The sequence below is a fragment of the Pistacia vera genome, unplaced genomic scaffold (genome assembly GCF_008641045.1).
Source record: "Pistacia vera cultivar Batoury unplaced genomic scaffold, PisVer_v2 Contig196, whole genome shotgun sequence".
NCBI lineage: Eukaryota > Viridiplantae > Streptophyta > Magnoliopsida > Sapindales > Anacardiaceae > Pistacia > Pistacia vera.
Genome location: NW_022195997.1, coordinates 3766 through 75854, shown reverse-complemented (window position 1 = coordinate 75854; position 72089 = coordinate 3766). Strand labels below are relative to the sequence as shown.

General features: G+C 32.1%; 3 protein-coding genes and 1 pseudogene across 4 annotated transcripts in view; 1 reads left to right on the top strand and 3 right to left on the bottom strand.

Moving 5' to 3' along the window:
* The window catches only part of LOC116128039 (lysine--tRNA ligase, chloroplastic/mitochondrial-like), a 5253-nt gene extending 178 nt beyond the window's left edge, over window positions 1–5075 (bottom strand). Inside the window, exons 1-9 of one of the 2 annotated variants that reach the window (XM_031413711.1) lie at window positions 4817–5075; window positions 3945–4052; window positions 2555–2647; window positions 2300–2404; window positions 1930–2136; window positions 1695–1789; window positions 1108–1198; window positions 480–656; window positions 1–256 (exon numbers count right to left, since the gene is read on the bottom strand). The exon at window positions 1–256 is cut by the window's left edge and continues 178 nt beyond it. In XM_031413711.1, the coding sequence (XP_031269571.1) occupies window positions 137–256; window positions 480–656; window positions 1108–1198; window positions 1695–1789; window positions 1930–2136; window positions 2300–2404; window positions 2555–2647; window positions 3945–3950 (894 nt within the window). In that variant the 5' untranslated portion in view covers window positions 3951–4052; window positions 4817–5075 and the 3' untranslated portion in view covers window positions 1–136. Of the gene's footprint in view, window positions 257–479; window positions 657–1107; window positions 1199–1694; window positions 1790–1929; window positions 2137–2299; window positions 2416–2554; window positions 2648–3944; window positions 4053–4816 lie in introns of those variants that run through there. The other variant, XM_031413712.1, reaches the window with a different exon arrangement.
* A 9837-nt stretch (window positions 5076–14912) lies between these two features.
* Window positions 14913–16760, bottom strand: LOC116127862 (lysine--tRNA ligase, chloroplastic/mitochondrial-like). The gene is made up of 5 exons (XM_031413526.1): window positions 16545–16760; window positions 15652–15870; window positions 15271–15382; window positions 14982–15090; window positions 14913–14925 (listed from the first exon to the last, which is right to left on the bottom strand). Exons 1-5 carry the CDS (start codon window positions 16758–16760, stop codon window positions 14913–14915), a joined length of 669 nt encoding a protein of 222 aa, XP_031269386.1.
* A 3095-nt stretch (window positions 16761–19855) lies between these two features.
* Window positions 19856–21679, bottom strand: LOC116128040 (lysine--tRNA ligase, chloroplastic/mitochondrial-like). Its single transcript, XM_031413713.1, has 4 exons — window positions 21423–21679; window positions 20530–20748; window positions 20149–20260; window positions 19856–19968 (listed from the first exon to the last, which is right to left on the bottom strand). Exons 1-4 carry the CDS (start codon window positions 21636–21638, stop codon window positions 19856–19858), a joined length of 660 nt encoding a protein of 219 aa, XP_031269573.1. The 5' UTR covers window positions 21639–21679.
* Window positions 21680–33422: 11743 nt separating this feature from the next.
* Window positions 33423–34517, top strand: LOC116127840 (annotated as a pseudogene).
* The last annotated feature ends 37572 nt before the right edge of the window (window positions 34518–72089 follow it).

Sequence of the window (72089 nt, the reverse complement as noted above, 5' to 3'; positions counted from 1 at the left end):
AAGAAGAATTTCGAAGTACTGCCAAAATTTTCCTAAAGGTGAGGTATTATACAAAAAAGAAGTGGCACCTGCCATTCTGTCTGAACATATCAAAATCCTCTTTGAATGTCAACATCTGTGCTGAAGCATAAGAACACTAATCTGTCTGACCAGCTGCTATAATACTATGCTGAAGTTTTAGGGCAGGAAAGGCAATAACATCTCGAATACTGGCAGAGTTCGTCAAAAGCATCACCAGCCTGTCGATTCCAAGTCCCTGAAAGATGAATTATTTTCAGCACGGTTAGACATATCAGTTTAACGATAATGCTCACTATGCTAAAATGTCAACTGAAAAACTCCAAGGCCATTTTATTCAAAAGATAATATCTAAACAGCGCAATTGTTACAGAGATAAAAGAATTTGACAGAAGATAGTCTTGCAACTTGTGGTATGGACAATTTATAACAATCAAATATAAATTCAAATATGACCATACCATCCCTGAAGCTGGTGGCATTCCGTATTCTAAAGCTGTCAGAAAGTCATCATCGAGAGTAACTTCATATGAGTTATCATCATTTTTCTTCGAATCTTCATTTGCAGTTGATGTTTCTGAAACAGCTGCTGCTCTCTTCTCATTATGCTGCCTCACTTGGTCTTCCAAGCGTGCCCTCTGCCGCCATTTAAAGTTAATGTCAATATCCTCTCCTTTCTAACTAAAAGCAAGAATAGTCGCAGTTTTTTGATGTAAACCAAAAGGGCAATAAATAGGTTTTAAGTGATAAATTCATCAACACGGACACCAGTAGCCAATAGGAACTTGAATTTATGCATCAATCATTGACACCATCACCAAGATCCTATTCCTAGATTTAAGTAGTAAAATGATTAAATCATTGAGATGAATCTACAATTTAATGTGTAGGATTTCCATCCTGTTAAGCATTTTTTTCATATACAGAAATTTTCAACATTTTTATTGACCCCACTAACAACCACAATATCATAGTTCATCCACAGCAATACTATGCTCATTAGTTGTATAAAGGTTAATCATAGTTTAATACTCCAACTCAAGGTAGTATTAGCCAAACTTAGCATATACAGAGACTGCAGCAACTTACTTGGTCCAACGGATCAGTCAACTCAGAGAATGCATTGGCCAATTCACGACCACAGATGAAGAGTTCAAATCTCTCGGTCAAGCTTGCATGGCTGTTTTGGATAACAAGCAAAATATTTCAAAATTGCATACATCATGGAAGAATCAAATGTTTACAGCAAAAAAAAGGCACAATCTTTCCACCTTAACATATAGTTTCATTGCATCCAAGGAAAATGAACATAATAGAAGAAATAGTGAAACAAAGATTTTAGACATCTTTGTAGGTTATAGAAGATAAAAGTTGGTCATAAAGACCAAATGTATCTACTTAAAAAGAGAGAGAATGACCAACAAAATCTATATTTCCATGCCATCAATTCTTTGTACAGAAATCTCAAAATGTGATCAATGCAGATCGACACAATGATACACCTCAAGGAAAATTTAGGAGACTGCAATTCCAGTAACCCCATGTAATAAACAAAATAGGTCAACAAAGTATCTTACTCCATGCACCTAAAAAATAACAAATCCAACAAATAACAATATATATTTTTTGTGTGTGCATGTGCGTATCTGTGTGTGTTTGAAAGTATATGTATATACCTTCGATGTGGTTTGGCTAAGGGAGATATCTCAATAGGATAGTCCAAAACAAATGTGGGTTGCAGGAGCTTTGGTTCTACCGCAATTTCAAAGACCTGGAAAAGAAGAAAACCTAAAGCTGATAAGAGCTACGTAAAGGAATAATATAATATAACCAGTAGAAAAGGGCTCAGTAAATACTCGTGGTAAAGGATGTAAATCTATGAATAGCAATAGCACTAGCAAGAAAAATCACCTCATTAAGAAGGTTACCCAGAGAAGGGCTTGCTTCAATGGCAGATTTGTCTTTGTTATCAAGCCCAGTCCCAAGTGCCTTCAAAGTAACCTCTTTAGCAACCTTAAGATCATTTCCCAAGTCATGGAAATTAATCCCAGTGGTTTCTTTAACAAGATTATGCATGGTTTCCCTCCTCCATGGCCGTTCCAAACTTATCTCCACCCCCTGAATGGAAGAATTTCATCAGTCTTCACAAAATTAGCATGTACTACTGATTGTTGAAACAGAGAGAATTTTTGTGACTACAGGGAGAAGTAACTAGTACATGAACAGACATAAGCAGTAACTATATTTTATCAAATGAACCAATCTGGCAAAGGACATTTACCTGGTAATCAATGGTAAGTTTCCCATGAACTGCAAGTGCACAGCGAGTAACAACTTCCTCAGCCATGTTCATCATGCTTTGGTAGTCTGAATATGCTTCATACATCTAAAATCAAGCTAAAACAAGAGCTGATCAGCCTTCATTCAATAGAAATGGAAATTTAAGATGCGTTATGAAATCAATAATCAATCCTTATCATATAAAACATACTAGCATACCACATAATGTATTAAACAAAAGCAATATAGTGAATACCTCTATGGTGGTAAATTCAGGATTATGGCGAGTTGAAATGCCTTCATTTCTGAATATTCGACCAATCTCATATACTTTTTCAAATCCTCCAACCTGTCATTACATGATTCAAATTTGTTCAGACATTAATCTAGTCGAAGCAAAACAATATAACCTAAAGTGGAAGGATAGAACATAAAGTAAAAAGAAAACAAACACAGTATGGAACACAGTAAATTTATGTCAACATGCGAGGGTAAGTGTGACTATTAGAAGAATGCAAAGATTCATTCCAATAAAAATGGGCAGAGGCATGGACAAAGTGACAGCAGGCAGTATGCAAATTTGTCGAAGCCCACAAAGAAGACCACAGAATAAGCTCAACCTAAAATTATACTTAAAATGGAAGGGTAGCAAACTTTTCAAAGATATCATTTACATAAACCCAATGGGAACTAAACATAGAACTGATAGAAGACAAGAAGAAGGTTTATTAGAGCAAATAGTTTTGTCTTTTTCAAGAATTTCAGAACTTCACCAGTAGGTTACATCATATTTTACAGTTAAGAATTTATTGTGACAATGATTTAGCCAAAAAGGACAGGACGAGGGGCTCAAAAGGACCTTTTAAGAAAAAATAAAACAGGGTTTAACAAACCCAAGAAAGAGACCAAAACAAAAAAGAATTTTAGAAAGACGACAGTGTTATTCTTCCAAGACTTAAAAGTATCTAAAGAGAAGGAGTTTTTGACCGTCCCTCCAGAAAAGTGAAAATTACCAGGGATTTTGGAAAGATGCCTGTAATACAAACTAAATAAATCAATATAAGGCCTCATGTAGTAGACAAGTGCTGCTGCAGTATTCATGTAGAGTCAAATAACCAGGACATGATTCCCCAAGTTTTTAGAGGAAAAAATTCCAACAAACCCAAAGATTGGGATGATCTTATTTTTTTCCTCCTTTTCTCAAGAAAAAGTATAAAGTTCACAACCAATTCATCTCATTCTTAAGAAGAAAAATAGTTTGGTAATGCATTTTCTTTAATTTCTGTTGCAAAATATTGCTACATGAGTAAAAAAGAGGAAAAAAATATTTGAGCTTTTACAATATTCACTTAATTAAATACAATTTTAATTATATAACAGGCCAGAGGCACATTTTTTTTTTTCCAGAATTGTGTGCATAAAGTAGACATCGAGTATGGGACAATTTAGAAATCAATAGCAGACAGGTTAAGTTAAAAAGAAGGTATACAGGCACTAAAATTCACAACAATCTAAACTACAGTAGTTTAAGAATGTAGAATTTATCATTTAAACAAAAAAAAATTCAATGAATTAATGAAGAAAAGAGGTGTCTACAAACTCAAGTTTTATCACGTATAATGGAATTCATATATATAGAAACTCACCAACATTCTCTTCAAATGGAGCTCAGTTGCAATTCTCAAATAGAGATCCCTTCCAAGTGAATTATGATATGTAACAAATGGCCTTGCTTCCGCTCCACCAGCTGCTCCCTAATTGAACAAATCAATTAAAAAACCAAGTTCAATAGACTAATGATCTTTACACCTTTGAATTTAACAACTAGATCAACTCTCACTAACATTAAATTAATCATATGGTGCAGGATGCACAGACTTTCTGCCAACACCTACCCAAGTAATGAATTCACTAACAGCTTTCCAACTGTCTAACATATTTTCAACTAAATGAATGATGTAAAGCAAATAGGAATTTTATTTAAATAGTTTCAGAATATTGAAACGAAGAGTGCAATCTATTCCACATAAAAGGGAAGGAAAACATGTCTATCAAGTCTGTACAAGCAAAGAATAACCATTGCCCAAACATTCCAAAAAGGAAAGTAAACGTCATCCCCAACCTGTTCAAGCTCTTAAATGGAGTGAAATTTGAAGTGAAATATAGCCTCTCAAATAGGTTTAGTGAACAAAAGTCTCACCCTGTTGCCATCCCTAAGGAGGATGAGCTAACACATTCCAATTACATCTTCACCCATTAGGATCTATGTCTCTTCCAAAAGTGCACAAGGATTTCAGGCACAATGGCACTTCAGGTTAAAATATCTTTCATGCATATCTAAGAAATTAAATGTGACCAACATATTTTAAATATCAAAATAGACAGTTTTTTATGATAGGAAGCAATAGCAAATTCTTTTTGCACTATAATTAGAAGGTGAAATAATTAATGATTTATTTAACCAAATATTAGGAAAAAGAAATCGGAAAAGTAAACAAGTCTGAAGATATAAACAGACCTGTAGAACTGGAGTTTCAACTTCAATGAAACCCAAAGACTCCACTGTCTTGCGTATCTCTGATACAATCTACTAAAAAAAATGTAAGGGAAGAATGAAAATTCAAAGCATTAGAGCACAAATAATTTCAGCATATGAAAGAAAAGCATAGTTATAGTTGGAGTCAATATATAAACTAAAAGCATACAAAAACAAGGTGTAACATTCAAAAAAGTGACCCTCTCTTTGGTTGATAAGCATATGATGGAAAATGTTTTAGTGATAACCATCTTCCGCTATATGTCCATAAGGAATTCTACGTTAGAAAGTGAACAAACAAACAGACAAGATTTGCAAGACACTAAAGAAAACAACCCACCTTGCTCTCTCCGGAAACATCAGCTACTCAGGATTTGCACATATTCTACATACCTAAACACAGAAAATATCAACCACTTAGAAAAAATAAAATTAAATGATGAAATTATACATAGAAAATGATACATGTGAAACTGGCATGAAGACATCAAACAATCTGCAAAGTCCAAAACATGAAGAAGCAGAAAATAAGGATAAAAGAGAATTATGCCACTGGATTGCCTTGGCATCATCCAAGTTGATTGCGAATAATCATAGAAGGCATAGCTGCTAAAAAGTTTTTATAAACTTATCTGAGCTTTTTTTTTTAACTTAATATCATCATATAAAGCCACATACATATCTACTCTTTCTAATCATATAAGATCTTAGATCTTATATATATATATATATTAAAAAAAAAAAAAAAGAGGAAGTTTACTGAAGACTAAATTCTTTGCCTAATATTACCTACACAAAGGAAATTGGTGAAACAATCATTCAACTCCTCCTCATTTACTTGTTGCTCAATTAGGACACCTAATTTCCAAAACCATAAAAAGAATAAGAGATATAAAATGAAACAATCACACTTTGGCGGTATCGTTTTCCACATCAGTAGACCATGATATTTGTCTGGTAGTGGAAGTAGAGACTTTGTGAAATCCAAAAGAATTCACAACAACAGAAAGCTCTCCTGAAGAATTGACCAAAATATATAAAGAACAATTTCAGTTAAAGCTTCGTAGCTTACAGCAAGTCATCATGAAAGCAAATAGCAAGATTAAATCCAAGTTTAGTACGTGGGGAACAACCTGAACAACTACTTCAGGGTAGTAAATTCCCCCAAACTCAAGTTGGAAGCTTTACCTTTCTCCGTCCTTTCATCGAGCCACTAGCACCAGAATATCACCAATATCAACAAGTGCTTTAACTGGTCAAACTGGTCATTTAAGCCTTTCCTTCTCGCAGTAAAGCTATAACATATAAACAATAACTTTCACTTTTTCTGCTTTATACTTTTGTGCTTTATCTTGACACAAGTGCCTATTTGAATTTCAAACATAATGTGCACAAGTTGTTATGTAATAAAAAATTTAACCAGTGCAGCATAAGGTATAATTGCCAAGATATAGAGATAACACACAATAAGAAAATAGATAATAAACAAGCAAAAGAACCATATTCAAATCATAAATCTTGACAATACAGCGGAGAATAAGAAAAAGCACAAACCTGAATCGTACCCGAGGATCTCTTAATGTCAAAAAAGCAAGCTTTCCAAATGCTCTGCGAGCAATAATTCTCCCTGCCACAGTACATTATCATTCACCACTTGACTCTTCACCGTTTGCCAAATGCCTGTATATCTCCTGTAGCTGATTAGCAGTAGAGTCCTATCCACTTAAAGCTACGGCTCTAACCTTGCTCCTCAATTCTTCCACTAAGAACAAAAAAACTAGCATGCTTACTTAAAAATTCAATAAAATTGAGTTCATTTACTCTCTAGTTTTGATTCCAGAACTACAAATATTAAATGCAATACAAATACAAATTACAAAATCTTTGAATTCTTTTCTTCTCATGCTATCTGAGCAACCCTGCTTAAGTTAGAAGCTCAGTAATAAACCATTGTTTTCCTAGCAGCAACTTCTGTTTCAAATATGCTAAACTTCTCTTATCCTACTAAACTTCACAAATCACAAGCAAAAGTTTTAACTTCTTTAATATTCTTGAATTTTCATAAAGCCAACCAGACCTCAATAAAAGAAATTAAAAAGTACCATTATTGAATAAAAAAAAATTAAAAAGCATTTTTTAATTTTGTTACCAAGCAACTCACTAAACTAGTCATCATTCGGTCATATCCTCCATAACTAACTTTACACACTTGAAACCAGAGCTTAAAAGTTTCAGAAATCTATATGATTAGAATCTTAAAAAAATTGCACAATATGACAATCAAAAACAAATAAAGTTTCGAACTTTTTTATTGTTATCCAACAAAAACACTATCAAAAGGCAAAATCAAGCCTTAAATAACTGGATATATAAATGCAAAACTTAGGATGAAGTAAAACGAGTTGTACAGACCTTTTTGATACGAATGGTGCGAAGGCGTCACGGTCGGAAGTGGAAGTGGACGAAGAGGAAGATCGGCGGTTTCTGATCGGGTAGTGCTAGTGGTTGTGGCGGCGGAGGAGGAGCAGCAGCGGACGAGTGTGGAAGAGGCTCGGCGGTGGATGAGGTGGCGGAAGTGATTGGTAAGGAAGAAGATAGACTGCTACACAGCTTCAATGACTCCATGTTGGTTTGCTCGTCTCCGGTTCTTACTCTACTGTAATGATATAATTTCCACTTGCTTTAAAAAATTACTTTTAAGGTGGCATTGCTCCACTGATATAAGATTAATCATATATTTTTGTTTAATTTTTAAAATTCACTCGTCATTGTTAAGTAATAAATATTACATAATCTTTATTACAAATAATATTATGATAATATTAGAGGTAATCAAATACCTTTCCAAAGGGTTAATATAAGATATCAAGGTAATCTTAATTTTGACTCTATTTGTCCTTAATCTTTTACATTTCGAACACATTTACCCTCATATGTCTACCAAATAATAATTACTTAGATTCCTACATTCGAGAATTTAACTAAAACACCTCGCCATAAAAAGTTTAAAAGTTACAAAAATACCCCAACCACCAAGACTACCATCGACGCTAGCTGCCGTAAAAAGTGTCATATCGGTACAAGACCGATGGGATCTTGCCGATGTGTGCTGGTAAGGACGTTTCTGGCCACGATTTGTGATCCATGGCCAGAACGACCAGATCTGGTCGTTTCACGACCAAAGGTGTGGTCGTGAAACGCCATAGACTGGTTGTGAAATGGCCGCCGTTTCACGGCAAAAGATCTAGCTTTTCACAGCACGATCTATGGCATTTCACAGCCACATCTTGGCCATGAAACGGCCATAATCACGGCCAGATCTGGCTGATTAGCCTTATCGGCACAGGACCAGCCAGATCCGGCTAGTCGTGAGCCTCGGCGGCTGCCATCAGTGGTGGCTGGCTGCCGGCAGTGGCTTGGGGTGGTAGGGGTGATTTTGCTATAAATTAAAGTTTTATATGTTTGAGTGTTTTAACAAAATTCAAATGGGGTTAAAGAAATAATTGAATAAAATAATATAAAAAAATATATATTATTATTAAAAATGAGGGCAATTTAGTAATCTATATAACATACCCATCCTTTATCCCCAACCAAACTATTATTATAACATATCCACCAATTTTTTCAACCACCAACACATTTCTCTAAGATTCTCTAGTAATCTATTTTCAGTAATACAACATTCCTCAGTAATATAACATTTTGTGAGCCAAATGAAAGAGTTTGTATATTATGGGGATTATATTATATAAAGTAAGAAATATTACCTTGAATAAATTAGTATTTGGTTGGTTCAAATAAATTGGTAAATAATATGTTTGATTGGGAGGATGAATATGTGGGTATCTATATAATTAATAGTATTTTTTATGATTATTTTTGAATAGTTCTTTAACCCTTACTTTTCAGATTTAGCAAAAACTCCCTAAAAGCCAAAAACGTTTTAAACTTAACTAAAACACCCCTACCCCCAAGCCACTGCGGCAACCAAAACCACGCCCAACGGCCGCGGCAATGCTATAGATCTGGTTGTGACGTCGATAGTTCCACAGATCTGGTCGTTTTCGACCATTATTTCATGATCTATGACCCGCCCGAAAAGGCCTCATCAGCGCACGGCCAACCATATCGGCGGTCGTACTCCATTATGAAACTTTCGGCAGCCTCGCTGGTGGTCGACAACGACTGGCGGTGGTGGCCAGTTCTGGGTACAATGACATTATCAAGAGTCCATGATTCTGTAAGAAATAAGGAAAGCATGCCCTGATTGTCAAGGTGTGAAATTCTAAATTTTGTTCGATAATCGATATTACATAAGTTTTGAATTTCACATGGTTCGATTCAGACATTCCATAACAAGTGTGTCAGACCAAAGTCAACCCTTTTGATGACTTTAGGCTAGTCACTCCTTAATTGAAGCAAATGACACAACCACTTCCTTAATAAAGTATCCAACTTTAAATCACTACTGAGTGGTCTGATGGTAAAAGAACAAAAAAAGATTTATAAGTTCTTAAGTTCTAAGTCCCTCAAGCACTAATAGATGTGGCCAACTAGGATGTTACTCGACCGATAATTCCAAAGCCTAAGAGATTAGTTGAGATGCGTGCAAAGGTTTGGACATCGTTGGGCATTGGTGATTAAGAAAAAAAAAATTATCAACTTTAATTATAGGTTGTGAATCATTTTCGAACTTTAATTGAGAAATATGTCTCACATATGTTATCCATCATATAAATAGTTCTTATCATTATTACTAGTCTTGGAACCTTATGATACGACTTTATCAATTCATAAAGGAATATAAGTTAATTCATTAATTCATAAGATATGAATAGTTGTAGGGCATAAATCCCAACACTTATGGACCTACATAGATTACTAGCAATCAACACTATGTAACCTTCAAGCACAAAGGCATTGTAGCTGAAATGCAAACAATAGAACAATGGCCTTTGAGATATCTAACCAATCTTTTACAAGTTTGCCAAGGGAGAAGTGTAAGAGACTGAAGGTACTAGCTTAATATGTTCATAGCAATGGCAAATTTGGCCTTTTGATTGTGAGAAATTATAGAGAGTCAACTGTTCTTCTATAAAGATGAGGATTAGGAAATTGTTACTATTCTACAAGGACAATTGCAACTAGATGCCCTAGAATAGGACATGTGTTAGCTTATCAAATGAGTTTTCTTAAGTGATCCTTGATATATTTACCCTGAGATATAAACCAAAAGCACAAGGAGGGCACAGGTTGGGGTGGGGAAAGGACCCCTATTCCAGGCCCGGCTCACGGGATGTGGTTGCTCCTATCCCGACTCGCCTAGCCTGAATTTTGAAATTTTTTGAATTTTTTTTTAGAATTGTTCATAAATTTTATAAACTTTTAAAGAATTGAAAATTTTAATTAATAAAAATATAGAATTTATTAATATTAATTGGGGCAATTTTGTTGAGAAAAACAAATTATATTCCATTTCTTCAAGATTTTATTAAGCAAACAATGTAACCCCCTTCCTCCTTGCTAATATTCTATTCCTAAATTTTCATGAACCAACATGGCTAGTGGTACAATTATTTCAGACCAATCTAACTTGATCATAACATGTCGGGAGCAATTCCAATACCAACTGCATCCAAAATTGGGTTATTTAGAATAATCGAATTGTTAATTAAAGCCTCTATTTAATTATTTCAAATAATTAATTTATAATTTCAAATAAGATAATTTAATTGCAATCTGCTAGAATAATTGCAGACAAAAAGAAAACAAAAAGTGAGATTAATTAAGAAGCAAATCACAGTCTATTACATTCCAAAAGTGATAAATAAAAAGGCTTAATGAGATGTAACAGTAAACTACTATTGGGTTTGGGTGTATGAATTAACTAGACATGGGGTCTACGCGTTGCGTGGATATGTTTATTTAAGTTTTTGAAATAGGTTGTAAAAAAATTTATTTTAACAGAATAAAGTAATTAGATTAAGAGATGATAATTGTAAATTATACAAGTTTTAAGTAAATATAAATTCTATATAGTCGATGTGTTAAGATGAAATTAATAATTGTACCTTTATATTATTAATATCAATTAATATATCAAGATCAATTATTTAAACTAAATTTATGAGCTTTCGTAATTTCTATAAGTTATATTCATTTTCAAGTTTGACATTGACTGGAATTTTTTTTTCTCACAATATGGATTCATATTTCTTTAAACAGTAATCCCTAGCCAAGGTTTGAAATCAAACGTTTGTTCACACATTTTATTCAAAGGCTTTGTTGTTTTTACAGTTAAGACATGATAACTCAATTAATTTATGGGTAAAAACAAAAACGATATGAAGAGACTAACTTCCCTCTTATACGTTTTATTTAAATGGTTAGATTTTTTGAATGCCTATGTAATGTACTTATTATATATATTAATACTCATCCAATGTGTGAAGATGGAAGAATTAAATCAAAACCAATTGTCAAGATGGAGAATTTTTAGTAGATTCATTAAACAGTAAATGCATTGCATAATTAAAGGAAAATTTTCAATCAATTAATGAGTAACATAAAAATCAAGATGAAGTGAACATAGAGAATAATACTTTATTATAAAAGAAATAAGTACATCGGTTTTTCATACTGTGAAGTGTGTTTGGATAATGTAGATGGTGTTTATTTCTATTCTCTATAGTTGTTCAGTTCCTCTAGTGCTATGCATATCTCTTTGTTTATGTTATAGATAATCCATGGCAGATGCATGATTTCTAACATCTGGTCAATGACTTCTTTGAATTTGTCTCTAGCAGTATGTAGATCATCCAGATGGGTCAACTTTTTTGAAAATTTCCCTCAATTCGGCATTCCTCGAAAAAGTCTAAACAATGTAGAAACAATATACAATCAAATTTTAATATATGGAAACGGGAACATGAATATGTAAAATAATTATAGAGAATTCTCAACATATCCAAAAAAGTTTTTTTTTTTTTTTTTTTTAGGTTTTTATATTCCTGCATATGTATTATCGTTTTCTTAGACATTTTGTAATTTAAGATACAAAAGATGTGGAACATTCCTACCTTTTGGTTTCCTTGGTGGAGAATTATTGTTGTTGAGGTTGTTGCTAATATCGTTGTAGATTCTTTTGGTTGTGATGTTTGTCAACCATTTTGAATTAAGTTGTAGAGAAGAAATGAACATTAAAGCGTATAGTATCTGAAAAAAGTTAAATGGGTGATTGGTGTCAGAGTAATATTTATAGGAGAATAGGATACGAAGAGGTGGTCTAAATAGACAACTAGTAATAAATAAAAGTGTCGATCGAAAAAGTGTTATAATTGTTTGGATAAGGTAATACGAAACGTTAGTAGACTATTGTGTAATATTAAAGAAAACCGTATAAATATTTTGTTAAGTGTGTAACATATTAGTTAGGTGTTAATGAGGGTCGGCAAAATGTTGATAATATAATAAATAAACACTGTGATTTTACTAATAAATCTTATTGTACATTTTTAAAGGAAGCAATAAATATGTTTAAGTATCCAGTCAGAGATGATATGTGACTTCATAATATATTATTTAATTTTTTAATGTGGTTCGACAATATAGTTATGAAACATGCATATAGTTCGGCTTCGGTCTTGTTAATCAATAATGCTAAAAAATTTTTTTTTTAATCTGTAATAGAAGGTATTTATAGTTTTTTTTTTTTTTAATTAAGATTATAATATATTTAGATTGATGTTTATGAATATGTTTAATTTTTTTAACATTTTATAAACAATTTTGTCTAATTTTGTTATTAAATATTATTTATGTTTTATCCAATATTTTATTCTTGTAATTAAAATTTTGTTACTTCACATTAGAATATATCTTGATTTGTTTTATCTAAATAGAAATAGGAAACAAACGACGAATAAATTTGAACTAATCTTTTATGCGAGAATTTTGTCATAGTATAAAATTCTAATGGTTCCTTCACATCCATAATCCTCATATTGATTTTGAAAATGCATGTCTATCTATACAGTTTTTCAAAGTTTTTGGGATTATTTTCTAATCGTTGCCTTATTTGTTTAGTACTTGAGAACATGACAGCCCAATCAATTTCTAGGGTACTGTTTCAAACAATATAAAAGTTGCTTTAGGAAAGTTAACTGACATCTAGTAACAGATCAACACGTGATTGAAAAAGTGTTGACAACTTATTGGGTAATGGGATACGAAACGGTAGCAAACTTTTTGTAGCGCATTAAAGGAAAACTAATAATAGTTAACAATGGTTCGACAGGCGGGTTTCCAAATATGTTGTGGTTCAACAGGAATTTAATCTAATCAATAATGGAATGAAATTTTTTTTGATATGTTTAAACAGTATTTAGATTGTGTTTGTCGAATGTGTTTAATTATTTGAGATTCTCCTAATCATTGGTGTTAATATTTTTTATAAATATGTTTATGTTTACTGATCATTGTAATTTTGGGATCAATTTTTCTTTATAAGTTATTAAATATTGGATAATCGTAGATGTGAGTTTTAACTTCTATTTTCAGATTAAACTAAAAAGCATTTAAATTTTTACATGTGCCAGAAATTACATAAGAAACTTACTAAAACATTAAATTTCATACAGACTATTTAGTAATCCACGTTACATCTATGACATGTGATATTTTCTAGTGAAGTTGATCTGTCCCAGTGTATACGATTTTGATTTTCCTTGTTGCAAGTCCCAAATATTCGTCTTTTATGAGAATTGTGGCAGTTGGAGTTAGGGACTTGAATTCTTCCCTGCAATATTTCAGTTTGTAGAAATGATTAGGTAGTTTTACTAATTTCATTAGAATTTGTATACCTTTGTTGTCGTGTATAGTAAGCAGAGCAACGGTAGTGTGATATATTGCTTGCATGTTATATTTTTGGCAAACATCAATCAGTAGTTGTAATCCCATATGTGTATCATGTTTGATGAAGAACAAATGCGTTCCAAGCAGTAGCAAAGCTTGTTTATTTTCTGCTTCTGCAAGTGTCTTCAGAATTGAAAGTCCCGCTATTGTTATTGTTGGCAATTTGTGTTGTTGTTTTGAAATGTCCTTTCTTTGTAATATTTGTTTTATGTTTGCTTGTTTGTTTAGAGATTTTCACCTGTAAATTGTATGGTAAATAATGGTTTCGAAGCACAAGATTCGTAATAATTAAAAAAAAAAAAAATCCATAGTTGGGAATCACAATACCATTACCAGTATGATTAACAATTAAGAATAAATAAGTGTGCCAAATATGACTTAGTTAAATATGGATTCTAAAAAGCATTTTGGTTTTTGTGTATTAGAAAACTATTAACAACTAAAGATGCACATGGTTCGGCATAACCATTTGTATGGTTAACCATTATCATTATAAGACTCCTGTAGAACAAACCACTATCCTATTGTTATTAGTTGTATGTTTAACCATTTTGTATAATATCATTTATTGTATGACTAAGAAAATAATGAAATCAATAGATTAATGAAATACAATGGTTTTAGTAAAACTTACATTAACCGTATTGCTTGTAAAGCGGTGTCGTCTTTGTCAGTTGCTTTTACAATGATTCGTTCTAGAATTTCTTATGGTAATTGTAACACACATATGGGTTGTTTTTTTTGTTCTTTTGTAAGGAATCATGATGTTTTGGTGCTGTTTTTTGGGTGCAAGTATATGAAAATTATGTTGTTGAAATGGTATCTGTGGTTTATATAGTTCACATGNTTATGCCACCTGGATTGCCTTGGCATCACACCTTAAGTTGATTGCAGAATAATCATAGAAGGCATAGCTGCTAAAAAGTTTTTTATAAACTTATCTGAGCTTTTTTTTTTAACTTTAATATCATCATATAAAGCCACATACATATCTACTCTTTCTAATCATATAAGATCTTAGATTCTTAATATATATATATATATTTAAAAAAAAAAAAAAAAGAGGAAGTTTACTGATAGACTAAATTCTTTGCCTAATATTACCTACACAAAGGAAATTGGTGAAACAATCATTTCAACTCCTCCTCATTTACTTTGTTGCTCAATTAGGACACCTAATTTCCAAAAACCATAAAAAAGATATAAGAGATATAAAATGAAAATCAACTACCTTTGGCGGTATCGTTTATCCACATCAGTTAGACCATGATATTTGTCTGGTAGTGGAAGTAGAGACTTTGTGAGAATCCCAAAAGAATTCACAACAACAGAAAGCTCTCCTGAAGAATTGACCAAAATTATAAAAGAACAATTTCAGTTAAAGCTTCATAGCTTCACAGCAAGTCATCATGAAAGCAAATAGCAAGATTAAATCCAAAGTTTAGTACGTAGGGGAACAACCCTGACACAACTCACTTCAGGGTGGTAAATTCCCCCAAAACTCAAGTTGGAAGCTTTACCTTTCTCCGTCCTTTTCATCGAGCCACTAGCACCAAGAATATCACCAATATCAACAAGCGTCTTTAACTGGTCAAACTGGTCATTTAAAAGCCTTTCCTTCTCGCAGTAAAGCTATAACATATAAAACAATAACTTTCACTTTTTCTGCTTTTATACTTTTGTGCTTTATCTTGACACAAGTGCCTATTTGAATTTCAAACATATAATGTGCACAAGTTGTTATGTAATAAAAAATTTAACCAGTGCAGCTATAAGAGTATAATTGCCAAGATATAGAGATCACAAAACAATAAGAAAAATAGATAATAAACAAGCAAAAGAACCATATTCAAACCATAAATCTTGACAAATTACAGCGGAGAATAAGAAAAAGCACAAACCTGAATCGTACCCGAGTCATCTCTTAATGTCAAAAAAGCAAGCTTTCCAAATGCTCTGCGAGCAATAATTCTCCCTGCCACAGATACATTATCATTCTCACCACTTGACTCTTCACCGTTTGCCAAATGCCTGTATATCTCCTGTAGCTGATTAGCAGTATGAGTCCTATCCCACTTATAAGCATACGGCTCTAACCCTTTGCTCCTCAATTCTTCCACCTAAGAACAAAAACTAGCATGCTTACTTAAAAATTCAATAAAATTGAGTTCATTTACTCTCTAGTTTTGATTCCAGAACTACAAATATTAAATGCAAATACAAATACAAATTTACAAAATCTTTGAATTCTTTTCTTCTCATGCTATTTCTGAGCAACCCTGCTTAAGTCTAGCAAGCTTCAGTAATAAACCATTGTTTTCCTAGCAGCAACTTCTGTTTCAAATATGCTAAACTTTCTCTTATCCTACTCAAACACTTCACTAAATCACTCAAGCAAAAAGTTTTAACTTCTTTAATATTCTTGAATTTTCATAAAGCCAACCAGACCTCAATAAAAGAAATTAAAAAAGTACACATTTATTTGAATAAAAAAAAAATTTAAAAAGCATTTTTTTAATTTTGTTACCAAGCAACTCACTAAACTAGTCATCATTCGGTCATATCCTCCATAACTAAACTTTACACACTTGAAACCAGAGCTTAAAAGTTTCAGAAATCTATATTGATTAGAATCTTTAAAAAAATTGCACAATATGACAATCAAAAACAAATAAAGTTTCGAACTTTTTTATTGTTATCCAACAAAAACACTATCAAAAGGCAAAATCAAGCCTTAAATAACTGGATATATAAATGCAAAACTTAGGATGAAGTAAAACGCAGTTGTACAGACCTTTTTGATACGAATGGTGCGAATGGCGTCACGGTCGGAAGTGGAAGTGGACGAAGAGGAAGATCGGCGGTTTCTGATCCGGGTAGTGCTAGTGGTTGTGGCGGCGGAGGAGGAGCAGCAGCGGACGAGTGTGGAAGAGGCTCGGCGGTGGATGAGGTGGCGGAAGCTGATTGGTAAGGAAGAAGATAGACTGCTACACAGCTTCAATGACTCCATGTTGGTTTGCTCGTCTCCGGTTCTTACTCTACTGTTAATGATATAATTTCCACTTGCTTTAAAAAATTACTTTTAAGGTGGCCATTGCTCCACTGATATAAGATTAATCATATAATTTTTGTTTAATTTTTAAAATTCACTCGTTTCATTGTTAAGTAATAAAATATTACATAATCTTTTATTACAAATAATATTTACTGTTAATAATATTAGAGGTAATCAAATTACCTTTCCAAAGGGTGTTAATATAAGATTATCAAGGTAATCTTAATTTTGACTCTATTTTGTCCTTAATCTTTTATCATTTCGAACACATTTACCCTCATATGTCTACCAAATAATAATTACTTAGATTTCCTACATTCGAGAATTTAACTAAAACACCTCGCCATAAAAAAGTTTAAAAGTTAACAAAATACCCCCAACCACCCAAGACTACCATCGACCGCTAGCTGCCGTAAAAAGTTGTCATATCGGTACAAGACCGATGGGATCTTGCCGATTGTGTGCTGGTAAGGACGTTTCTGGCCACGAATTTGTGATCCATGGCCAGAAACGACCAGATCTGGTCGTTTCACGACCAAAGGTGTGGTCGTGAAACGCCATAGATCTGGTTGTGAAATGGCCGCCGTTTCACGGCAAAAGATCTAGCCTTTTCACAGCAAGATCTATGGTCATTTCACAGCCACATCTTTGGCCATGAAACGGCCATATTCACGGCCAGATCTGGTCTGATTAAGCCTTATCGGCACAGGACCAGCCAGATCCGGCTAGTCGTGAGCCATTACGGCGGCTGCCATCAGTGGTGGCTGGCTGCCGGCAGTGGCTTGGGGTGGGTAGGGGTGATTTTGCTATAAATTAAAGTTTTATATGATTTGAGTGTTTTAACAAAATTTCAAATATAGGGGGTTAAAAGAAATAATTGAATAAAATAATAATAAAAAAATATTATATTATTATTTAAAAATGAGGGCAATTTAGTAATCTATATAACATACCCACTCATTTATCCTCCCAACCAAACATATTATTATAACATATCCACCAATTTTTTCCAACCAACCAAACACATTTCTCTAAAGATTCTCTAGTAATCTATCTTTTCAGTAATACAACATTCCTCAGTAATATAACATTTTGTGAGCCAAATGCTCCCTAAAGAGTTTGTATTTATTATAGGGGATATTATATTAAAGTAAAGAAATATTACCTTGAATATAACTATGTATTTGGTTGGTTCAAATAAATTGGTAAATAATATGTTTGATTGGGAGGATGAATATGTGGGTATCTTATATAATATAATAGTATTTTTTATGATTATTTTTTGAATAGTTCTTTTAACCCCTTACTTTTCAGATTTAGCAAAAACTCCCTAACAGCCAAAAACGTTTTAAACTTAACTAAAACACCCCTACCCACCCCAAGCCACTGCCGGCAACCAAAACCACCGCCAACGGCCGCCGGCAATGCTATAGATCTGGTTGTGACGTCGATAGTTCCACAGATCTGGTCGTTTTCGACCATTATTCTATGATCTATGACCCGCCCGAAAAGGCCTCATCAGCGCACGGCCAACCATATACGGCCGGTCGTACTCCATTATGACAACTTTCGGCAGCCTCCGATGGTGGTCGACAACGACTGGCGGTGGTGGCCAGTTCTGGGTACAATGACATTATCAAGAGTCCATGATTCTGTAAGAAATAAGGAACGCATGCCCTGATTGTCAAGGTGTGAAATTCTAAATTTTAGTTTCGATAATCGATATTACACATAAGTTTTGAATTTCACATGGTTCGATTCAGACATTCCAAATATACAAGTGTGTCAGACCAAAGTCAACCCTTTTGATGACTTTAGGCTAGTCACTCCTTTAATTGAAGCAAATGACACAACCACCTTCCTTAATAAAGTATCCAACTTTAAATCACTACTGAGTGGTCTGATGGTAAAAGAACAAAAAAAGATTTTATAAGTTCTTAAGTTCTAAGTCCCCTCAAGCACTAATAGATGTGGCCAACTAGGATTGTTACTCGACCGATAATTCCAAAGCCCTAAGAGATTAGTTGAGATGCGTGCAAGCTGGTTTGGACATCGTTGGGCATTGGTGATTAAGAAAAAAAAAATTATCCAACTTTATATTTATAGGTTGTGAATCATTTTCGAACTTTAATTGAGAAATATGTCTCACATATGTAAATCCATCATATAAATAGTTCTTATCATTATTACTAGTCTTGGAACCTTATGATACGACTTTATCAATTCATAAAGGAATAATGTCTAATTCATTAATTCATAAGATATGAATATGTTTGTAGGGCATAAATCCCAACACTTATGGACCTACCATCTAGATTACTAGCTTAATCAACACTATGTAACCTTCAAGCATCAAAGGCATTGTAGCTTAGAAATGCAAACAATAGAACAATGAGCCTTTGAGATATCTAACCAATCTTTTACAAGTTTGCCAAGGGAGAAGTGTAAGAGACTGAAGGTACTAGCTTAATATGTTCATAGCAATGGCAATATTTGGCCTTTTGATTTGTGAGAAATTATAGAGAGTCAACTGTTCTTCTATAAAGATGAGGATTAGTGAAATTGTTACTATTCTACAAGGACAATTGCAACTAGATGCCAATAGAATAGGACATATGTTAGCTTCATCAAGATGAGTTTTCTTAAGTAGATCCTTGATATATTTACCCTGAGATATAAACCAAAAGCACATCCAAAGGGTCTTAAGTTGATTGCAGAATAATCATAGAAGGCATAGCTGCTAAAAAGTTTTTTATAAACTTATCTGAGCTTTTTTTTTTAACTTTAATATCATCATATAAAGCCACATACATATCTACTCTTTCTAATCATATAAGATCTTAGATTCTTAATATATATATATATATTTAAAAAAAAAAAAAAAAGAGGAAGTTTACTGATAGACTAAATTCTTTGCCTAATATTACCTACACAAAGGAAATTGGTGAAACAATCATTTCAACTCCTCCTCATTTACTTTGTTGCTCAATTAGGACACCTAATTTCCAAAAACCATAAAAAAGATATAAGAGATATAAAATGAAAATCAACTACCTTTGGCGGTATCGTTTATCCACATCAGTTAGACCATGATATTTGTCTGGTAGTGGAAGTAGAGACTTTGTGAGAATCCCAAAAGAATTCACAACAACAGAAAGCTCTCCTGAAGAATTGACCAAAATTATAAAAGAACAATTTCAGTTAAAGCTTCATAGCTTCACAGCAAGTCATCATGAAAGCAAATAGCAAGATTAAATCCAAAGTTTAGTACGTAGGGGAACAACCCTGACACAACTCACTTCAGGGTGGTAAATTCCCCCAAAACTCAAGTTGGAAGCTTTACCTTTCTCCGTCCTTTTCATCGAGCCACTAGCACCAAGAATATCACCAATATCAACAAGCGTCTTTAACTGGTCAAACTGGTCATTTAAAAGCCTTTCCTTCTCGCAGTAAAGCTATAACATATAAAACAATAACTTTCACTTTTTCTGCTTTTATACTTTTGTGCTTTATCTTGACACAAGTGCCTATTTGAATTTCAAACATATAATGTGCACAAGTTGTTATGTAATAAAAAATTTAACCAGTGCAGCTATAAGAGTATAATTGCCAAGATATAGAGATCACAAAACAATAAGAAAAATAGATAATAAACAAGCAAAAGAACCATATTCAAACCATAAATCTTGACAAATTACAGCGGAGAATAAGAAAAAGCACAAACCTGAATCGTACCCGAGTCATCTCTTAATGTCAAAAAAGCAAGCTTTCCAAATGCTCTGCGAGCAATAATTCTCCCTGCCACAGATACATTATCATTCTCACCACTTGACTCTTCACCGTTTGCCAAATGCCTGTATATCTCCTGTAGCTGATTAGCAGTATGAGTCCTATCCCACTTATAAGCATACGGCTCTAACCCTTTGCTCCTCAATTCTTCCACCTAAGAACAAAAACTAGCATGCTTACTTAAAAATTCAATAAAATTGAGTTCATTTACTCTCTAGTTTTGATTCCAGAACTACAAATATTAAATGCAAATACAAATACAAATTTACAAAATCTTTGAATTCTTTTCTTCTCATGCTATTTCTGAGCAACCCTGCTTAAGTCTAGCAAGCTTCAGTAATAAACCATTGTTTTCCTAGCAGCAACTTCTGTTTCAAATATGCTAAACTTTCTCTTATCCTACTCAAACACTTCACTAAATCACTCAAGCAAAAAGTTTTAACTTCTTTAATATTCTTGAATTTTCATAAAGCCAACCAGACCTCAATAAAAGAAATTAAAAAAGTACACATTTATTTGAATAAAAAAAAAATTTAAAAAGCATTTTTTTAATTTTGTTACCAAGCAACTCACTAAACTAGTCATCATTCGGTCATATCCTCCATAACTAAACTTTACACACTTGAAACCAGAGCTTAAAAGTTTCAGAAATCTATATTGATTAGAATCTTTAAAAAAATTGCACAATATGACAATCAAAAACAAATAAAGTTTCGAACTTTTTTATTGTTATCCTACAAAAACACTATCAAAAGGCAAAATCAAGCCTTAAATAACTGGATATATAAATGCAAAACTTAGGATGAAATAAAACGCAGTTGTACAGACCTTTTTGATACGAATGGTGCGAATGGCGTCACGGTCGGAAGTGGAAGTGGACGAAGAGGAAGATCGGCGGTTTCTGTTCCGGGTAGTGCTAGTGGTTGTGGCGGCGGAGGAGGAGCAGCAGCGGACGAGTGTGGAAGAGGCTCGGCGGTGGATGAGGTGGCGGAAGCTGATTGGTAAGGAAGAAGATAGACTGCTACACAGCTTCAATGCCTCCATCTTGGTTTGCTCGTCTCCGGTTCTTACTCTACTGTTAATGATATAATTTCCACTTTCTTTAAAAAATTACTTTAAGGTGGCCATTGGTCCTAAAATTAATCGTATAATTTGTTTAATTTTCAAAAAAAATTCGTTTGGTTATAACAAGTAATAAAATATTACGTAATCTTTTATTATAAATAATATTTACTATTAATAATATTGGAGGTAATCAAATTACCTTCCCAAGAGGTATTAATATAAGATTATCAAGGTAATCTTAATTTTGACTCTATTTTGTCCTTAATTTTTTATTATTTTGGACACATTTACGCTCATATGTTTACCAAATAACAATTACTCAGATTTCCTACATTTGAAAATTTAACTAAAACATCTCGCCATAAAAAGTTTTAAAAGTTAACAAAATACCTCTAACCACCCAAGACCACCGTCGGCCGCTAGCCACCACCGCTGGCTGCCAGAAAAAGTTGTCATATCGGCACAAGACCGGCGGGATCTTGCCGGTTGTGTGCTGGTAAGGACGTTTCTGGCCACAGATTTGTGATCCATGGCCAGAAACGACTAGATCTGGTCGTTTCACGACCAAAGGTGTGGTCGTGAAACATCATAGATCTGGCCGTGAAATGGCCGCCGTTTTACGGCAAAAGATCTGGCCTTTTCACAGCAAGATCTGTGGTCATTTCACGGCCACATCTTTGGCCATGAAACATCCATATTCACGACCAGATCTGGTTTGATTAAGCCTTATCGACACACGACCAGCCAGATCCGGCTAGTCGTGAGCCATTACGGCAACTACCATCGGTGGTGGCTGGCTGCCGGTAGTGGCTTGGGGTGGGTAGGGGTGATTTTGCTATAAATTAAAGTTTTATATGATTTGGGTGTTTTAGCAAAATTTCAAATATAGAGGGTTAAAAGAAATAATAGAATAAAAAAAAAAATATTATATTATATTATTATTTAAAAAAAAGAGTAATTTAGTAATCTATATAACATACACACTCATCTATCATTCCAACCAAACATATTATTATAACATATCCACCAATTTTTTCTAACCAACCAAACACATTTCTCTAAAGATTCATTAGTAATCTATCTTTTCAGTAATACAACATTCCTCAGTAATATAACATTCCGTGAGCCAAATGCTCCCTAAAGAGTTTGTATTTATTATAGGGGATATTATATTAAAGTAAAGAAATATTACCTTGAATATAACTATGTGTTTGGTTGGTTTGAATAAATTGGTAAATAAGATGTTTGATTGGGAGGATGAATATGTGGGTATCTTATATAATATAATAGTGGCTGCGTTTGGTTCAAAATTTGGGGGTTTTGGGAAAAGTTTTTTAAAATTTATAAATTATAAAATCTCCTTTATGTTTTTTTTTACAAAATACCCCCTATAATAAAACATTAAAAGTTAACAAAAATACCCCTAACCCACCCTCAAACACCCCCAGCCGGCGACCACCACCGGAGGTGGCCGGAGTCGCCGTATGGGAGCATGACCGGTTGGATCTTGCCGATCATGCATCGCTATGGCCTTTTCCGGCCAGATCCACGGTGGAGGCCGTCAACGGCCAGATCTAGCCGTATTTGCTCTCAACGATGGCCAACAAACGGTCGTCGTTGATGGTCAACGACGACCGTTTGTTGGCCGTCGTGACCGAGTGTTACGGCCAAAGATCTGGCCGTCAACGGCCAGATCTTTGGCCTTAGATCTAGCCTTTTCTGGCCAGATCCACCGTGGATCTGGCCGGAAAAGGCTAGATCGGCGCACTGCCAGCCAGATTCCGGTGGTGGTGGCCGGAATCTGGTAAATGTGGATTATTGGGGTGTTTTTGTAATTTAAAAAAAAATATTTAGGGGTATTTAATTAAATTATCAAATTTAAGGGGTTTAAAAAAGTTGAATAATTTTGGGAGTAGTATTCCCAAAAATCTGAATTTTTGGGTATTTTACTGTTTAACTTTTTTGGGAATACTAAAAGTAGTATTCCCAAATGTGAAACAAACGCAGCCAGTATTTTTTATGATTATTTTTGGAATAATCTTTTAACCCCTTACTTTTCAGATTTAGCAAAAACTCCCTAACAACCAAAAACGTTTTAAACTTAACTAAAACACCCCTACCCACCCCAAGCCACTACCGACAACCAACACCACCGCCAACGGCCGCTGGCAATGCTATATATCTGGTTGTGACGTCGACAGTTCCACAGATCTGGTCGTTTTCGACCATGGATCTATGATCTATGACCCGAAAAGGCCTCATCAGCGCACGACTGACCATATACGGCCGGTCGTACTCCATTATGACAACTTTCGGCAGCCTCCAATGGCAGTCGACAACGACTGGTGGTCGACAACGACTGGCGGTGGTGGCCAGTTCTAGGTATAATGATATTTCTGTAAATAATGACAATAACAAGGGCAATGTTATCCAAAAAATTTAAAAAGTAACAAAAGAGTCTACATGAGTGAATTGGGTGTTTTGTAAATCTTAACAAATATAAGACTAATTTGAATCAAATGTTCAACTGTTTAGGGGCAACATGGAACACAAAATTAGATTACCTAGGGCAAGTTTCCTCCTAAGGTAATATTCCCAACAACTTACCCCCAAAATGCCATTGTTTGTCATAAAAGATTACAAGAATAATTTTTTACAAACTAAACAAACATCGTTATCTACTCAATTTCAAAAACATTACCCCAATTATCTAATATTACCCCCATCCAAACGGGCCCTAATAAATTTTTTTTTTTTTTCCACTCAAAAAAGAATTTTTCGTTAGTACCCCTAAATTAATGGAAATTGATAATGTGTAACAAGTTGGAGATTAAATCATAAACATATCCTTCGAATTAGCCAAGCATGACATTATCAAGAGTCCATCATTTTGTAAGGAATAAGGTACGCATGCCCTGATTGTCAAGGTGTGAAATTCTAATTTTAGTTTCGATATTACACATAAGTTTTGAATTTCACATGGTTCGATTCAGACATTCCAAATATACCAGTGTGTCAGCCCAAAGTCAACCCTTTCGATGACTTTAGGCTAGTCACTCCTTTAATTGAAGCAAATGACATAGCCACATTCCTTAGAATAAAGTATCCAACTTTAAACCATTACTGAGTGGTCTGATGGTAAAAGAGCAAAAAGAGATTTCATAAACTCTTAAGTTCTGAGTCCTCTCAAGCACTAATAGGTGTGGCTAACTAGGATTGTTACTCAATCGATAGTTCCAAAGCCCTGAGAAATTAGTTGAGATGTGTGCAAGCTGGCTTGGACATCATTGGGCATTGCTGATTAAGAAAAAAAAAGTATCCAACTTTATATTTATAGGTTGTGAATCATTTTCGAACTTTAATTGAGAAATATGTCTCACATATGTAAATCCATCATATAAATAGTTCTTATCATTATTACTAGTCTTGGAACCTTATGATACGACTTTATCAATTCATAAAGGAATAATGTCTAATTCATTAATTCATAAGATATGAATATGTTTGTAGGGCATAAATCCCAACACTTATGGACCTACCATCTAGATTACTAGCTTAATCAACACTATGTAACCTTCAAGCATCAAAGGCATTGTAGCTTAGAAATGCAAACAATAGAACAATGAGCCTTTGAGATATCTAACCAATCTTTTACAAGTTTGCCAAGGGAGAAGTGTAAGAGACTGAAGGTACTAGCTTAATATGTTCATAGCAATGGCAATATTTGGCCTTTTGATTTGTGAGAAATTATAGAGAGTCAACTGTTCTTCTATAAAGATGAGGATTAGTGAAATTGTTACTATTCTACAAGGACAATTGCAACTAGATGCCAATAGAATAGGACATATGTTAGCTTCATCAAGATGAGTTTTCTTAAGTAGATCCTTGATATATTTACCCTGAGATATAAACCAAAAGCACAGGGATGGGCACAGGCTGGGGTGGGGAAAAGGACCCCTATCTCCAGGCCCGGCCCATAGGGATGTGGTTACTCCTATCCCCGGCTTGGCCTAGCCTGAATTTTGAATTTTTTTGAATTTTTTTTTTTTTAGAATTGTTCATAAAGTTTTATAAACTTTTAAAGAATTGAAAATTTTAATTAAATAAAATATAGAATTTATTTAATATTAATTGGGGGAATTTTTGTTGAGAAAAACAAATTATATTCCATTTCTTCAAGATTATTTATTACAAGCAAACAATGTAACCCCCTTCCTTTCCTTGCTAATATTTCTATTCCTAATATTTTCCATGAACCAAACATGGCCCTAGTGGTTTACTAATTATTTCAGTATTCAATCTAACTTGATCATAACATGTCGGGAGCAATTCCAATACCAACTGCATCCAAAATTGGGTTATTTAAGAATAAATCGAATTGCTTAATTAAAGCCTCTATTTAATTATTTTTCCAAATAATTAATTTATAATTTCAAATAAGATAATTTTAATTTGCAATCTGCTAGCAATAATTTGAAGACAAAAAGAAAACAAAAAGTGAGATTAATTAAGAAAGCAAATCACAGTCTATTACATTCCAAAAGTGATAAAAAAAAAAGGCCTTAATGAGATGTAACAGTAAACTACTATTGGGTTTGGGTGTATGAATTAACTAGACATGGGGTCTGCGCATTGTGTGGATATGTTTATTTAATGTTTTTGAAATAGGTTGTAAACAAATTTATTTTAACAGAATAAAGTAATTAGATTAAGAGATGATAATTGTTAAATTATACAAGTTTTAAAGTAAATATAAATTCTATATATGTACGGAGTTGTGTTAAGATGAAATTAATAATTGTACCTTTATAATTATTAATATCAATTAATATATCAAGATCAATTATTTAAACTTAAAATTTATATTGAGCTTTCGTAATTTCTATAAGTTATATTCATTTTCAAGTTTGACATTGACTGGAATTTTTTTTTCTCACAATATAGGATTCATATATTTCTTTAAAATCAGTAATCCCTAGCCAAGGTTTGAAAACAAACGTCTGTTCACACAGTTCATTCAAATACTTTGTTTGTTTTACAGTTGAGGACATGATAACTCGATTAATTTATGGGTTAAGACTACAAAACAGAATATGAAGAGACTAACTTCCATCTTTATACGTTTTTATTTAAAATGGTTAGATTTTTTTAATGCCTATGTAATGTACTTATATAATTATTATTAATACTCATCCAATATGTGAAGATGGAAGAATTAAATCAAAACCAACGTGTCAAGATGGAGAATTTTTAGTAGATTCATTAAACAGTAAATGCATTGCATCAATTAAAGGAAAATTTTTCAATCAATTAATGAGCAACATAAGAATCAAGATAAAGTTGAACATAGAGAATAATACTTTTATTATAAAAGAAATAAGTACATCGGTTTTTCATATTGTGAAGTGTGTTTGGATAATGTAGATGGTGTTTATTTTCTATTTCTCTTATAGTTGTTCAGTTCCTCTAGTGCATATGCATACTCTCTTTTGTTTTTATTCTAGATATATCCATGACGATTACATGATTTCTAACTCTGGTCAATAACTTCTTTGAATTTGTCTCTAGTAGTATGTAGATCATCCAGATTGGTGTCAACTTTTTTGAAAATTTCCCTCGATTTCGGCATTCCTTGAAAATGTCTAAACCAATTATAGAAACAATATACAATCAAATTTTATGAATATATGGAAACGGTAACATGAATTTTTAAATATAATTATAAGATGAATTCTCGAAATATCCAAAAAGTTTTTTTTTTGATGTTTTTTATATTCCTGCAAAATTATATTATCGTTTTCTTAGACATTTTGTAATTTAAGATACAAAAGATGTGGAACATTCATACCTTTTGGTTTCCTTGGTGGAGAATTATTGTTGTTGAGGTTGTTGCTAATATTCGTTGTAGATTCTTTTGGTTGTGATGTTTTGTCAACCATTTTCGAATTAAGTTGTAGAGAATAAATGAACATTAAAGCGTATAGTATCTGAAAAAAAGTTAAATGGGTGATTGGTGTCAGAGTAATATTTATAGGAGAATAGGATACGAAGAGGTGGAATTTGAATAGACAACTGGTATAAATAAACGTGTCGATCGAAAAAGTGTTAATATTGTTTGATAAGGTAATACGAAACGTTAGTAGACTATCTGTACAATATTAAAGAAAACCGTAATAAATATTTTGTTAAGTGTGCAAACATTAGTTAGGTAGTTAATGATGGTTGGCAAAATGTTGAGATTATAATAAATAACACTGTAATTTACTAATAATAAAATCTTATTGATACATTTTTAAAGGAAGGCAATAAATATTTTGTTAAGTATCCAAGTCAGAGATATATGATGACATCATAATATTTATTAATTTTTAATTGTGTTCGACAATATAGTTATGAAACATGCATATAGTTCGCCTTCGGTCTTGTTTAATCAATAATGCTAGAAAGTTTTTTTTTTTTTTTAAATCTGTAATAGAAATGGTTATCTATAGTTTTTTTTAATTAAGATTATAATATATTTAGATTGATGTTATTGAATATGTTTAATTTTTTTAACATTTTATAAACAGTTTTGTCTAATATTGTTATTAAATATTATTTATGTTTTATCCAATATTTTATTCTTTTAATTAAAATTTTGTTACTTCACATTAGAATATATCTTGATTTGTTTTACTAAATAGAAATAGGAAACAAACAGACGGAATAAATTTGAACTAATCTTTATGCGAGAAATTTTGTCATAGTATAAAAATTCTGATGGTTCCTTCACATCCAAATCCTCATACGATTTTGAAAATGCATGTCTATCTATACAGTTTATTCAAAGTTTTGGGATTATTTTCTAATCGTTGCCTTATTTTTTTAGTAGTTGAGAACATGGCAGCCCAATCAATTTCTAGGGTACTGTTTCAAACAATATAAAAGTTGTTCTAGGAAAGTTAACTGACGTCTAGTAATAGATAAACACATTGATTGAAAAGTGTGACAACTATTGGGTAATGGGATACGAAAAGGTAGCAAACTTTTTGTAGCGCATTAAAGGAAAACGTAATATAGTTAACAATGTTCGAAAGGCGGGTTTCCAAAATAGTTGTGGTTCAGCATGAATTTAATCTAATCAATAATGGAATGTTTTTTTTTTTTTTGATATGTTTATATAAACAGTATTTAGATTGTTGTTTGTGTTTAATTATTTGAGATTCTCATAATCATTGGTGTTTAATATTTTTATTAAATATTGTTACGTTTACTGATCATTGTATTTTGTGATCAATTTTTCTTTATAGCTATTAAATATTTGGATCAATCGTAGATAAAAAGTGAGTTTTACTTCTATTTTCAGATTAAACTAAAAAGCATTTAAATTTTTACATGTCCAGAAATTACATAAGAAACTTACTAAAACATTAATTTCATACAGACTATTTAGTAATCCACGTTACATCTATGACATGTGATATTTTCTAGTGAAGTTGATCTGTCCCAGTGTATACGATTTTGATTTTCCTTGTTGCAAGTCCCAAATATTCGTCTTTATGAGAATTGTGGCAGTTGGAGTTAGGGGCTTGAATTCTTCCTTGCAATATTTCAGTTTGTAGAAATGATAGGTAGTTTTACTAATTTCATTAGAATTTGCATACCTTTGTTGTCGTGTTAGTAAGCAGAGCAACGGTATGTGTAGATATTGCTTGCATGTTATTTTTTGCAAACATCAATCAGTAGTTGTATCCCATATGTGTATCATGTTTGATGAAGAACAAATGTGTTCCAAGCAGTAGCAAAGCTGTTTATTTTCTGCTTCTGCAAGTGTCTTCAGAATTGAAAGTGCTGCTATTGTTATTGTTGGCAATTTGTGTTGTTGTTTGAAATTCCTTCCTTGTAATATTTGTTTTATGTTTGCTTGTTTTTTAGAGATTTTCACACTAAATTGTATGGTAAAAAGGTTCGAAGCACAAGATTCGTAATAGTTAAAAAAAAAAAAAAATCCATAGTTGGGAATCACAATACCATTACCAGTATGATTAACAATTAAGATAAATAGTGTGCCAAATATGACTAAGTTAATATGGATTCTAAAAGCATTTTGGTTTTTGTGTATTAGGAAACTATAACAACTAAAATGCACATGGTTCGGCATAACCATTTGTATGGCTAACCATTATCATTATAGACTCCTATAGAACAACCACTATCCTATTGTTATTAGTTGTATGTTTAACCATTTGTATAATATCATTTATTGTATGACTAAGAAAATAATGAAATCAATAGATTAATGAAATACAATGGTTTTGAAAACTTACATTAACCGTATTGCTTGTAAGCGATACCGTCTTTGTCAGTTGCTTTTACAATGATTCGTTCTAGAATTTCTTATGGTAATTGTAACACACATATGGGTTGTTTTTTTGTTCTTTGTAAGGAATCATGATGTTTTGGTGCTGTTTTTTGGGTGCAAGTATATGAAAATTATGTTGTTGAAATGGTATCTGTGGTTTATATAGTTCACGTGTAGGTAGCGAACAATTTTTTTTTTTTGGTATTTCAACTTCTTAGATAATGTTCTTTAATTATTAATGAGAGTCAATGTTGTTATATGAATCTGGTTTTAATAGTTTGTAAATTAATGATGGTTGTTTATCATTTAATGTTAAGTATTAATTAATTTAATGTAAATGGTCTGCATTCATCTAAATTTCTAATGGGTATATTAAGCATTGATACATTTGATTAGTACGAATTTTTTAACTAGTGGAAACGAGTCGTGTTTCATCAAAAATAATATTTGCTTTTATGAATTCCTTAATATCGTTAAATACTACATAAACAGTATCATTTATTGATCAACACTTTACAAAAGCAGTACATTAAGACGACATTAAATATCACAATACCAAACATCATCAAAATATCGAACACATCAATAAAAAAGTAAGTACATTAACCAATAATTAAACCCAAATTTTAATATCCTTATTTTTAATGTAATGTCACATTAAAAATATCCATAATAGTACAATGCACCGATCAACAATAAATAAACATGGTAATTTAATAATAATGATATCTTATTGGCGCAGTTTTAAAGAAACGGTAATAAATATTTGTTAATATCCAAGTCAAAGATGTCATGATGATGTGATAATATATTAATTAATATAAATATTTATGGTTCGGCATTGGTCTTGTTTAATGTTTATGTTTTTATTGAGTATCTTAGTTTTTAATTAAAATTTTGTTGATTCACATCAGAACATATTTTGATTTTTTTGTTTAATTAGAATACAAAAGAAGTAGATGGATAGAATAAAGATGTTATAATAAAATAAGCATGGTTGTTTAAGAAGAATAAATCTTTTTGGCACAAGTTTAATAGAAAGGATAATACAATAACAGATTGGAAAAGGCGGTAAAAATGTATACGCATGAAAATATGACATCGAATATCAAAGACATGTCTGCAAAAATAATATCGATTGTACAATTAGACCATATAATATTTAGGTAGTCTTCTCAACTTGCATGAGTGATTTAATAACATCTGTCTACAATTGATATTAATAATTATAGAGGTACAATTATTAATTTTATCTTAACATCTAGTCAATGACTTCTCTGAATTTGTCTTGGTATCACTTTAATATTAGGTAAATTATTTATTTAAAATTTAAAATTATTTGTTTGTTTTTTGAGAATACAAAAGGTGCTTTGGGAAAACAAATAGATGTCTAGTAATAAGTAAACACGTCGATTGAAAAAACATTAATAACTTTTTGGATAAGAGGATACGAAACGGTAGCAAACTGTTTACACAACATCCAAAAAAAGCGTAATAAATATTTTGTTAAGTATTCAAGTAAAAAACATGATATTATAATATATTGGTTGGATAGTGAATAATGGTTTGGCAACCGTGCTCCAAATGAATGTTATCGTTCGATGTGGGATTTAATTTCGTTGGTAATAGAATGAAATTTTTTTTCGATGTGCGATAGGAATGCTTATTTGTAGATTTTGTTAATTTATATTATAATTTATTTAGATTGATGTTTGTCAAACATGTGTAGACAATCCAATGAGTTTTAACTTCTATTTTCAAAATAAATTAAAAAGCATTTAAATTTTTGCATGTGAAATAAATCATATAAGGAACTTACTAAAAATTATATTTCATACATACTATTTGGTAATCTACGTTACATCTTCGATATGTGATAATTTCTAGCGACGTTGATCTGTCCCAATGTATACAATTTTGATTCTCTTTGTCGCAAGTCCGAAATATTCTACTTTTAATGAGAATTGTCGCAGTTGGAGTCAAGGACTTGAATACTTCCTTGCAATTTTTCAGTTTGTGGAATTGATTGGTTAGTTTCACTAATTTCATCAGAATTTTTATACCTCTATTGTCGGGCATAGTGATTAGAGCAACAAGGGTTTGATACATTACTTGCTGGTCATTTTGTTTGCAAGCTGCAATGAGTAGTTGTAATCCTCTATTTATATCATATTCCACAAAGAACAAATGTGTTCCAAGCAATAGCGAAGCATGTTTATCTGATCCAACAAGGATCTTCAGAATTGAAAGCCCTGTCATTGTTATTGCTAGTAGTTTGTGTCGTTGTTTGAAGATATGTAAGACTCCCTTTACGTTTGTTTGTTGTTTAGAGATTTGCACCTATAAATTGTAAGGTAAATAATGGTTTTCAAACACAAGATCCATAACAATAAAAAAAGAGAGTGTAAATAATAGTTTCAATAGTTGGTAATCATAATATCATTACCTGTATGATCAAGAAATTAACAATAAAAAAGTGTGAAAAATATGGTTCAATTAAATATCGATTCTAACATGTATTTTGGTTTTTATGTATTAGAAAACTGTTAAGAACTAAAGACACAAGTGATTTGGCATAATCCATTTCAATTGTTGAGAGTCGAAATATGGTTTTCTGTATGATTAACAAAACAATGAAATCAATAGATTAACGAAATATGATGATATTAGTAAAACTTATGTCAACCGTATTACTTGAAGAGTGGTGTTGTTATTCTGAGTTGCTTTTGCACTGATTCGTTGCATAATTTGTAATGGTAATTGTAATAGGTTTATGGGTTGTGTTTTCATTCTTTTGTAAGGAATCATGATGTTTTTGTGGCATTTTTTTTGGTGTAAGTATATGGAAATTATGATGTTATTACAATCTTAGTGGTTTATATAATTTTTCTGTGGATATTGGATAGCGAACAATTTTCTGTGTGTTTTGATTTGGTTGATAATATCGTGTTAATTATTAGTGAGAGTCAGTATTGTTATTTGAATCTCATTTTTAGTATTTTTGTAAATTAATGTTGGTATTTTTATTTTGTTGAACATTAATTGTTTGATTTTGTAATTTATATCAGATATCGTTGTTTCATTGTTGTTTCTACCGAGAAAAATTGATTATTCTATTAAAAAAATATAAACTTTTTTGGTCTTAATAATTTAATGTTAAGTATTAATTTATTTTAAATGTAAACGGTTTGCATTCATCTGTATCTCTATGTAGGTATATTAAGTATTTGATACACATTCATCTGTATCTCTATGTAGGTATATTAAGTATTTGATACATTCGATTAGTACAAATCTTTTTAAATTCATATGAATTAATGTATTGAATGATATTTTATGCATTCTACATGGATTCTGTGTATATCTTATGCAGGTGTGATGATGTTTTGAAACTTCTATGAGATAATTGGGCAACTAGTCAAATGGAAGAGAGTGCCTTTGTTGTAAGAAGATGGGAGGACCTGGACACTGACATATTGGTGAAAATCTTCCTGTCTTTTTTTGTCTTCCAATTGACTTGGGGGATTGCTCCCATTTGTAATTCATGGCGTTCAGCTTGTTGTGATCCTCTGCTTTGGAAAACTCTTGATTTGTCAATGTTGAGATCAAATTTCATCAAAATCCCATTAGAGCCATATGTTTACATGGATGAGTGTTCTGATAAGACATTGACTCGTTTGTTGAAGATTTCGTTGAGTCTCAGTCGGGGATATATAAGAACCTTGATTTTTCACTTCAATTTGTATGTAAGGGACGAACAATTTACTTATATTGTTGAAAGGTAATTTTTTTATGTTTTTGTTTAAAACCTTGCTAAAAGGTAATTTTTTTATTCTCACTATTTATTGACTGAGTCTTTGGCATTGCCTTTGATACCAGTGATTATCATCTTTAATTTTCTCTTTTGCACAGCGAATTGGGAAGTAACCTATTATATATTGTTGTTTGCAGGTGCCCCCAACTGAGGCGACTTGTTATGCCAGCTTGTAATAGAATGAAGAAGGATGTAATTTGCAAGGCCATTCGTACATGGAGGTGTCTTGAATCCCTGACAATGCCTAGTATAGCAAATCCTCCCTTATCTTATAGAGGAAATAGCCCTAAATTGCAAGAACTTCAGTGAACTCAAGGTCATGGGTCCTTTTGACATTCTCTTTGCTTCTACGGTAGCCAAATTTCTTCCAAATTTGAAGGTTTTGAGCTTGAGATGCTCAATGATAGTTAAGGATGCCTTAATGCTTATATTAGATGACTTACCAAACTTGGAAGTCCTCAACATATCCTATTGGCTTCTTATAGAAGGTCCACTGCTTCCTCCATCGATGCCCGAAAAAATTATTAAAAGGCTAGATAAAATTATCTTGCAGAAGGCTGCTCGATTACGTGAGTTCTTAACATGTACTGAGCACTCGTGCATCTTGTGCCAGCGTACCCGAAGTGGTGAAGGCTTTCTGAGGTGGTACAAGTATGAGGAAGGCCTATGGAAAATGGATGAGGCGAGGTCTCTTGCTATTTGATTAGAACATTGCAAAGACTATAATTTAGTGGCCAGAAACTATAGCCTATGTACCTCTTCTTTACATTTTGTCTTGCTTGTCTGTAATATCTACATAATATGTTGTTGAATAAGCACATAGAGAATCGGTCCGTTGTGTTTTAGGTTGTCATCCTCCTAATGCTTTCGTTTTAGGTCGTCAACCTCATAACACTTGCATGATGATCTTCTCCCATGGGAAAAGTATTATTTGTCTGCATGATTATGTACATATGGTAAAATTTCACTTTCTGTTGCTTCAACCTGATCTTTTGTTGTCAATTAATGTTAGTTCAAAATGAAATGGTTTCAAAGTAATATGCAATAGAGTATTTTATCCATCATTTACGTCATTACAATTAAATAATAACGATTTCTCTATTTTCAATATATTATACTTATATATTTACATTTTTTCCACCTTGAATTGGAAATAATGTTTCCAATTCATGTTATTTTATGTATGGAATTATTATTTCTTATATTATTGAATTTGAAATTCTATTGATTTTGTAATCATTAGTCTCAAATTCATTTCTATTGTCAGATTTAAGTATTTGATAGTGAGATTTTGAAGGAATCTTTGATTTTCCCTTCTTTTATACTTTTATGTTAAGTTTGTATATGTTGAAACAACAATATTATAGTTGTTTGACTGAAAGCGCTATCATTTTGGCTTTGTAAAATTCATAAGTGATGAAAAAAGTTGTCGTTTAAAATGTTGTTGATATTTAAAGTAAATATGTGGATTTAATGTTCAGTATTTTACTTAAAGTAAATTTTGGGATTTAGGGTTTTCTCTATCAGTTTCGGCATTAAGGGCATTTGTCACAGTTTGTTTGTTGAGTTTTTTACATCTGTCTTTTCTCACTAATTGAAGTTGAGATAAGTAAAGTAATTTTTCTTTAGTTACAGTGACAATTTCGTTTTTTATTTTACATTGGTCTAATTAATTTGTAATTGATTTTAACTTTGATTAAAGTACACGTTATTCTTAGGGAGTTCTGAGATTCGTTATTATAGTTATAAGAAGTTGTGTTAGATGGTTGTGCTAATAATTTGTTGTGCTCAAGTTGTTTATTCGTTTCTCTGGTAGTCGTGTTGAAGATTATTTTCTCATTAAATTTATTCCTGAAATTGGTGTCTTTCTTATTATGATTTTTTTTCTTCTACTCAGGTTGTTTATTTGTTGTTCTAGTAGTCATGTTGCAGATTATTTTCTCAGTAAATCTACTATTGAAATTGGTGTTTTCCTCATTACGATTTTGTTTATTATCCTGTTGTATTTAGTATATATTGTAATACTATCGTTGTTTTATGAATTGACATTATGAAATGCCACTGGTATAAATGCATCAAAAGTTACCATCATTGTTATCCCTAGTTAGTAAATACGACTACGGCTAAGGGTATAATACGGCAAACGGTGAAAAATATGTTTATAAAAATTCGGCCATAAAATTCGGATATGGGAAAAATACGGTATGGGTATATACAGGTTTAATACGGTGCATTGTCACTAATACGTTTTGAAAAATACGGCAATATTAATATTAGTTTTAACACTTTTATGGACTACCTGGTTAAAATACTATATCAGTTGCTTCCATTTCTATATAAGTGTTTGTTTTAAGAGTGTTGATCGTTTTGAAAGAAATAAAATTGGTTGCAGTTGCAATTAAATTGGTGTTGATGATTAAATTCTACTCAACTAACAAAATTATGCTCCAATTCTTAATATATTAAATCCAAATCTTAAAGTGATCCCCATCTACATTTCATTTTCTATTACATTTCCACCAACAAAGCCAAAAATTAGAATTCTCTATTGATGGCTTTAATCAAATCCAAGCTTCGTTTCCCACACACTCTCTCTCAACACATCTTCAAAGCTTCCTCTTTCTCCTCTTCTTCAGTTTCACTTAAAGATGACTCTAATGATATAAACAACAATACCCAAAATGAACCAAACACTTCCTTATCATCGAAGAAACGCTAATCGCCAACAAATTCAACTCTTTAATCAAAGAACACCACGGCAAAAACCCTAACATTGATCCCAACCCAACCCTACCAAGCCCCAGCTTCACTATTCCATCTCTCTCCCTCGACTTCTCTCAAATCTCCACCAAAATTAGTTTTTTTTTTTCTTGAAGCTAAATTCAATTCCATAATTTTCATATGATAATAGAACAACTGACAAATAAATAGAAAAACAAAAACAAAAACCTTACAAATAAACTTCAAGTGTTAATTACGGAAGAATCCGAATAAATCAATCACCGTGGATCTCCACCGCCACGTTCCATCTCTTCAAGAGAGTAAAGAGTTACAGAACTGAGGAAGAAGAGAAAAGAGATTTTGTTTTAATTTGATTTTGAGTCAAACCCCATAAAAAGACGTCGTTTTGGGGTGATCAATTAGTTTTTTTTTTTTTTTTTTGCAATAATTCGTGTATAATATGGTAGCCCTTATAAAATACGTAAATACGCGTTTTATACACGTATTTACTAACTAGGTTGTTATCATCTAATTATCAATTTATTTTTCGGAACACTTGCCAAGGTTTTGGTGTTCTTTGTAGTAAGTCTAAGATATTATTGTTTTAATAAGAATTGTAGCAGTTGGAGTCATATATGGTGAGTATATTAATAGCAGTTTGATATAGTGCTTGCATATTATTCTGTTTTCAAATCACATTCACCAATTGTAATCTTGTGTCTCTATCGTGTTTTACGAAGAATAAATGTCTCCCAAGTAATAATAAAGTCTTACAATTTCTATTACATTGACTAATTGTCTGTTTTCTCTATTTTTTTTTTACTGTAGTAATGGCTCCAAAACACTTGATGAAATTTATTCGAAGACTTGATTCTAAAGTACTGTATAAATTCAAGCAGTGATTCCAAGTCAGAATTGTTAATGCCTTTATAGACTCTTGTTTTATCTTCATCAGTCTTCTATTTTGTAAAACCTGATTCTGGTTCCTGCCATGTTAAATTGATTGAAGAAGAAGATAATCAGTTAGAAGAAATTCCATTACGTAAATTGGTGAAACGGTAGAAAACTTGTCAATAAGAGGGTTCAAATACGAATTCTGAACAAAAATGGAAAAATCTTTCTAAAGAAGATCTAGACAGCAAAACATTCAACCTAACAAAAGAGGTAATATTTTTTCACTTTATCATGTGAATATATACTTTATTTGGCACGACGACATTAATGTGGTTTCATTGTTTTTGCAATAGGCTTACGAAGGTTTGTTAGAAATCAAAGAACGTTGGCTTGTTTCAAAAGATGTGATCTCAGATTTGAAAAAAGACAACGAAGATGTGATTTCTGAGGTTCGCAGATTGGAAGAACAGTTGAAGATATCAAAGGAGGCGTTTGAAAAGGTCAAAACCGAATTGAAACACTATCAAGAATAATTTAGAAATGCTGAAGTGTCTTTTGCAAATGAGCAGCATCAAAAGGAAGTCTTTAAAAAGAAAAGTAATGAATTGTCTAAAGAAAATAATAACATCAAATCTTTAATTACACAAGCTAAGAAAGATAAAGAAGAGGCTTATGATTCAGTGTCAGAAATGTTTTAGGCCACCAGAAAAGCTTGTGTCAAAGAATTTAAGGACAGATTCCCAAACGAAGATTCTAGTTTTTTAGAGATAATTGTGTTGAAAAATGAGAAGATATCGCCTAATAGAGATTATATTGACTACAATGTTGTTGTACCTTTCTCTAATCCACTTAATGCCACTTTTGTAAATATTTAAATCATTTGTCTGTAATACTAACGTTAAATATTTTGACAATATTTGCCACGCAAGTGTTTATAGTTGTGTTATTATTACGGATGTGGATGTATTTAATTAGTTGATGCTAATTTTTGTGTACGTTAAAAAAAAAACTCCAGCCTATGTAATGTTACTTCTATAAATATTTAAACAGTTTAATTGTAATATTAATGTTAAATATCTTGACGATGTTTGTCGCGCAAGAGTTTGTGGTTGAGTTGCGTATGTAAAAAATATGTATTTATAAAACATATTACATATAATGTAGCATTCATTGTATCTAAAAATAATAATATAAAACATATAAATATCTTTGTATCAAGGAATTTATGTTACTGTATATATTTAAATATTTAATGTGACCTTTTCATATTCATATAAATATCTTTAATTTTTCACATTAATCTCTCATAAACAATGTCTTATATTATATACAATGTATCAAACCTTTCTGTTATAAACAATGATTTATATTATATACAACATATCAATCCCTTTAGTTAAACACTTCTTTGAAAAAAATATTTGTCAATGTCTCTGCAGTTCATCTTGTTACAGGGCTAGTAGAATCTTGATACGTACCTTGTCTTGAAGTTATTCTTGATAGTGTGACGTAAATTGACCATGTGCAAAGACCTGATGTTTCATATAGAATCCTACTGTTTTGAGTGATTGACCCTGGCTTTTGTTTATTGTCATATAGAAGCTAACTGTCACAGGTAACTGTCTTCTCTTCAACTTGAAAGGTCACTTTATATCTACATTCAACATTATTATTCTGGGAATTAACAATATCACCAATATTTGACCCGGTAATAATCACTGCTTGTATGGACCAAATTCCTAAATGGGCTATAATCAATCTGGTTCCATTGCAAAGACCATCAGATTGATTCAAATTACGCAGAAACATAATTGGAATGTCAATTTTCAAATGCAATTCATGTTTGGGCATGCCGGAGCACATAAGAGAATTAAGAAATTCAGTCAAATAGAGAATGTCATCATCGTTTGAGATACCTGCTACCTTGCAAGTGCTGTCTGAGCTAAAATATGTCTTTCTATCTATTGGCAGACTCTGGGTGATATGGTCGTTCAATCTATGTACTGTCTCATTTTTGGGTGTCAATATTGCTTTCTCTCTCTCTCTCTCTCTCTCTCTCTCTCTCTCTCTCTCTCTCTCTCTCTCATATAGTCAATATTATTTATCTGAGCAGATAAATTTGGAAAAACAACATTCATAATTGTTTCTTTATGACTGGTATGTTGATCAATTTTCAAGTCTTCAGGTATTTGGATGTAACTCTCATCTCCTACAGCATCCTTTCCTTCTCCAATATCAAGTAACCATTTGTCAAAAGTCTTCAAGTTATCCAAATCTACTGTATTTACCAAGTTTGTCTTTAACCTCATGTTCTCTGTAAGTCTCAACACCGTTAAATGTTTCTAAAGGGAAGATGATGGTAAATATGCCTGTATTATGTCATGTTTTTTCCCTTTTGGTATAACTGGTAGAATCTGTCTGAAATTACCACCTAGGGCAACAGTGACCTCCAAATATTCTATCTGCATTTGATTGATCTTTTTCAAACAAAATATCTTTAAGAGTTCTGTCAAGAGCTTCAAAGCAATACCTATTTGTCATGGGTGCTTCATCCCAAATGATCAAAGCTATTTGCTCAAGTAGTTTTGCCAATTGTGTCCCATTTTTGATATTACATGTATTTTCCTCATTGATATCTAAAGGAATTCGAAAACGTGAATGTGTTGTTCTTCCACCGGATAGCAGCAATGCAACAATTCCTGATGTAGCTATAGCCAGTAAAATTTTACCCTCGATCTTAATTTGGCCATGATTGTTGACCATAGGAAGATTTTGTCCGTACCACCATGTCTGTAAAAAAAAAATGGTGTCCCACTTTGATTGTTGACCGAATCAAGGATTGAATCTTATATGCATCTCTGGCCATTGTTGAGACCCTTGTATAAATCACTATGCATTGTTTTGATGTTGTCGATATCATAATTTAACTCCTCAGCAATTAATCTATTTTGTGAAGTCTAAAAAACGAAACAGTTTGGAATTGGCATTCTAGGGAAATCAGCCAAGGATTTTCCTTCCTTTTTCATCAGGTCTTCAATCTCGAACAATGCATGATTCTAAACTATTCCTCAGTGCATTTCAATTCTATCATCCACATTTTCTATTTAAAAATGTAGGGAATATCTTCAGATAGGTATTCTGCATTTGCTCTCCACAAGTCTCTTGGACTCACCACTTCATTATACACAAGAATAGTTACAAAGCGCTATCTTAATTGCCTTTCGGTAGTCCACGTTGATGCTTTATCCAAGCAATCATTCCACTCTTTATCATCATCCAGCAATCCTAATGCATAACATGCATCTTTGCATGTACTGAATATTTCTCCATTAACAGTTCGAATATCTTCAAATGATGTTGCTCCTTTTACTAAGTTGAGAAGCATTCGCAAATAATATTTCTCACTACTACCTAGGAATGCAAAATACACCCTGCCAATACACCTTGATTTTTGGCATAGGGACCATTGTCTTTCTGTATCCTTCCAAACATATTTGCTTGGAAAATCAGAATAAGTCAATGATCTTATGGAACAGTATCATTGATTACACTTCATCCATTCAGTTAATTTCGTTTGTGTAACAACCTTGCTTTCCAAAAGTTTAACCAAACACTTATTTGGATCGAAAATAACTGTTTGTTCCATCTCTAAGTGGAATGGCAATCTTTCAACATTCGATTCTCTGTAATACATGTCAAACTGAAATATCCTCTAGCAAGCTTCCATAGAAGAGATATATCTGTAATCTTTTTTATTAAATTAATTAATATCATATTTATAACTAGGGGTGTTCAAAAGAACTGGTTGGAACCGAAACCGACGGGTACCAGTTTTAACATTGAACCGTTACTGTGCGGTTCCAGTTTTAGTTCCTATAGTTAGGAACTAGAACCGGAACCAAGAACCGAGACTATATAAAATAAAATTAAAGATTAGGGGGGTTAATAAAAACTTTTGTAGAAAAAGTAATGTGAATACATTTATATTTATATTTCATGACATTTAAAGTAAGTTGGTTTGACTTTTGAGAATCTACCTTTACAAAGTAATGGAGTTTGTAATTTTGAATTTTGAATTTATAATTTGTAATTTTATTTTTGTTAACAAGTGCCAGGTATGGGGGGTATTTATAAGTTTTAAGGGTTTTTTTCCATTTAAAAAACTTTTGGGGGGTTATTGTAATTTTATAGGGTACCCAGAACCAGAACCGGAACCGTTATTACAGGTTTTGGTTCTGGGTACCTAGGAACCAGAACCGTCGGTTCTGGTTCTGGTTCCAAATTTCAAGGAACCGTCAGTTCCGGTTTCGGTGCCTTCAAAAAATGCAGGGTATTGGGAACCGAACACCCCTATTTATAAAAAATATTAACAAACAATATAAAAACATTATATTCGATGTATTTTATACATACATTCAGTCTAGATATGCCTTTATTTAATCTTTCTCTTGTAAAATCTTGCATTGATTGTTCTGTTGACCATTATTTTCAATTTCCATAGAAATTGTTGTTCTGTCTGGCCCTTTGTTGACATACTTGAATAGATACTTGATTGATCTATGTTGATTACATATTTCAATATTTATGTGAGCATAAAACTTAACCAAAAGATTCCTATTATGAGGAACAACAAAACGGTTATCCAGTTTGATACCCTTTTCTCAACAAATGCTCCATTGTTCCATCTTCTATACATTGGGTATCCATCATCATCCACAGATGTTTGATTGAAAAATTTCTTTGGAAAATGTTTTTTACATTTGCCTTTCTCCATGCATGGTGAATTCTTGTTAACACCACCACACGGACCGTGGATCATGTGATTCTCGACAACTACAAAGGCATCAGGATCAATTTCCTTATTCGGTATTTCAGCAGAAACTATTTCACCTATTTTGGATGCTGAAGGATTCTTATATTTAGGACGTAGAAAACCAATATATGAGCATGTAGGAGGCCTCTCTTTTGGAACTCGATAGTGTAGATAACTGACAAAAAAATTATAACGTGTTCAGCAATAGTTGGTATAGTATAATTTCATATCATAAATTATCAATGAACCACAATTTTTAAAGAAAGTAGAAATATCATTCATTAGATTACTTACTTGGCACTGTTTCACCAAAATATTCTTCTTTTTTTATCTCTCGCATCAGCTCAAGCAATTTGATCTCAAAAAATCTGCAAATTGTAGTTACTCTACCTTCTTGATCACATTATCCAATACAATTATGCAGATATTGTATCTCTGGATACTTTGGATTACAGGTGAACATTAGAAAAATATATAGATATCCAAAACATCTGCAAATCGCCATTGCATCTTGATAATTCTGAACACAGTATCGGGAACTACCAGTGTGAGTTGAAGGGAGTAACGTAGATTTCCCTAGATGCTATGCATTAACATCATCTTTTGAAATGGCATCGATCAATCCGTTGTTCAATCCTTAATTTTTTCTGATTGTTTCTAATCTAACAAAATCTTTCCTCTTCAATAGCCATATATGGTTCCACAATATATTGCTGCAATAATCTACCTGATCTCATCAGAGTATGCCCTTCATATAATCTATACTACAATCAAAATGCATAATATTCTCTCATGCTTTGCCTGTTTCTCTTTGAAGACTTTTTGTCAGGTAACTCTTTATGGTTAATGTCAATTTTGTATCTATCTTCTCCATATGGGAATAATATTGGATAACTTAATGCCATAAAGCTTGGATGCAAGTAAGAAATTCTTTGAAGTCCCATTTTTGAATGATAAACAATAACATCGTTTCCAGTTTCTGAAATTCCAATATCACCAACAATTAAACCCGCAATTTCAGATTCAGTTGGCAAATTGTATTGTCTTCCATCTTTTTCCCTTTTCAATCTTTAACCGCAAATGCATATTTCTAATATCATTTCAATGCATATGGTTCTTCACAAAACGAAAACTTTTAACCAATTCATTGTTTGCATCAAACATCAACTGCTATTCCTACACTAATTCCCTATCAACAGTATCATTGGCTGTATTACCTCGTATAGAATTTAATCTATGATTAGTTTAATACTCTGTGTCATATATATATAGCAATGTTATTAATTTCAATAACCAGTCAAACACAATATTCTATAACATATACAATGTATGAGTCTGTTGAAATTCACATAACTATTTATATATGTATTTATAAATGCCATGAATTATACCTCAGCATTTATTTATAGGATCAGATTCATCTCACTTGTAGTTTATTAAGAGCAATACATTAATGAGCAAATTAGATTTTACAAAGTAAATCATTAGGAAATTAATAGTTCGATATATCTTTATAATTTGAAATCTTTATATATATATTTTTAAACAATAATGAAACCATGAAATTCATAATTAATTATAGTTGTTAATTATTAAATATTTTGTTTTTGTTTTAAATGACTACAATAAGTTTTTTATCAGGTGTAATTATATTTGGAGTTGGACGTCTTTCGCTTGGTTAAAACGTTGTCGTTTAACATGTCCATCATCTTTAAAAGCAAATTAGGGACTAAGGGCATTTTTTCCGTTGACTTTGTAATCAGAGTTGCACTTCAAAAGCTTTTGTATCTATCAACAAACTGAATTACATTACTTTATTGACTAAATTGATTTTTTTTATCGACTCACATCGTTGTTCAACTCTATTTTTACTTGCATTAACTAACAATTTGTGGGTAAGTTTAGTTTTTCCTATTGGGTTTTATTTTTATCTCCTTTTTCTGTCTAACCATGTCAGTTATTTTGCAATTCCAAAAACATTACAATATCACCAATGAATTTTGATTTGTTACCATGCGATGGTTTTAATTTTTTTATAAATTCACAGCCCTCACCTGGGTTTTTTATGTTTTTTGAAATTTTTCTCTAGTGTCGTCTTGCTCCACTTTTCTCTTCATTTGTCGAAGAAGTTATATTTTCTTATAATGCTACACCCAATCAGCTCCATCCCAATGCCTGGAAAATAGTTTTGGGTTTTGAAGCTTTGTGTTTGATGCATGATATTCTACCCATGTTTTATATTTTTAACTACTTCTATGCATTGAAAAAGAGGTCGAATAGTCCATTTTATTTTATCAAGGGTAGAAAGGGGCGAGGATTGTTAACTAGATTATCCAGTAAAGTGCGAGGATGGAATGATAGATATTTTCTATTGGGTTCCAAAAAAGGTTGTGGTGGATTACCCACTGAATGGACAAAAGCTACAACACCCCTCCACAATCTTAGTAAAATAGATGTGAACGAACTTGGCATCAAGACAACAGAGAATTTTATTCGCAATCAACAAATATTTGATGTTTTCGATATGTTGGAGAAATACTCAATTCTTCAATTCAAAAGAGGTATTGCAATTTTTTATATGATCAGTTTTCATTTATTTATTAATTGTGTCTCATGCAGCTTTTTTTTTCCTTGGTTATAGTGGATATCGAAAAAGCTTCTCGAAATTCAATAGCTTCAATTTCAACTTCTACGCCCAAATTGATGGGCCCTATTTTTGTTGGACCATCTAAATTTGAAATCGAAAATAAAGATGAAGATATAGAAGAACTACCACTGATCAGGCAAAGCAAGCGTAAAAAAGTGTATGATGAGGAAGCTCAAGTTTCAATTCCTCCCAACAGGTTAAAGATAATGTCTAAAAAAGATCTTGAAGAACTTACATCAAAAGAGGTGAATTCTATGATTTAAAATTGATGAATTTGGTTTACTTTTAGTTTATTAAATTTTTTTATATTATTGTTGTTGTTGTTAACATGTTTGTGGGACAGAGATTTATGGCTTATTTGAAAATCAGGAGGCTATAGCTAGTTTTCAATAAGGTCATTGCAAATTTGGAAACAAACAAAAAAAGATTTGTTGTTCACAAGGCCAAAATCATAAAGGAAATAATGAATTTAGAGAAACAGATGGTAGAAGCTATGAATGAATTGGAGCTTAATAAAAAGAAATTATTAGTTATTGAACAATCATGTTCAAATGCAAAGTTAGAAAACGATGTTCTTGAAAGAAAGGAGAAAGAATTGTTGGACTGCAACAGCAAGTTGAAATCTACCTTGTTGCAATTGAAAAGGAAAGAGATAGAGCTTCTGATGTTGTCTCATGTGTTTTCTTGAACACTCAAGAAGTCTGTTGTGATGCATTTAAGTCCAGATTTCCTGATGAAGATTTCAGTTTCTTGGATAATTTTATTCAGCAAGACAAAGAGATAGACCCTGTTACTACTGATCTTTCATATGATATTCCTCATCTCTGATGCATTGCATCTGATAAGACTGGTATAGACTAATTTTGATTATTTTTTATTGTGAATGTTTATATATTACATATGTTTGTATTTGTAAAAATATTCCCTGATATATTATTACTAAACTGTGTGTGGAGCTATTGTAATTGCTATACTTGGTTAATGACTAGTACACTCTTAAGAACATTAATTTGGATTGTATCAGCAAATATTGAAATATTGGTATTGCCATATTGCAAACCTATTGTTTAACTAATACAAAATAACTTCAAAGAGTAAACCAAAAAAAAAAAATTATATGAGAACAGAGATTTATTTAATATATTTTAATATCAAAATACATGTGTGCATTGCTTTATATATTTATCAAGGTTCAGCAAATGGTGTAGGTCTAGGTTATGTAGTCATCTGATCAGAACATTCTGATTCTTCTTTTTTGAGATTGATCGAATACTTACGTGTATTAAGATCGGCAACAATAAGCTTAACATCGTCCACGATTTCAAATAAAGCATCAATCATATCGTTGCATTTTTTTCTTGTACCATTTAGATTTTCTATGTTGCTGTGAACATTGGGTAGTATCTGTTTGAACTCCTTTTGTCTATCACCCATTGCCACACCAACAGGTTTAAAAAACAATGAATTTCAATAAATATTTAAACATGATAGAAATAAAAATTGCATCATAACTGTATATATATAAAATAATAGGATAATATAAACTTGAATTCCAAATAAATAAGTCAACAAATAATAGAGAATTTATAATATTTTTTGTTTAGTTTTATATTACACAAATTTTGTATTACCTTCTCTCTTGACCCCTTCCCATTTCAAGTCGCTCCTCATTTGCAGAAAGCAAAGCATCCTTTGCTTTTAGATTCGAAGCAATAGCAATTATAGAATTCATGACCTCGACCAGCAAATGCATGCCTTCTCTGATTTTTGTTTTCATAGTATTTATATTGGAAACATTGTGGTTGATGTCGCTCAAAATCTGTTTCAAGTCTCCTTTTTCTCTAGCCATTATCGAACCAATTAAAGGTAAAAGTGATAAAGAGAGTCTACAAATGTATAAAAGTTATGTGAATAGAAGTTGAGATTGATACTTATATATATACATACAATTTTGAGAAAAGCTTAATAAGATGAGAAAACAAACATATGGAAAACAAATAGACATGTCCTATTAAATGAATGCAACAATTGAAGAACCCCAANTATTACACAAAATTTGTATTACCTTCTCTCTTGATGCCTTCCCATTCCAAGTCGCTCCTCATTTGCAGAAAGCAAAGCATCCTTTGCTTTTAGATCCGAAGCAATAGCAAGTATAGAATTCATTACCTCGACCAGCAAATGCATGCCTTCTCTAATTTTTGTTTTCGTTGTATTTATATTGGTAACATTGTGGTCGATGTCGCTCAAAATCTGTTTCAAGTCTCCTTTTTCTCTAGCCATTATCGAACCAATTAAAGGTAAAAGTGATAAAGAGAGTCTACAAATGTATAAAAGTTATATGAATAGAAGTTGAGATTGATACTTATATATATACATACAATTTTGAGAAGAGCTTAAATAAGATGAGAGAACAAACATATGGAAAACAAATAGACATGTCCTATTAAATGAATGCAACAATTGAAGAACCCCAAAATATCAAAAACCCAACCGAGGCAATATGGACTGACTTGAAACGTTTCATTGATTTAATAAATGATTACATCTGGAAAACCAACAAAGAAATAGTAATAAATAAGTATATTGATAAAAAAAGAAAAAAAATTTGTTTTGATAGTTTCAAAAGAAACAATAATATATATTTGGTTAAAGTCCATTTTTTCATACAGTAGTTACAGCTTGATATTAGCATAACAATTTGTTCAGTTGACTAATGGTAAGAATGTTATAGTTCAATGAATGATATAATGTTTATAAACATTATGAAACTTAATTAATATGAAACCGTATATTAAAGTAATTTGTTATTTTAATTTGGTTGATGGTTTTATATTAATCAGGTAAATAGTTTATTAAATTAGTAATGATTAACAGTGATTTATGTTTTCTACAGTCGGCAGATTAACAGTGATTTATGTTTCATTAATATATCCATTTATCTGCTTTTTCTTTATTTAACGCATTTTCTATATCTTTAAGTTGTGTTCACGTCCATTGTCTGTCAAACACGCTGTCAGTGTAATCATTTCGACTTTCTCTTCTGTCAGTGCCGATTTTCTTTTGAAAGGTTTGAAGATTTCGTGTCAACATCTTCTACATTGCCGATTCAGTTATTGTATATCTCATCCCTCTTTTTAATACTGTTCTTTGTTTTTGGTAGTAGTTTCATCTATTTGTTTGTGTAATTTATCATTAAAATTTGTTTAATGTTATAGTATACAGTTGTATTTGATGGGCATTCCTACGAATTGAAGTTATTTTTTATGCAATTATAACACCTATAATTTTTTTTTGATCAAGCGTTATTAAAAATGAAAACCTAGGTTTACCGTTCATAAGAAATTAATACTTGAAGGGTCACAAAAAGGGAAGAAACCAAAAAAAAGAAAAAAAAAATTGTCACAACTACTTTTAGAGAGAAATTTGTTGTTTCAGAATTTACATGTTTGAGATAACGATGATTTTTTTTTTTTTTTTTTTTACCGTTTGTTTTTCTTGTTAATATATTTCAGTTTCATATTTGATTTGCTTTATTATGTAATCTTGGTAGAATGGAAAAGACGAATCAATCATCAAAGATGGTAGAATCACAAACTGAGGTGAAAGAAAATGCGAAGAATCTATCTCTGAAAAACTAAATGGAAGAAAGTTGGTAGAGTTCCTGGTAGGCGCTCAGCATGACTTCAAGGAACAGTTGTGGATACTCACAATGGCGGCGTTCAACTTCTGATAGAATTAGTGGTTTTCACTGATAGCGACCAAGATGTTGAATTGCAATCACCTTAGCAAATGAAACAGGCTGAACCAAGTAATACAATTGAAAATTTGAAAAGAAAGGTTGACCATTTAATACACCTAATAAAAAATCAGCAAACCAGATATAGAGATTTGAACTTCGAATCCCAAAAGAAGGTATAGAGATTGCGCTAGAATATCATTCGCTTTTCTAGATGATTTCAAATGCTATATCTGTTTAGGTATTGTTATTGATTTTAATGATTTTGTTTTCACCCAAATTCAGGTTGAAACCTTAACAGAAGAAAATCATTGGTTGGCTTTGAAGCTACAAAATGCATCTAGAAAACTTGAAGCAATATGACTTCTACACATTATTAATCACATACGTTGTTGTATCCAATTTGATAATCTCACAATACTTTTATAGCAAAATAATATGTCTTTCCAGAAACTATATTTTATGTATGAAATTGGTGAAATGAATTTGAACACTTGAGAAGATCAGAAAAATTGTGTTTATTTTGTTTGCTTGCAAACAAAGAAGTACACTAGATTATGTCCAGAATTGATGAACAAACAGAAGAACACGGTCTTGCCAGCAAATTCAATAGAAGTTCAAGATACAGTCAATGTATATCTCAACTAGCACGTGAGCAATAACCTCGTCATAGAGGTAGACCCCCATTGAGCAAGAGAAAGAATAAAAAATGCTCGTAGTAACTTTTTTGCCGTAAATTTCCTCTTTTCCTCTTTTGTGATGCCCTTAATATGTTTGTATAAAAATGGTCTAATTATATTTTCAGCGTCATCTGCTTGTACAATTGATATTATATTTGCAGACATGTCTTTGATATTCGATATTAGTATTTCGTAGTGAATTGTGCATGATATTTAATATTACCTAAATATTATCAAGACCAACTATTTAAACTTAAAATTATACAGACCTTCCGTAATTTTTGTAACTTATAATAATTTTCAAGTTCGACATTGTCTACTAAAACTTTTCTCACAATATATTATTCATATATTTCTTTAAAATCAGTAACCCTCAGTCCAGTTCTCAAAACAAACATCTGTTCACACAGTTCATTCAAAAACTTTGTTTGTTTAATAATTGAGAACATGATAATCCAATTAATTTCTGGATTACTATATCAAACAACATAAAAGTTACTTCGGCAATTCCTTCAAACATACTCACATCTACATTTTTCCTATTATAACATTAATGAAAAATTTACTAAAATTAAATGGAGAATGTTTCTATTGTCGGACCAACCATAAACATATGTTATACTTATTTTATTCATTTAAAATAGTAACAAAAAATTTAATAATTTGAAAACTATAATTGATTAGAAATTTCATAGTTTCATTATTATTATTATTTTTAAATAAAGATTTTCAGATATAAAAGTATATCAAACTATTAATGTTGTGATAATTTATCTTAAAAAATTGTATTTCCTCAATAATGTATTACTATCAATAAACTATAATTCAAACAAATCGGATCCCATAAATAAATATTGACATAAAATTCATCGCATTTATAAATGCACAGATGATAAGCGTATTTTACACTATGATTTTGCATTGAATTTTGATAGGATTTAGGATACTTTTCATACAATTTGGGCCATAATTGCTACCTAATTCTATTAATTTGTCTTTGTAGGCCTAAACGATGATTTTTAGCATAAATGACAGTTTTGAGCGTAAATTGTGTAACTTGAGCTTGAAAACTCGGAATAACCTGAATTTAGAAGCTTTGGAAAGCTAAGAAAGAGCTACAACGTTCATGTTTTGGTTTTTCCTAATTCTGACTGGACAAAGGTGAAAACTTGGCTTGAAGTCGTGAAAAGGACGCTGGAACTGAAGAAAAACGTCTTTGGACGTGCTTCAGTATTTCTGCCTAACTTGATCTGTAGACCTCGTTTGTGCTGATTCTTGAACGACCAGAAAGATAATTGAAAGGGCTACAATTCATATGTTTGACACTTTTCCAGATTCTAACTATATCATGCTAAAATTGGGACTGTAAGTATTCGCCGCGGCGAGGAAAAAGCTTCGCCGCGGCGAAACCTGCGTCAGATGCAAAATAAAACGACCGTTTTGGCTTGCTAGGCGTTCGTCCTTAAGTGAGAGAGGTATAATATAGCAAAAAGGAGAGAAAAGGGCTTGGTTCGTGATTTGGGAGGCAGCTCATGGAAGAGAGATTATTGAAGATTTGGGCTTCAAATTAGACAAGATTTCTCCATCTTTTGCTTGCTTTTCAATGATGAATCTTGATTCAGTTTGTTTTTTTGTTTTATTTCGTTTTTGAGTATGAACTGAGTTGTTTAGCTAGTTTTGATGTAATCTTGATACAATGATTCAAATTTATATGATTGAATTACTTTGAGTTTTAATTTCATGATTGATGTGTTATCTCTTTGCTTAATGTCTTTTGGATGTTTGATCACCATTCAAATGTGTGTTGTTCACAATGAGACTGAAGTGTTTTTGATTGTGCCCTTGGGATAAATACCATAGTTAGCAAACGCTAGAGATAGTTTAGCGATCTATGAAATCTAGATAGAATTCCACAAAGCTTAAAATCCTTTGAACTATTAATCTTCATTTTGTTGGGTGCGGCAGCTTAATAGGGATAAGTAGGGAAATGTAGCATGAGAATGTATATTTTACAACTTAGGGAATTCGATTTTCAATCAAGGAATTAGAACTTGGGTAATAGATTCTATGATTTGGGTCAGCGTATTTAGGTGAATTCAACACCCTAGCATTTGTTTTAGAATTGTTTAATTAGTTAAGTTGTTGGGTTTTGCATTTGTATTTAGTTTCTTAATCTTCCATCAATCCAATTTATGTGTTGCTTCAATTAGGACTTAACTAGAAAAATCAGTAATTAGTAACACATCCTCGTGGGAACGATATCCTACCCATCACTCTATTACTTGAGCGACTAGTGCACTTGCTATTTTTGTATGTTGTAGTAAACACGCATCAAGTTTTTGGCGCCGTTGCCGGGGATAGTTGATTATTAATATTGATAGTATCTAGGTAGTGCTAAATTGATTTTTATTCATTTTTGTAGTTAATTGTAAATATTGTATGTCTTAAGAATGAATTGACATTACCTCTTTCGTGCAAGGCAACGTGAATCACTATATGAAGCTTGGAGAGGTACACGAGTTTTTAAGGAATTGTCCACATAATGGTTATACCGTTTTGGAGACAAGTCCAAACATTTTACAATGGTTGCTACCATATTCAAAGATGGTAGATGTGGCAGCAGGCGGAGCCTTAAATAACAAGACCCCAGAAGATGCTTATGAATTGCTTGAGTTGATGGCCAACAATAACTACCAAGACCTAATGAGAGAGCAATGCCGAAGAGAACAATGGGTCTACATGAAGTTGACGCGTTCGACACATTATCTGCACAAATTGCACCATGTCAAAGCCAATTGGGACGTATGAATGTAAATTCTTTTCACTCACCATTTATAACTTGTGAATTTTTGTGCAGGAAACCATGAGAGTGGGGAATGCCAAGATGGAAACCAGTTATTCTTCTCAACAACTGAGCAAGTGAATTACATGGTTAGTTCACAAAGGCTGCAAATGACCCCTTCGCCAATACCTACAATCTTGTTGGGAGAATAACCCAAATTTGTCCTGGAGCGATCAAAGCAGTCAATCAAATCAAAGGACAATGCCAAACCAACCAGTGGTGAATCATCAACCATGTGAGCAAAGAATGTCGAAATTGGAAGATATATTCGAAGAGTTCATGCAAGAAACCACAAGTTTTATGAATGAGACACACTCAAACTTCATAATCAAGGAGTGTCCATTCAAAATTTGGAGGTTCAAATGGGGCAATTGGTTGACCAACTGACAGAGAGATCTCAGGTTCTTTGCCGAGCACAAAGGTCACAAATCCTGAAGAACAATTAAATGTCATACCATTGAGGAGAGGTATAGTGTTGGAGCACCTCGCAATGAAGAAAATTGGAAGAACATGAAGACAAGACCAATGAGGAAAATCTCAAAGCGGAAGGTGTGCAAAATACTTAAGGGAATTTCAAGAAGCAACTCACCTCACAAGGAACAATTTGAGGAATTTGGTGTAAATGCGCACAAGTCAAAATTGGTGTTGGAAGAGACCCAAACATTGGACTCAACCAATCACCATCTCATCTCAAGTACGCATATACGAATTTGAAGTTCCGAAAAGATGCTTATGAGAATGTCCGAATCCAAGGAAAGATCAAGAGGTGGCAGGGAAGTGAAGCACCCCCACAAGTCCGGATATCGAAGACCATAGGAAAGTCAAGCTTTCGACTATAAACAAGCGCTTCTTGGGAGGCAACCCAAGTCTTCTCAATTGTTTTTCATTTCATTGTTGTTTGAATTTGTTTTAGTTTTCTTATGATTTTGAATTAGTTTTAATTTATGTGTTTTTGGTGTTTCAGGTGAAGTTTGAAGCTAAGGAAAAGGAAAAAAACTCCAGACTTCGCCGGGCGAAGATTGTTCTTCGCCGGGGCGAAGTGCCCTGAAGAATGCGTAGCTCCTATAATTTTTTCGCTGCGGCGACGAATTTGTTGTCGCCGTAGCGACCGACTGGGTTTGATTAGGGTTTTATCATGAAGAACTTCGTCGCGGCGAAGTCTGTTTCCTTTAATAGTCACGTGACCTTTCATTTTTGCGAAAATTTTCCTGAAGCACTTTTCTTTTTAGTTTTTGTTTTTATTTCTTTATGTTTTGCAAGTAGGAATTAATGTTGATTTCCTGTTTTTTGGCTCTTTATTTGTTTTTGTTTAGATTTTAGGTTTAGTTCAATAAGGTTGAGATTAGGTGTAATTCTTTCATATTAATCGGTGAGGGTATCTAACACATTTGGCACTATAGACTTTCATTTGTTTGACAATGATATGATGAGGAAGCCAAGGAATGGATGCTAGGAGTGTTGCACAAAAATCGGCCTTTACGGATTAGTTAGGGGAGTACTTCGTAACCTTTACTTTTTTTTTCTTTCCTTGGATGTGCATGATGTCATTGGGACAATGTCATTTTAAGTTTGGGGGTAGGAAATAGACATAAAGCTTGGTTTAAGGGTATACCGGCTGGAACCAGAACCCGTCTTAAAACTGCCTAGCAGTACTTGGCAACCTCTGGTATAACACACGCACGTACACCTTAAACGGAAAAAAGAAAAAAAAAAAAAACTTTAGTTATTTTATTTAGTTTGATTGTTTTTGCCGATGATGAATTGCATAAGTCTATGATGAAACTTGAATTGTTGGGATATTATTCTTGGAAAATGTAGCATTGCTTCATTTTAGGTTTATTGACTGAATTTTGATTGAGGTTTATCGAGTGGTTCAACCACCATTTTCATTTTTTTTGGCATGCTTAGAACCATTTTATGTGGTTAGGTGAAGTTTGATAATGTTGGTGGACTCTAGAACCTAGTAAGAAGTGCTTGAGGCGAAATTCTAGGATTAGACATTGTTGAGGAAATGATTTAGGCATTATTTTTTGGAACGTTTGAGCCTTTCCAGCCGACCCATGAATGAATTTTTCCCTAGTCACGCATTTGAGCCTTATGAGATTATCATTGCCTATTTTTCCTTGCAAACCAAAATTGTCCAATCCCTATACCCTAAACACTTTATCATACCCTTTAGGAGAATTATGGACCAAATGTATGGCACAAAAGAGCTTTGAGAGATGTGTGAATAAGTGATGGACCAAAATCTAAGTTTGGGGTTGCAAAAAAGGGCACGAAGAAGGGGCAATAGACCTCAATGGTGTTGCAAATAATTGTTATTGTAAATATTTATTTTGAAAAAAAAAAAAAAAAGAAAAGAAAAGAAGAGGAAGAGAAAAAAAAAAAATTGCTTTAGTTCAATTCAAAATCAAACTAAGAAATGCAAAAGTTTGAGGGTTGTAAAATGGTTGACACTTTGATTGGTGTTGAGAAAGAAAGTGGAGATTGATGTAGCTCTTAGTGTTTGCATGAGGAAAACCGAGTTCTCTTACTTTATTTATCCTATCCTTTCCTCTTGACCCCCCACCCGAGCCTAACGTACAAGCTTGCAAAGACCTTTTGATCCTAGCGATGTCTAGTCCACATTAGTGGAGAGTGGTTCGATACTTAGCTTATGGAGTCTGCCACCATTTGATAAACTTTACATTTCTGCATAAAAATCGGGAAGTTGGAATGTGGACTGAAGTGGGGATCACCTACTCGGGGACAATAGAGAAAGATAGCGATATAACTTATAACTTCTTGGTGTTTGAACATTTTCTACTAATAATTTTTCAACAACCTTAGAGACTTGTATAATTCTAGGCATTCTTGTGTTGAGTTTTGAGCCTAATTTTTGTTTGTTCAATTTTAGTTTTGTTGCTTTTGTTTTTTTGTTTTTGTTGTTTGTTGCTTTTCTTCCTTTGAGTTTTTATTCCTTTTTGCTCGAGGACGAGCAATCTTATTTTGGGGTAGTTGATAAGCGTATTTTACACTATGATTTTGCATTGAATTTTGTAGGATTTAGGATACTTTTCATACAATTTGGGCCATAATTGCTACCTAATTCTATTAATTGTCTTTGTAGGCCTAAACGATTTTTTAGCATAAATGACAGTTTGAGTGTAAATTGTGTAACTTGAGCTTGAAAACTCGGAATAACCTAATTTAGAGCTTTGAAGCTAAGAAGAAGAGCTACAACGTTCATGTTTGGGTTTTTCCTAATTCTGACTGGACAAAGGTGAACTTGGCTTGAAGTCGTGAAAAGGACGCTGGGAACTGAAAAAAACGTCTTGGACGTGCTTCAGTATTTCTGCCATAACTTGATCTGTAGACCTCGGATTGTGCTGATTCTTGAACGACCAGAAAGATAATTGAAGGGCTACAATTCATATTTTTGACACTTTTCCAGATTCTAACTATATCATGCTAAAATTGGACTGTAAGTATTCGCCGCGGCGAGGAAAAAGCTTCGCCCGGCGAAACCTGCGTCAGATGCAAAATAAAACGCCGCGTTTTGGCTTGCTAGGGCTTCGTCCTTGTGAGAGAGGTATAAATTAGAGCAAAAAGGAAGAGAAAAGGGCTTGGTTCGTGATTTGGGAGGCACTCTATGGAAGGAGAAGATTATTGAAGATTTGGGCTTCAAATTAGAACAGATTTCTCCATCTTTTGCTTGCTTTTCAATGATATCTGATTCAGTTTGTTTTTGTTGTTTTATTTCGTTTTTGAGTATGAACTGAGTTGTTTAGCTAGGGTTTGATGTAATCTTGATACAATGATTCAAATTTATGGATTGAATACTTTGAGTTTTAATTTCATGATTGGTGTTTTTCTCTTTGCTTAATGTCTTTTGGATGTTTGATCACCATTCAAATGTGTGTTGTTCACAATGAGACTGAGAAGTGATTGTGATGTGCCTCTTGGGATAAATACCATAGTTAGCAAACGCTAGAGATAGGTTTAGCGATCTAAATAATCTAGATAGAATTCCACAAACTTAAAATCCTTTGAACTATTAATCTTCATTTTGTTGGGTGCGGCAGCTTAATAGGGATAAGTAGGAAATGTAGCATGAGAATGTATATTTTCCAACTTAGGGAATTCGATTTTCAATCAAGGAATTAGAACTTGGGTAATAGATTCTATCTATGATTTGGGTCAGCGTATTTGTGAATTCAACACCCTAGCATTTTTTTTTAGAATTGTTTAATTAGTTAAGTTGTTGGTTTTGCATTTGTATTTAGTTTCTTAATCTTCCATCAATCCATTTATTGTTGCTCAATTAGGACTTAACTAGAAAAATCAGTAATTAGTAACACTATCCTCGTGGGAACGATATCCTACCCATCACTCTACTTGAGCGACTAGTGCACTTGCTATTTTTGTATGTTGTAGTAAACACGCATCACAGATAATACTCACATGAGTTTCAGGGGACAACATATTTTATTCTTTCACAATAACATCTATAAGTAATTCACTATCTACTTCGACTCAAAATATCAAACTCCCATAACGTTTTATACTAATTGTAGTAAACAATATGTTGAATCTAGAATTATACCTGTTGTTAATGACATTTTTGTATTTCTTTTGTTGTTATGCGTTTATAATTTGATCAATTTCATATTCCAACCATACAACTTGATTGTTTGAGAGTCAAAGGTTCAATTTTGTTATTCCTTATATATATATATATTTTTTACGGAAATATTTTGTCACTATTTTATTGAAACCTATGAATGTACATGGATTGTGGTTTAATGTTAGATTTATTTATGTTGGCATCCATCAACCAAGACAAAGCATTTTCCAAATGAAGTCCCAATTACATTAAATACATCTATCAATGTGACATGATCACTTTATCAAGGCCTCACTTTTTTTTTGGGTTGCTTTGTAACCCTATTTGCTTTTACATTCTCATTGTTACTCTCTTTCTGCTATTTCCTCGTTCCCTCTCTTCGATGTGTCTAACACGTTTGTACAAGAATTATCTATCCTATTTTAGATCATCAGCTTCTACTCTTGCACATTTTTCTAGACACATCTTTGATTTTTGGTGTGTATTTCGTATTCAATCGCATCTGACATCAGGATTGTGATCATATTCTCCATTATTTGCCTGTTGTTTTTACAAAACATTGATATCACTTCAATATTATGAAAATTAACTATTTAAGATTAAAAATTATACTGACCTTTTGCAATACTCACAACTTATATTCATCCTCAGGATTCTCAATCATCGAAAAAGTTTTGTGATAGTATAGATTCAATTTTCCTTCAGATCCATAATTCTCAACTTGATTTTGAAAACAAACAGTTGTCCAGACAACTCATTTAAAGCTTTTGGGGTATTTTTCTGATCATTACCTTGTTTGTTCAAAGTTGAGAACATGATAACCCAACCAATCTCTGGTCACTGTATAAACAAATAAAAGTTGCTTCGGCAGTTCCATTGACACTCTTATTTCTACCTTGTACCTGTTTAACATTAACTAAACATTGTTACAAATAAATGTCTAACATTGAATGTACTTGTTATTGCATTGACAATACATAATTATAAATAGTAAAAAATAAACAATGATATACCTCATTGAGGAGATTTCGATTCCTTGTTGTATTTGTCCAATCAAATAGGTATTAATACCAGTAATTTTCTTCTTGCAATAGGTGCAGGAATTGTAACACCAACCATATCTACATCAACTTATTATCTTGGCCTTAATTGTATACTCCATCACCTATACAATTGTAATTTTTGTTCACAAACTATGTTATAATAATCAGTTTAACGTTTTAGTGAATACTGTACCTCATCAACATCATGCCACACAAGATTGGTAACATGTTTCAGTGATGTTCTATTTTCAAACATTTCCTTCTCAATCAGAACTTGATTCAGAATTTTTTCTATAATTAAATTACTGGCAGAATTCCCATTATGAAATAACAAAGAGTAGATAAAATGTTAAATATGATTCTATCCATGAAATTACTTTAAAAAATTGTTTTTCAAACACATACTCTTTCTATAGAGAATGCACCTCCCCAGTATCTAAATTTATATAAATTCTAGATGCTGAAGTTGTATTGAGATATAATCTTCCAGTATGGAAAAAAGTATAAGTTAGTTATCAAAAATATATTAATTTCATATAACATATTTTTATTACCTTGGAAATCTTTAACATTCATTGAAGTAACTATTATGACAATTGGGTTGGTACTTACTAATTACAAATCTTCACCTATTTCTTCAGAAAATTTTCCCCATAACGTAATGTCAATTGCTTCTCTAAAATTAATATTACTGTAAATTATTTAAAGTGGAAGAAGAACGTAAAAATATTAACAACAGAACTTACTCTGCCATCTATAATCTAATGTCTCTTTTTTTAGTCTTTGTTGATTTGATCTCTTCAATTTCTCCTATTGCATTCAAAACTCCAATGATATCTGCATATAATTTATCATATTTGATATATTTGATGTACAAAGATATTTCTCATGCATTTAAAGTACAAATATTCAAATTAACTATACCTGATAATAACCTTGTATCATTCATTCTATTTTGAAGATCATGAAGACTAGCAAATTCAAATTTATATCTTGGAATAACAATTATCAATTCTTTTATTTCTTGTACAGTCATGATCATGAGAAATTGTATACGGTATATACTGTCAATGGGTCTGTAAGAGGGAGCAGATGGTATGACTTTTATATGTCTGATCAAATATATCAACCCTTCATGAAGCTGATTTTTAAACTTTGCAATCCTATTCTTTGGTATCGAGGCATGAATAACTTGATTCTAAAAAACCAATGAAAATCACAAATTTAAACAAACATGTATAAATCAGAAAATATTTTATACATATTGATCAATCAAAATCATGTCAAGGCTCATAAGTTCATCACCCATTCTGAAATTCCTACATTCCCACAATCTAGATACTCTAACAATGACTATCCAACCATCTCTTGATTCATCAATATCTTTAAGCAAATTATTAGACATTGTTATGACTTGCCTGCAAAAAGAAATTCATCCTTAATACAATTCAATAAAAGCAATAATGATTCCTAAAGGAGATTTTACAACTAAAGCAAATGTTGGTGTATCACAATTATAAATAAATAAAATAATGTTTCAATTTCATAATCTAATTCATACTATAGATATTTCTCATCACAATTTAATAGTATGCGGAATTTTTTGTTCGATACTGAAATTTTAAACTCCAAGAAGAACTTACTGATTTACAATTGTCACTACAATATTGTTCGTCAATTTCTTTATTACAATTCTATAATATTATTATACGCATATTAATATCTTTTATAGACGAATTCATAATCCAACATATATAGCATTACAATAGAAAGATAAAAACAATTGAAGGTATCACATTACCTATAACAGAAACTATATCTAAACTATGCCAGCAATTTTTTTTTTTTTTTTTTTTGGGAACGATGATCTAATCATGTACTTTCAAGTACATTTACTTATTTCTCTTAATTGTGTATGACAACATAAACAACTACATATATATAACAAACACATTAATTTCAAGAGTTATGTATAAAACCTTTCACATTTAGATAAATACTCCCATACTTCACATTAATTTCGCATTAACAATAATACATAGCAAATATAATGTATCGATCTCTTTCAGATAAATATCTATCCACAAAATTGCATCAACTTCAATAACACTTAATAAACAACATAACAATAATAACAAAATTAAATAACGACAGACCAAACGCTACAAAAATATCCAAAAAGGTGAAGTGAAAACAAATATTTGACAATCCTGTTACATTAACATAAATATCTGCTTAGTCTTTAGCAGAAAGCTGAGATTTTTTTTATTTTTTGTGTGGACAGTTGTAATTCTCATTTAAGTTGCATTTGATACAAACTTATACTATTATGTGACATAAACAATACCATTTATTTCATCAACACTTTAACAAAAACACTACATTAAGAATTACATTAAATATCATAATACCAAACATCATGATAATACCGAACACATCAATCAAAAAGGAAGTATATTAACCCATAATTAAACCCAAATTCTGATATCCTGACCATTAATAGTAATATCACATTGAAAGTATCACATAACAGGACAATGCACCAATTAATTTTAGATAAAATATATCTATAAATATTTGCAGCTTCAACACAATGCACCTATATAATTATTAATAGTACAAATCCAACGCATCAAAAAGGAGCAATTGTAAACCTACAAAACAAGATATCAAGAGACTAACACCATTAAGAACAACGTTAAATATCATAATACCAAACATCATCAAAATACCGAACATATCAATGAAAAAGTAAGTATATTAACCCATCGAGTTGCATGATTAGTTTAGCAGTTTGTTTATTACAATTTATACTCATAAAATACCATGATTCAGAAACCACACCTTTGATATATTGAATAAATTACAGCATAACAAATGGTTTATTACAATGCAAATCATAAACTTTATCGTTTATAGACTGATACTGAAATTTTCAACTGAAAGAGACGTTGAGCCGTTTCAATTTTTTTATTAATATTATAGTTCGATAGCTTGGCTGATATAAACTCAAAGAGAAATTAAGCCACTTCATTTTTTATTAATATTATAGTTTGGCATCTTTAAAAAATTGTGTAACGAATAATTCGTTGCCTAACCATTGTCCATAATTATGATTGTTCAAAGCCTACTGTAGTTGATAATTTCACTGTCAACCCATCAATTTGGCTATAGAATGGTAATAGGGCAAATACCAATCCATAATTTATCCATCATTTAAGAAAGCTTGGAATTTCGACAGATCAAGGTATCATCGAGGTCTACATTCCATTACCGAACCATAATCAGGATGTAATTAGTTGCATTTATAATTTGTTATAACTTTTCTAGGGACACTGCTAAACCAAAAATTTGAATACTTATCCATGATTTAAGGATGGCCAAAATTTGGATACCTTGATATATCAGAATTCCATAGTACAATAACGATCAAGCCTAACAATTCCATCTATTCCTATATTAGTCAATCCCAAGTTATTTTTTTATAGTCAGACCAGGTATTGGGCAGCTTGACTAATACCAACTTTGAGAGACATTAAGCCACTTAATTTTTTTATTAATATTATAGTTCGGCATCTTTAAAAACTTGTCTAACAAATTGTATGGAATTCGTTGCCTAACCATTGTCCATAATTAAGATTGTTCAAAGTCTGCTACGGTTGATAACTTCACTATCAAACCATCAATTTGGCTATAGAATGGTAATAGAGCAAATACCGATCCACAATTCATCCATAAGGTATCATTGAGGTCTACATTCCATTGTCGAACCATTATCAGGATATGAATAGTTGCATTTATAATTAGTTATAACATTTCTAGGAACACTATTAAACCATGAATTTGATGAATTTGGATACCTTGATACAATTCCATCTGTTCCTATATTGGTCACTCTCAGGTTATTTTTTATAGTCAAATGAAGTATTAGGCAGTGAGATTTAGAAATATTTCATTGGCGCAAATCCAAAGGAAAAGATAGTAAATATTTTGTTAAACCTGCAATTTAGAAAACATTATAAGGATGTCAAAATGGTTAGACCTTTGGGATAATGCAATGCAGACATACTGACAAAAGAAGCAAAAAATTGTCATACATAATTGGGTGGCATGATTTGTTTGGCAATTTGTTTGTTATAATTTATTGGCATAAAATATCATGATCCAGAAAGCACATCTTTGATATATTCCCTGAATATTAATAAATACATAAATGATTGGGACACATACAGTTGAATATCTCAAAATCACCATATATTGACTACAACCAACAAATCTTTACATCATCAAACATCAAACAGCAAATGTTCATGCAGCCAAAATCACTTGTACAATAACAACTATCACAACCTAGCAACACCGAGCCTGGAATAACCAAATCTCTGAATCACCATCACCATCATGTCGGGATACTAACCATGACACTCTTACAGCATGAATCGTTGACATCCACAATGACCAAATCCGATACAATAACATTCCATTCATAAATCACAAAATCGAACCTTAACTACTATCGGATTATGCTAACCTGTGACAACAATGTACCGAGCAGCACAATTCAATGATAGTTGAGGGCTGATCATGTCACCTAAAAATAGAGTTAGCAAAAGCAATACTCATATGAGCCTTGTTAACATAAAACAATACATAAATGTTTCATGTAGCCCAGTCTCAAAACAAATACTTACATATCAGCTGGAACAAATAGATAGTATGGTCGAAAAACATTGCTTAATCTTTTGACAAAATACAAACCATGAACGTTTAATGTTACTCAGCGTCAACAATACAGGAAAAAATTAATTGCCCCTCATATGAACATATTGGCAACAAATACTCACTGTTTGGCCGAAACTGTAAGCTGAAAATAAAATCAACAAACATGAATGAACATATAATTCACGCTGATCGATTGCAACCACAAACATATCTAATCAATGACCTTATCGAAGACTTAATAAACACAACTTGGTACGGAACACGCTAACCATTGTATGAACACATCAACTTTTTCCCCTGTAACCTGAAAATGAATTCACATTTTATGCCAATCGATCGACAGAAGAGACGCACCGAATCAATGACTCTACCAAAAAAATAATAAACACAAATCCTCATTTCCTTGGAAACAAATATAACAAAATGTAATCAATCTTCATGTTAACATTGTTAAGGAACAATTATCCATTCGTATAAAAACTAGTACCTAAAAATGGAAACAACAAAATTTAATTAATCTTCATATTAAAATTGTCAAGGAACACACTTACCATTAGAAAGGACTAACACAATTAATCATTTAAATAAATTGACCGAACAAAAACAATCATTCAATCAAACAATAACCTTTAAAATAGTTAGGAGATATACTTACAGTTTCACATTAAAATCGTTAGAAGATATACTTACAGTTCGGAAGAACAAATCAAAATACTCTTTTGACAGTGTCAAACAAACATTCTACCTTTATTCCATGCCAATTCATGAATCTTTGACATTTAAACAAAAAAAAAAAAAAAACATAAATAAATAAAAAATCATTGATTAAAAAACACATGAAGAACAGATATATTATTGAAACAAACTAAAATGACCTATAAACAATTAACAAAAGACCAAATGTATTGTTAACGCCAACTAACAAATTGCAATGACACATAACTGAACATGTACCTCTTTTGTAACTCCTTATTTAGACCTTTCAAATACTAACACAATTAAATACGAAGAAAGTTTTCCATTGTCAATACAATACACCTATATAATTATAGATAGCAATCCTGGAAAGATGTCATTAAACCACAATTAGTAATAGCAATCCAATACACTTATATACTTGTTATTAATGCATATCTTTGAAATGTCAATACAATGCACCTGTATTATTATTATTATTAATTATTAATTATTAATACAGATCCCCTTTTTTAATTAATTAATAATTATCTATTAAGCAATAAATATCAACCTAACGTGTCAAGATAGTACAATTTAATTAGCTTGTCAATCCAATTTGTCAAAATTAAGCAATTCTAGAACTTACAAAATGTTTTACGTGTTGATCAATCAAGACAGGTATTCATTATATATATATATATATATAGAGAGAGAGAGAGAGAGAGAGATTTTCTTAGCCTTGCTTCTAAAAACAATACCACATTTATTTTGTTATAGCAATTAAAAAAAAAAAAAAAAGAGGAAGTTGAACTGTAATTGATTCAAGATGCATTAGAAAAATTAATTTAAAATAAATTCTTATAATGTAGAATAACAATTAGAGTTTTTGAAATCATTATATATATGAGATGTAGTTATTATTTTTAATTTGCCTATTTAGTCATTTTTACGGAGAAAACAATTTAAAATGGTCTAAAAAGATAAAAGGTGGGGTCGGTGTTTCTGTCTTGAAATCTTCTAAAAAGGAATTATAATTTTTCTACTGATTTTTATTAGCAAACCCTTAGTTTTCAGGAAATTATATAAGCATATGCCAGATTCAAAAATAGGAGCGTAACCCTCATTTCCGTTGAATTTTTCCTTTAAAGTTAGCTAATGCACAGATTATATTGATATTTTCAAGTTTTTACAATGATAATTTCGACTTTCAAAACTTTAAAAAGAAAAACTAAATTTTTTAACCCATATTACCAATTTTTTTAATTTCTCACCCGTCCCAATTTTCCTTTTTCTCCCTTGTTTTTCCCCCCGCTCTCTTCTTCTTCCCCTTCTCCTTCTCTCCTTCTCTTCTTCTTTCTCTCTTCTTCTCCTTATCTTCTCCCGTTTCTTTCTTCTTCACGCTTATACAAGAACTTGATTTGGGGTTTGATGGTGGTGGTGTCTGGCTTGATGAAAAAATTGGATGAGATTGGAGGGTTGAATAAGAAAAATTTATAAAGTTTATCAGCTAAAAGTAAAGTTTGGTAAATTTCGTGTGCGACTGTAAAATTTTAGTCAAGAATGAAAATTTCATTTACATATTTAACGAATTTTTATTAACAGAATTTGACAGAATAGGGGCTAGGCTCTTATTTTCAAAACTAGCGAGTATTTATATGATTTCATGAAAACCATGAGGGCTTACCAAAAACCTTTTTTTTTTTTTTTTTTTTTTTTTCCCACTTATCAAACCTAAAAGGGATCCCACCTGTTAAACCTTAGATTCCAATTTATAAAAACAATTTTGTGATTAAAATTCTATTAGACTTTATTTTAACTAAAAAAAAATTTAGTCAATAATCAATTTAATAAATATATATGTATATTTATTTTATCATGTTTTAAATGGAATTATATTGAAAATCCGGAATTAAATTATTTTTATTTATTTTATTGCATTATTTCAATAAAAGTCATATTATGCCTTTTAAATTGACTTTTAATTATATATTTATTTAAATGATTTCCAGGAATTCTTCACAAAAATCCTTTGACATTAATCTCTTAATATCAAAATTACATCCCTATGGACTTCAATCATTCATTTATCTTTTATTATTACTAAAAATAATTAACGTAGAGAGAAATTCCCCAATACCTCCTATCTTTCATAAATAATACTCTCAGAGTCACTATTTAAATTCAATCACTTACCAGCCCAACTATTCACTGTGTTAATATGTTGGTGATTGTGAAATAGTTTATGGGGCAGTTTGATTAATAATTCAATAGTCACCATTTGAGTAATTATTTCGGAAAGATTAGGGGCAGTGAGTGATTTTCTCTTATTTAACTTATAATATTCTTTTATCTAAAACATTATTTCCGAGAAACACTAGTCTCTTCATGTCTTTATTAATTATTTTTCAGCATTTGTCTTTCAATAAATTTTATCAAAATTTATTTGATTAATTATCTATTTTCTTCATTTATCTTTTTTGTTTTAAGACATTATTTTCTACTCTAACTAAGGGCTAGATACAAATCATGGGCATCCATTTAATCCATCAACTCATCCATCATTCAATTTCCTAGCGAGATAGAGGGAGAGAGAGCAAACCATGAGAAAACATGGCTTGGGCAACATGAAGGCTTGTTCAGTGAAAACCAACAATCATGAAGTTTAAGATAAGCAAAATAATAATGGTTGACATGGTTTGTCTGACTTATAAGCTGGTTTATCAAGCAACTTGTTTGTTTTATACTTTTTTAAATTATAAGTTGCACTTATAAAAAAAAAAAAAAAATTTGGGAACCTACTTTTTTTTGGGGGGAGGGGGGGGGTATAGCAACTCTTCTTATAAGTATTTTGACAAATATATTACCATTACCCCCATTAATTTTTAAAATTCCATCATATAATCTTATTTATTATTTGATAAAATAATGTAGTACCTTTTTTAGTCATTTAATAATAAAATGTAATTATAAGTCATATTTTACCAAACGCGTCAACTACTATCAATCACTTATAAGTTTTTTAATCAAACGCGTAACTGCTTAAATTTCAAATACTTATGAACTCAAATTATCTTTAAGCACTAACTAATATAAGCTTATAAGCCTCGCCATAACAGGGTCTATATTAGTTCTAATATGAGTTGTTAGGCAGGGGCGGAGCCATCATTGGCCTAGGACGATGGTTTGTTATATAATAACAAAACTAGGGATATCATGATTAGACGAAACTTATGGGGTTTGTTAAAATAAACCTATTTATCATTTGTTGACAATTATTCATTTTTAAATTTGCCCTATTCCACTGAATCCTGGCTCCACCACTGCGCAAGGCCGACTCAAAATGCAAGAGTCAAATCAAATTGGGAACTTCAAGATATTACCATATTACCCTCATTTAATTTTTAAAACTCCATCATATAATCTTATTTATTATTTGATAAAATAATGTAGTACATTTTTTAGTCATTTTAATAATAAGATGTACTTATAAATCATATTTTAGCAAACGCGTCAACTACTTATCAATCATTTATAAGTTTTTTAATCAAACACGTAACTGCTTAAATTTCAAATGCTTATAAGCTCAAATTACCTTATAAGCACTAGTCACTTATAAGTTAATTTTTATAAGCTTCGTCAAAACAGGGTCTATATTAAGTTCTAATATGAGTTGTTAGGCAGGGGCGGAGCCATCATTGGCCTAGGATGATGGTTTGTTATATAATAACAAAACTAGCGGGTACTATATGATTAGACGAAACCTATGGGGTTTGTTATAAATAACCCTATTTATCATTATGTTGACAATTATATCATTTTTTAAATTTGCCCTATTCACTTGAATTCCTGGCTCCACCACTGCTGCAAGGCCGACTCAAAATGCAAGAGTCAAATCAAATTGGGAACTTCAATATGTTAGCATTACTCAGCAAAATTTTAATTTGACATAAATATTGAGTCCCAATATGAGCTACAAATTATATCATTTCCGTCGCTCTGAATAAGACATGAAGATCTAATTCTAAATTAATGGCTAAGTCGAAACAGAATTTTAACAAATTAATTCGGAGCTCGATCTATTTAATCTGAAAAGTCTTTGGTTTGGACTTATCTCAAAACCATGAAGACGTCAAATATCATACTGCATACTATTGGGCTTGGGTTTCCCTCACATGGAGGATAGCCCAAAATCCTAAAGCCTAAAAAAAAAAGAAAAAAAAAATAGAAGCAGTTTAAATTAGTTGTTTTTTGAGTGGGTGAACAGTAAAATAGGGTACTGTTCACAGATTAAAAATCTGCAAAAGTGAGAGAGAGGCAACACACTAGATTATTCTAGCAACGATCCAACGGTGAATCTTACTTCATTTTTGCTCAAATTTCAAAGTGTTGTTGACTACAAGATTTTCACATCCAACAGTCAGTTTCGTGAAAGCTATCTTTTTTGTGGAGTTTTGCCTCTAGAAAGACAGTCAAATCAAAGAATTGAGTTACAGAATTTTCAGTCAGTTTGTCCTTCTTCAGCCTAACGATCAGAGTGTCATCTCTGATCTGATCAACTTGATATTTGTTCATAATGTAGAGAACGTTTGGGTCTTCAATCTAGATGGTTGGTTTTCGATTTTAATAGCTATGTTCGGAGTCATATAGCCTGCATTTCGGGTGCTTTGCTGGTCATTTTACTCCATTTTTTCATAACTCTTTTGTGTATTTTACTTTGTTAGACTTATAATAAAGCTCTAAATTAATGTGGAATATTATTGGTGGATTGTGGCTGTTGTAAACACTTTTTTACTATAATGAATTTAAGTGGATCATTCGATCCCGTGGTTTTTTAATCTCTTCACATTAAAGAGATTTTTCCACGTAAAATTGCTTATGTCTCTTGTGAATTTGATTGTTGTTTTTAGGCATATTTGCTTAAAGTTTTGCACCTTACAGATTCATTCAAGTAGGAAATTTTTTGTTAGTGTGTTATTTCATTTCAAAGTGGTTGTAGATTGTTTGAATGATAGAGGCAAATTTGAGTAAAATGGTTTGTTTGAATGAAACAAATTATCATGAGTGAAGAGGGAAAATGAAAGATCTTCTATTTGTGAAAATGTTACACTTGCTGGTGTTTGCTTCAGAAAAACCTGATTCTAAAAGTGACGAAGAATGGGAGTTTGAGCACAAACAAGTGTGTGGCTATATTAGAATGGGTGGAAGACAATGTTCTAAATCATATTGCTAATAAGACTCATGTTAGGTTTTTGTGGAATAAACTTGAGACCTTGTATGCTTAAAAAACTGGAAACAATAAATTGTTCTTGCTTAAACAAGCTATGAATTTGAGATACAAGGAAGGGAGTTCTATTTTGGATCACTTGAATGAATTCTAAGGTTGCTTTGATCAATTGTTCAGTATGGGTGTAAAATTTGATGAAGATATTCAAGGACTTTGGTTCTTAATACTATGCTTGACTCTTGGGAAAAGTTTCGTGTATCCTTGACAAATTATGCTCCTATTGGTATTGTGACCATGTAATATGTCAAGAGTGGTGTTTTAAATGAGGAGGTGAGACGGAGAACTCAAGGCTCTTCATCATCACATTCGAAGGTTCTAGTCACTGAAAACAAAGGGAGAAGCAAGGGTAAAGGTCAAGGGGAAAATGGTAGAGGTAAAAGCAGAAGTAAATCAAGGTCAAAGTACAAGAATCTTGAATGTCACTATTGTGGTAAAACTATGCATATCAAGAAATATTGCTATAAATGGAAAAGGGAGAACAAACCTGAAAATAGGAAGCATGAGAAAAAAAGATGATGGCAAGCATAATGATTGAGTTACTACTGTTACTTCTGAAGATTTCTTTATTCTCGATGATGATGATGTTATAAATGTTGCATGCCACGAGACTAGTTGGGTATTTGATAATGGTGCTTCTATTCACACTGCATCTAGAAAAGATCTTTTTACTTCCTATGTTGTAGGCGACTTTGGGACAGTAAAGATGGACAATAATGGTTTGGCAAAGGTCATTGGTTTGGAGATGTGTGTTTGGAAATGGATAATGGTAGTAGTCTACTACTCAGAGATGTGAAGCACATTCCTGACATTCGTCTGAATTTGATTTCTACGGGCAGACTTGAAGATGAGGGCAACTACAACACTTTTAGTGATGGTTAGTGGAAGCTCACTAGGGGTGTCATGGTTGTGCTCGAGGCAAGAAGCTTTCTACTTTATACATATTACAAGCAAGACTTTCCAAAGGCATTATTAATGCAATGGAGGATAACTTTACAATAGGCTTGTGGCGTAAGAGACTTGCCCACATGAGTGAAAAAGGCTTGGCAATATTGGCTAAAAAGAATCTTCTCTCTTGAATGAAAAGTGCAAATTTGAAAAGATATACTCATTGCTTGGTAGGAAAACAAAATAGAGTTTCCTTCAAGAGTTCCACTCCTTCAAGAAAACAAGGTATTCTTGATTTGGTGCATTCCGATGTTTGTGGACCTATGAAGATGAAAACACTTGGTAGCGCTTCTTACTTTGTGACCTTCATAGATGATCATTCAAGAAAGTCATGGGTTTAACATTGAAAGCAAAAGATCAAGTGTTGGATGTGTTTAAACAATTTCAGGCTTTGGTTGAGAGACAAACTGGGAAGAAATTGAAGTGCATCAGAACAGATAGTGGGGGAGAGTATTTGGGTCCATTTGAAGAATATTATAGACAACAGGGCATTCGATATCAAAAGACACCACCCAAGACTCCACAGTTGAATGGGTTAACTGAAAGGATGAATAGAATACTAGTTGAGAGTGTGAGAAGCTTGCTTTCACAAGCACAGTTGCCAGGATCCTTTTGGGGTGAAGCTTTGAGTACAATTGTACATGTTTTTAATCTCACTTCTTGTGTCTCTCTTCAGTTTGATGTACCAAAGAGAGTTTGGAGTGGCAAAGATGTTTCTTATGATCACTTATGTGTTTTTTGATATAAGGCATTTGTGCATATTCCCAAAGATGAGAGGTTTAAGCTTGATATGAAGACTCGACAGTGCATCTTTATAGGTTATGGTCTTAATGAATTTGGCTATAGGTTGTATGATCTAGTTGAGAAGAAACTAGTAGGAAGTCGTGATGTGTGTCCATGGTGCCCCAGTATAGTGATGGATTGATTGACTTGGATCCAGTACCTTTCATAGATTTGCCAACAAATGTTGAACATGATGTTCAAGATGACCAACAAAATTTAGATGATGCAGATGCTCTTATGCAGGTTGAGACAGATTATCAGACTACTGATCAACTTTCAGAACCAAAAATTCCAGTCAAGACCTCTATTAGAGACCGACGTCTTTCCACATCGTATTCTGTAAATAAGTATGTATTATTGACTGACAGGCGAATTGGGTTGATGCTATGGAAGATGAGATGCAGTCATTGCATGACAATCACACATTTGAGTTGGTAAAGTTGTCTAAGGTAAGAGAGTTTTGAAAAACAAATGGGTCTACAGGGTGAAGCAAGAAGAACATACTTCACGGCCACAATACAAAGCCAAATTATTTGTCAAAGGATTCAATCAGAAAAAAGGCGTTGTCTTTGATGAGATTTTCTCTCTTGTTGTGAAATTATCTTCTATACGTGTGGTTTTAGGCTTAGCGGCTAGCCTGGACTTAGAGGTTGAGCATATGGATGTGAAAACTGCATTTCTTTTTGGTGATTTGGAGGAAGAGATTTACATGGAACAACTAGAGGGTTTCCAAGTTAAAGAAAAAGAAGACTATGTCTGTCGTTTAAAGAAAAGCCTCTATGGTTTGAAGTAAGCACCCAGACAATGGTATAAGAAGTTCGAGTAAGTTATGGGGGAGCATGGTTACAAGAAGACTACTTCTAATCATTGTGTATTAGTGCAGAAATTATTTGATGATGATTTCATTATTTTGCTGCTCTATGTTGATGACATGCTGATAGTTGGCAAGAATTCTTCTAGGATTGATGATTTGAAGAAGCAGTTAAGTAAGTCATTTGCTATGAAGGATTTAGGGCAAGCAAAGCAAATTCTTGGCATTAGAATTTGTCAAGACAAAAAAGAGAAGAAATTTTATATGTCTCAAGAGCAGTATATTGAAAAAGTGCTTGAAAGGTTCAACATGGGTAAGGCCAAAGCGGTGAGTTATCCTTTAGCTACTCATTTCAAGCTAAGTGCAAAGCAAAGTTCCTCTACAGATAGTCAGAAGGAGGAAATGGAAACAATCCCTTATGCTTCAGCTGCAGGAAACTTGATGTATGCAATGGTCTGTACGAGACCAAATATAGCTTATGTAGTTGGGGTTGTTAGCAGATTTCTGTCAAATATGGGGAAAGAGCATTGGGATGCAGTGAAGTGGATTATGAGGTATCTACGAGGCACTTCCAAGTTAAAACTTTGTTTTGGAAGTGATAAACCAGTTTTGGTTGGCTCCATAAATGCTGAAATGGCCGGTGACATTGATTCTCATAAGTCTACTTCTCGTTATCTAATTACTTTTGCTGGTGGAGCTGTTTCTTGGCAGTTGAGATTGCAAAAGTGTGTTGCACTTTCTACGACAAAAGCAGAATTTATCGCTACAACAGAAGCTTGCAAGGAGTTGCTATGGATGAAGAAGTTCATGAGAGAGCTTGGTTGTAAACAACAACGATATGTTTTGTTTTGTGACAACCAAAGTGCTATTCATCTTCTAAAGAATTCTATATCCCATTTAAGATCTAAACATATTGATGTAAGGTATCATTGGATAAGGGATACTCTTCACGATGGCCTATTTGAACTTGAGAAGATCCATACAGATGAAAATGGCTTGAATATGTTGACAAAGGCTTTAGCAAGGGAGAAGCTTGAAGTTTGTAGAGCTATTGCCGGTATGGTCCA

What these genes read in the sequence shown, in the direction of transcription:
- LOC116127862 (XM_031413526.1), bottom strand. Translation starts at nt 16,760, where the DNA reads ATGGAGTCATTGAAGCTGTGTAGCAGTCTATCTTCTTCCTTACCAATC. An exon ending in ATGACTCGGGTACGATTCAG is followed by an intron (nt 15,383 to 15,651) that starts GTTTGTGCTTTT and finishes TATATGTTATAG; the next exon opens with CTTTACTGCGAGAAGGAAAG. An exon ending in GATGAAAAGGACGGAGAAAG is followed by an intron (nt 15,091 to 15,270) that starts GTAAAGCTTCCA and finishes TCAATTCTTCAG; the next exon opens with GAGAGCTTTCTGTTGTTGTG.
- LOC116128040 (XM_031413713.1), bottom strand. Translation starts at nt 21,638, where the DNA reads ATGGAGGCATTGAAGCTGTGTAGCAGTCTATCTTCTTCCTTACCAATC. An exon ending in GCACCATTCGTATCAAAAAG is followed by an intron (nt 20,749 to 21,422) that starts GTCTGTACAACT and finishes TTTTGTTCTTAG; the next exon opens with GTGGAAGAATTGAGGAGCAA. An exon ending in ATGACTCGGGTACGATTCAG is followed by an intron (nt 20,261 to 20,529) that starts GTTTGTGCTTTT and finishes TATATGTTATAG; the next exon opens with CTTTACTGCGAGAAGGAAAG.